The 71,292-nt window shown below is 47.6% G+C and overlaps 1 protein-coding gene across 8 annotated transcripts; it reads left to right on the top strand.

Moving 5' to 3' along the window:
- Positions 1-40,789: 40,789 nt before the first annotated feature.
- On the top strand, positions 40,790-57,893 carry FAM156A (family with sequence similarity 156 member A). 8 transcript variants are annotated; one of them, XM_054676741.2, is made up of 4 exons: positions 40,790-41,084; positions 48,818-48,891; positions 49,921-50,013; positions 56,442-57,893. In XM_054676741.2, exon 4 carries the CDS (start codon positions 56,559-56,561, stop codon positions 57,198-57,200), a length of 642 nt encoding a protein of 213 aa, XP_054532716.1. In that variant the 5' UTR covers positions 40,790-41,084; positions 48,818-48,891; positions 49,921-50,013; positions 56,442-56,558; the 3' UTR covers positions 57,201-57,893. The 8 variants fall into 8 exon arrangements, with proteins under 8 accessions (XP_054532716.1, XP_054532712.1, XP_054532715.1 ...); XM_054676737.2 differs by lacking the exon at positions 40,790-41,084 and adding an exon at positions 42,042-46,761; XM_054676740.2 differs by lacking the exon at positions 40,790-41,084 and adding an exon at positions 42,042-47,564.
- The last annotated feature ends 13,399 nt before the right edge of the window (positions 57,894-71,292 follow it).

Below are 71,292 nucleotides of genomic sequence, written 5' to 3'. Positions count from 1 at the left end.
TCCCCAGCCTCAAGTATTTCTTTACAGCAATACAAGAATGGCTTAACACATGAGGTAGTATCTTTTTGAGTACTCTACCCAGAAGCCTGCATGTTATGAAGTTTTTCCCACTCTAGCAGGTGAGGAGATAAACTATTTCCATCCCTTTGTGAGTTCTGGGGTTGTTCCACCCACTCCTTTTCCGCGACTGTTTTTCCAGGCTTGGGTAGTTTCCTCACACACTTATGCTGATCAAAATTCAGCTGAAGACTCAACGGGACCCTTGGCAGATTTCCAGAACTCTCTCTCTCCGTCTCTGCAGCTCTCTCCTCTCCATGCAGCTCTCTTTCTCAGGACCTCTGCTCTGTGAATTCTAGCTGTCTTGGCCTCCCAGAATAATCAGCTCTGTTTCCTCAACTCTGGGAGAATGCTGGCCTCTGTTTGGGTTCCCTTTCCCTGCACTGATGTCTGGAAACTCTCCAGGCAGTAAATTGGGAACAATTTTAGTACTTACCTCATTTCCCCCCTTCTCTCATGTATCAATGCCTGCACTGCCTGTTGTACCATATCCTAAAACTGCTTCTTCCAATTTTTTTAGTTATTTAGAGTGGGAAGATAAATTTAGACCCCATTACTTTATCATGGAGTAGCAAGCCAGAAGTGATTCCTAGGTAAGTCTTGAATTAGGCTTGGAATGCTGTGTTCAGAGGGTTGGCAATCTTTCTCATATGATATGTATGTGTGTGACCTGTGATGAAGAGGTTGAAGGAAACTCCCCACGTTCTGTCAGTGTAAAAATTTAACAGCTGTTGCTATCATGACAGTTACCATTTATGATGATGAGGATGTATCGTGTGTAAAGTACACGACATGAGGTCATCATTTAAAGAGCACCTGCTACTAGAGGCAGAATAGAATGTTGTTTTAGGACAGGACACCTAGCATCAGAAAGCGCAGTGTGTAAATCCAGGCTTTGGTGGGATCCTGGACAAGCTGTCTAACCCCTTTGTATCTAGGTCTCCTTATTCACTGGTCTATTAATAGAAGCAGGGGTGAATGTGGGCTGTTGCAGCCACTCGAAGCGGAGAGTGCCAGGAAGGAGGTCATGATGGGTCAGCTGGGCCCAGGGGTAGAAAGTCCCTAGAACAGATGCCATCAGCATGCCCTGCCCAGCGGTGCAGAAAGAGATGGGTGTTGCTCAGGTCAGCTTTGGACATGATCCTGTAGGTAGCTGGGATGTCCCTTGAAGACAGAACCCACAGGATGGATTCTCCCAGCTCCCAGGACATGCACAGGGAGGAGTGACTCGCTGAGACTGAGAGTACTTCAAATGTCTAGTCTTTCTTCAGCACGTTGTGAGGATCGAATTTCTTTCAGGGGTCTTTGCTCAGCTTTGGCTACCTTTATGACCTTTATGACAGTGGCTACCACTGTCACTGATATTGCTATGGAATAAGGCACAGCCAGGCATATGGGCAGGAGCTCTGGGGCCAGACTAGACCTGGGCATAAGTACTAGCTTTTATCCTCTGGCCCTGGTAAGCTTAAGTCAGTTGATGAACAGTGCCTCAGTTTACTCATCTGTAAAACAGTGATTAATAATAATAACAACCACCCAGGGATGTTATCAGTATTAAAGGAGTTAACTGACCATTAAAATAGAGCATCTCTGGAAAAAATAATGACAAAAGCAGCCGGGTGCAGTGGCTCATGCCTGTAATCTCGGCATTTTGGGAGGCTGAGGCTGGCAAATCACTTGAAGTCAGGAGTTCAAGGCCAGCCTGGCCAACATGGTGAAACCCTGTCTCTACTAAAAATACAAAAATTAGCTGGGTGTGGTGGCAGACGCCTGTGGTTCCAACTACTCAGGGTGGGGGTGGGGGGTGCTGAAGCAGGAGAATCGCTTGAACCCAGGAGGCAGAGGTTGCAGTGAGCCGAGATCACGCCACTGCAGTCCAGCTTGAACAATAGAGGGAGACTCCGAAAGACAAAAACAATAGTACTGGCTAATGTTTATCTCACGTTTATTCTGTGCCAGGTCTTGAGAGAACTCGTGTGTGTGTGTGTGTGTGTGTGTGTGTGTGTATATATATTTTAACCAAGGCCTCACTTCACAGCCAATATAACTCTTACTGGGATCACCTTATTTACTCTTCACTACAATCTATGGGGATTGACTCTGTTTCACAGTGGAGAAGACTGAGACACACAGAAGGCAAGGGAATGATCCCCAGTCACACAGCTAATAAGAGGAGGAGAAGCTGGGATCTGCACCAGCTCCAATTTCTCTGTTTGTATTCACTCCAGAGGCTGATTGGCAGGGAACATTTAGCATACTCATTACGCTGATCTTCCTTACATTGAGATGAGCTGGGTTCTCTTATGCACATTGTCTAGCCCCTCGGGCATGTAACTTTGATAACCCTATTCCTGGACACCCTCCAGATACCCTCACACAAAACTCCTCTGTGGTGTAGGGATTGCTTTCATCACATGACTTTGCTTTATAGTTACTCAAATAATACTCGAATATGGGCCTGGTGTAAAAGACTCCATTAGGCTGGGCACAGTGGCTCATACCTGTAATCCCAGAACTTTGGGAGGCCAAGGTGGGAGGATCACTTGAGCTCAGGAGTTAAGACCAGCTTGGGCAACATAGTGAGACCCTGTCTCTACAAAAAACTAAAAAATGGCCAGGTGTGGTGGCACATGCCTGTAGCCCCAGCTACTTGGGAGGCTGTGGTGGGAGGATCCCTAGAGCCCAGGAGATTGAGGCTGCAGTGAGCTGTGATCACACCACTGCACTCAGCCTGGGTGACACAGTGAGAGCCTGTCTCAAAAAAAGAATAAAAGACTCCATTAGTACATCAGTACACGGACTACATAGGCCATCCCCTTCCTCCACATTCTCTCCCTTCCCAGCTTACCACTGGGGTGAGGATCTGGGTGTTTCCTTGTTTTCTTCAAATACATTTCTCTGTGTTTAAACACACACACACACACACACACACACACACACCCCAGGTCCCACTATGAACTTTTCCACATTCCCCCATTAAGAGCATGTCCTGAAGAAGATTCCTTTGACCAGTATAGTCTGGTCCCCTCATTCTGTTCCGTGGCCAGTGACTGCTCCCTGATATAATACAAGTCTCTCATTGTTCATTTACCATCCAGTGATCACTGACTATGAATGGACATTTAGAGGTTTTCCCTGATTGTTTGCTACTATCTTCCTTGTATACTAAGCTCTGTTCTATGTGTGTGTTTCTTCATTATACATTCTTTTAAGTGGAATTGCTAGGGAAAAAGAGTTCAGCCATTCAACAACCATGCAGTGAGTGCCTGCTGTGTGGTGGGCACTGGAGAGACTGAGGAAACTGGATAGGAAAATGCCCCTGCCCTCATGGATGTAACATTCTAAGGGCTTACATATAAGGATTTTTCATTTTGATAGATGCTGCTCTGATGTTATTCATCAGTGGTGCAGGAGAAGAAAAGTTTGTTGACTGGCATAGTCACACCACTCATGGGGCAGGAGCTCTGTGGCAGTGGACTCGATGCTTAGACCTTTGCTCCCTTTAAGATCTTCAGGGTCTGGTGATAAGACTTTATCTGGGTGTGTTGTTGGGGAGAGAGGGAGAAAAAGATGGGGAAGGGCTGGTCTACTAGTAATACAGTGGAGGAAGGTGGGAATAAAAGTCTACTTAGCTGTGTGGAAGAGTGGCTAGGCACAGTTAGAAATGCAGTCTTGGCCGAGTGCAGTGGCTCATGCCTGTAATCCCAGCACTTTGGGAGGCTGAGGCGGGCGGATCACCTGAGGTCAGGAGTTCTAGACCAGCCTGGCCAACATGGTAAAACCCCGTCCCTACTAAAAATACTAAAAATACAAAAATTAGCCGGGTGTGGTGGTGTGCGCCTGTAGTCTCAGCTACTCCGGAGGCTGGGGCATGAGAATCACTTGACCTGGGAGGTGGAGGTTGCAGTGAGCCGAGTTCGGCCACTGCACTGCAGCCTGGGCAACAGAGCGAGACTCCGTCTCAAAAGCAAAAACAGAAAGAAAGAAGAAGAAGAAAACAAAGAAATGAAAGTCTTGGGCCCCTCCCCAGACCCACTGAATCAGAAACTCTGAAAGGTGAGGCCCAGCAATCTGTGTTTTAACAAGCTCTCTAGGTGATTCTTGATGCACACTAAAGTTTGAGAACCATTAGAGTAATCCACAGGACCTAAGTATGAAATAGCTGGCCCCTCTTGGATCTCACCTCCTGTGAGTGTGCAGCTGGGGATGAGGCGTGGAGGATGTAACATACCATTGCGGGTACCGGAAATGAACACACCATTATGCGAGATACCATAGGGGAAGGGAGGTTCTATTTTGTAAGAATACAAATGCTGTGTGTGGAGGGACAATAAAGCCCACCCCCGCCCACCAACGAAATCAGCCCCACCTTTCGACAGTAGGGCGGGCGCGGCGGCGAGCGCCCCAGGCGGCAATCCGTCCTCCTGGTTTCCACCCAGGCCCAAGCTGACACCCATTCTCCGACTTCTCGGAGACACCTCTAGTCCCATTTTTGGCCACGCCCGTCTCCGTTCTACAGATCTGAATAAATTAGGAACCTGCAAAGGGGCAGTCGATCGGTTGTGGGACGATCAAGGCAGGAAGGCATCAAGGACCGCTCTGGGAAGCTCACCTGGAGAGTGCGGCTCTTACAGAGTACAGCGGGATGCACTCGTAGAGCCGGGTCCCTGGGTCTTCGCGCTCGCGCACGGTCAGGCACAGTGGTTGATGGGCGGAAGTTCGTAAAGCGGAGCCTGGGCTTTAAGGACTGGATGACCAGTGGGATCCAGTCTTCAAGACTTGGACTGTTGTTCAGTATGAGGCTAAAGATGCTTCCCAAGTCACAGGCAGGGCTTAAGTGAGACCACTCGCAAGGGGTCATCTGGCGCTCAGTGCGCAGGGCTCTAAGTTTTGGGTCATCACAGATCTGACTTGCAGTGTCCCAAGCACTTCTTTCTTATGTGCCATCTCATTTAATCCCCACTAGCACCCTTGGAAGAAAGCCCTGTCACCTCTGTCGCTGATGAGGACACTGGAGCGCCAAGAAGGCAGATCCCTGGCTGGGGCCCTCCAACCAGGGTGGGGCAGAGCTGGGGCCAGATGACAATTCCCGGAGGACTGCAGTTGGGACACTCCCAGCGCTCATGCTGCCCCTGTCCCTCCCAGGGTCCCTTCTCTGTCCTCACAGACCCAGCTGGGCAGTGTCCTCCCATCTCCTGAGGTGACACTCACCCCAGCGCCTCCTTCAGGAATCCCACCCCGCCCCCTCCAGCCCTAGGCGAATTGCCCTGGACTCTCAGTCTGGGTCTGGAGTTTCATCTGGATCTGGGAGACATTTCCAGTTCTGCCCTAACAGGGATGTTGTGACAGAAACCTGTGTGGGGGCAGGAGAGATATCTGTCCTGCAAAATGGTCTGCACTTTCAGGAAGTGCAGGGAGGGTCCTGAGGGGGTCCTCTGAGGTAGGCCTAGGTGCCGGGTGAGAGGACCGAAGTGGGCGTGAGAGGGTATAACTGAGGCCCCATGACTAGGGCTGGGGTAGGGAGGTAGAGGTCCGTGGTGGAAGGGGAGCCCTGGTGGCTCACAAGGGTGGGGAGCTGGGGAGAGAGAGGAGGTGTGGCAGCTGCCAATTGGAGAGGAAGTTTGGGAGAAAGGACCAGAATGCTCAGAAGGGCCATAATGGGGGTTGCCATTGGCAGTGTGAAGGGAAGACCTCTACTCTCTCTCCAAGATCCAGTTCCCCACAGTGGGTGCTGAGAGATGGCAAAGATAATGGGGTCTAGGGGTCTCCTACTGTGTTCTGGGATTTACCCTGAAGCCCCCATGGGGCAAGATACAAAAGTCACCAGGAACAAAGGTGATCAGGGTTGGTCAGACGATGGCCATTCCTGGAAGCCAGATATGAGAGCTTACTCTCTGATCCCCTCAGTCCCAGAGGGTCCTTCCCCATCCCTGGTGTGAACCTGCCTTCCTCATGACAACAACGGTGGTGACTGCAGACTGTGGGGAACTACAAGATCCAAGGCCTCTCCATAACAGTGTTGGATGGCACAGAGATTCAGCATCACACAGCAGCCCTGAGCTGATTCTTTGTGGGTATGTGTACCAGGGTGTAGCTGGTAAGCTCTTTGTGGGTTGGTGTGTGAGGTCATTGAGTTATTGTGAGCTGTTACCTTGAGGTAGGAATTCTCTGAGCTGGTTGGGGGTCTGTGTCCTGAGGTGTGGCATCTTTGAGCTGTTTGGTGGTTGGTGTCTAGGGTGAGAGGTCTCTGAACTGCTTGTGGGCACTGTCCTAAGGCATGAGATCTTTGAACATTTTTGTGGGAGGTCTTTGTCCAGAAGGTTAGGTCTCCGAGCTGCTCATATATCAGGATATTTTTGTGAGGAAGGCAGGATGGTCCTTTCTCTCACAGGGGTAGAAAAAGGTGCCCTGGTATCAGAGAGATGAAAACATAGGATCCTTATCCTTAGGGAGGGCAAGTCCTCAGTGTAGCATGTAGGAGCCGGTGGTACAAATACTAATGACAATGTCTGCAGACATTAACCCCATCCTTGCCCAGGGCCGACCCCTGTAACAAACCCATGTAACCCATGTTAACTCAATCTGCCAAATTGCCAATGAGGAGCTCACCATTTGCAGATGAGGAGGCTGAAGCCAAGTGAAGGTAGGGCCTGTGCTCACACAGTCCTCATGAAGAGGGAGGAACTGGCTGTAACTTGGACTCACTGGAGGAGTCAGGGAAAGGCTCAGGCACAGCCGGGGTCAATGGGAGATGACAAGGAAAGGGGAAAGGAAGAGGTTTGTCCAGGGCCTCAAGGGCCCCATCACTGACTCACTGGTGGGAGGTCTGCCTCTCTGTCTCTCTGTCGCACACCCTGCTTGGTAATGGATGTCGAGAATGCAATCCTCACGTTACCTGTGGAAGTGGTGGCGTGAGGTAAAGAGTGGGGAAATACCACAGATTCATCCATTGGCATGAGGTCCACCAGCAAATGTAGAGATTCCTACCTCTTCTTCCCCCTTGAAAGAATTTTTTTCAGGCCAGGCATGGTGGCTCACGCCTGTAATCCCAGCACTTTTGGGAGGCCGAGGCAGGCAGATGGCTTGAGCCCAGGAGTTCAAAACCAGCTTGGGCAACATGGCAAAACCCTGTCTTTACAAAACATATAAAAAAAAATCAGGCCGGGCATGATGGCTCATGCCTGTAATCCCAGCACTTTGAGAGGCCAAGGCAGGTGGATCACTTGAGGCTAGGAGTTTGAGACCAGCCTGGCCAACCTGGCGAAACCCTGTCTCTACTAAAAATACAAAAATTAGCCGGGCATGGTGGTGCATGCCTGTAATCCCAGCTACTCGGGAGGCTGAGGCATGAGAATCGCTTGAGCCCAGGAGGTGGAGGTTGCAGTGAGCCGAGATCACACCACTGCACTCAGCCTCGGTGACAGAGGGAAACTCTGTCTCAAAGAAACCAAAACCAAAACAAAAAAATCAGCTGGGCATGGTGGCGTGCACCTATAGTCCCAGCTGCTTGGGAGGCTGAGGTAGGAGGATTGCTTGAGCCCAGGAGGTTGAGGCTGCGGTGAGCCGTGATTGTGCCACTGCACTACAGCCTGGGTGACAGAGCGAGACTCTGTCTCAAAAAAAAAAAAAAAAAAAAAGAATTTTTTCAGCACTGAGAGTCAGCAGGACGGCAGTCAAGGGCTGGAGAGGGTATGGGGGATTCTGTATACAGCATGAGCCTCCCCATAACTGGAACGTGTCCTTATCCTGATGGGTAGAGGGTCCCAATGTGTGTCAAGGAAGTGGGGCGGGTCTTCCCTCATGACTGAGGCCCAGGCCAAGGGCAGGTGAGTCAGTCCCTAGACACAGTTTCTGGGGAGAGGCTTCCTTTCCTCTGCAGACACAGGCACAGCACCTAGTAGCATGCATAGGGGTCCAGAGCTGTGGATCTAATTCAGCAGGGACAGCCAGCTGCCAGAAGTAGTCTCTCTGCCCTTGTCTCTCTATTACTCTCTTTCTTTCCCTCTATCTTCTCTGTGTCTGTTACTTTCTCTCTCAGACATGGGGCTAGGTGTGACCTCACTCATGCTATCAGGGCCCTTGATCAGCTTCTTCTAAGGGTATCATCCTCTGATATGGATTTTTCTGGGGAGCAGTTGGGAGGATACCTTCTGAGTCTAAGGGATTGTCCAGGAAAGGCATATTCAGCTGCAGAGGGGCTGGAGGAGTCCCTTGGCAAAACCAGGAGCTCTTCCCTATACTTTGAGTGACCTGGGCCTCTGGCCTCTGAAAGAAGCATAGGAGCTTCTCTGCTAAAAACTTTCCCATGGCTCACTCAGAGTAAGTCAAAGTCCTTGCCATGGCCCAGAAGGTCCTGTATAATCTGGTCCTCATTACCTTTCTGAGCTCATCTCCCACCTCTTCCAGCAACACTGGCCTCCTCACTGTGCCTCACACATGCTAGGCAGAGTTCCACCTCAACACTTTTGCACTGGTTCTTATCTCTGCCCAGAATGCTTCTCTCAGATATTCATCTCCTATTGAAATGTCAATTTCACGTTCTCAGAAAGATCTTCCTTGGCCACTCTTTCTAGATAGGATCCTCCCCTCTTCTATTTCACTACCCTGACTTAATTTTCATTACAGCAATTACCACCACCTGACAAATTACATGCTTACATTTTTGTGCCATATGATCCCAATAGAATGTAAGCTCCACGAGGGCAGCAGTTTTTGTCTCTTTCCACACAGCTGTATTCCTAACACCTATAACAGTGCCTGGCACATGATTTGGACAGAATGAATAAATTAGCAAATGAATAAACCAATGCAAAATTCTGGTGAGAGATATAGCTAGACAGGTTGAGGATTCTGCTAGGGCACATATTCAGGTGTGACAGGATTTATTTGGCCTACTCATTCTCCTTGGGGGCCCCTGAGAGATGGCCCTTTCCCTAACAGAGCTTGAAGGTCCTGCTGTCCCTCTCACCCATTACTGACAGTCAAGGACAGACACCTGGCCCGCATCAGGCCTTCTGAGCCCAGTCAGGAGTTCCATCCCTCCTGCCCCTTGGGGGACTGTGGCTGGGTTCCCAGGCCAGCAGGCCCCCCATTAGATCTATTCTGCATTACCCAGGGAGGGACAAGTGAGCACAATGCCCAGCACGTGGTAAACGTTTGATGGTGGACGCTGCAGGAAGGTAATGGAAGTCTGCTGCTTAGAAACACTTTTCTCCTGTTCAAGATTGCAATGAGTATACAGTCAGTTTTTGTCCTGACTTTGCCCTCTCACCCTCTGGGGACCAGCCCGGAATGGTCCATGGGTATCTGCATCCACTAGCTGTTCCTTGTTTGCACCACCAAGGGGCGCGCGGGATGGAACAGTTCTGTCCTGGGATGTACCACTGAGGGGCGCAGAGGAAGGACAGTCCACTCCGCCTGTCCATTTTGGAATAATCCCTTGTGTGCGACAGCACTAAGGGTCTCTTTAAACCCACGTGTAGCATCCGCCACAGTTCTGCCCCGTTAGGTCCGTCCCTACTCGCACCACTCGGTTCTCCCAGCCTGTTCGAGGCATCATTTTCACTTTACCTCCACCCCTTCGTTTCTACATAGTCAAATCCCGCCGGGGACCGCAAAGGGGCAAGCGATTGGCTCCAAGATGTGAAGGGCGGGGTCGAGGGCCGTCCCGGGAGGTGATTGGTTACTGCGAGAGTGCCCCGACTAAGCTTTTCCGGGGCGCGGAGTGGCTCCGGATGGACCGGCTAGCCCCTGCCTCCCTCTTCGCATCTCTGGTTCCCATTGGCCTTCAGTTTGTGACAGGCACGATGATTGCGGAGCTGAAGTTCAGGCAGCGGGAGCGAGGAGGGTGTGTGGCTTTTGATACAGTAGAGTTCTTTGGCCTACTCACCAACTGACAGTCCCAAAGGGGCTGGAGATGCCACCCCGGCAAAGTTCGCCCTAGTCATTTGCTTCACGTGAGCTCTTTCAGTCTTGTTTACCCTTAACTCGGTGACAAGCCTAGTCTGGCGCTTTTGGCACGGCCCCATCGTTCCTCCCGCTACACTCAATTAATTTCCAGGGAGCGGTCTCTGAGCTTGTTTGGTGTTTGCCTAGGAAGTAATGCGGGTGAAGCAGTTTTGGGGATGTGTATCTTTAGGCATGACATCTCAGATGCTGTTTGGGTATATTCGATCACTCTGGGCCGTTTGGGGTCCAGATTGTGTCTGAATGGGATATTTTATCTCAGTGGATTTTGTGTGCCTATGTGTCTGGATATGCCTTCTTTTGTTCTTTTCTCTTGTTTGTTTTCAGAGTCTCACTCTGTCGCCCAGGCTGGAGTGCAGTGGCTGATCATGGCTCACTGCAGCCTCATACTCCTAGGCTCAAGCTATCCTCCCGCCTCAGCCTCCCGAGTAGCTGCGACTATAGGTGCTCACCACCATGCCCGGCTAAGTTTTTTATTTTTTATTTTGTAGATATGGAGTCTCGCTATGTTGATCAGGCTGTTTTTGAACTCCTGGCCTCAAGTGATCCTCCCACCTCGGTCTCCCAAAGTGCTGGGATTACAGACATGAGCCACCACGCCTGGCCTGGGTGTGCATCTTCTGAGCTTTTTGGACATTTGTGTCCCTGGGTGTGAGAGCTCTATGTAGGTGTCTGCACCCCAGGATGTGAAGTCTCTGAGCTGTTTGCAATTCTGGGTCCCAAGTTGTGATGTTTCCCAGCTGGTGTTGGTGAGGACAATTTTGCTTAAGGTATAAAGTATCTGAGCTGTTTGGAGGAGGGAGGGGTCTCTGCCCAGAATGTAGGTTCTCTGATTTGTCTGGGGACTTTATCTGAAGATTATGTGATGTTTCTGAGGTACTTGAACTTCTGTTTCTGTTTTGTATTAGGTTGGGAGGTGTCTGAGTGGTTTGGGGGGGTCTCTGTCTAGGGTGTGAGATATCTGAATGGTTTTAATTTGTTTCCCAGGAGTGAGAACTTTGGTCTGTTGTGTGTGGGGGTCTTTGTCACAGCATGTGTGGTCTCTGTTCTGTTTGGGGGTCTGTGTCAAGTTGTGGGGTCTCTGTGCAGGGATTTTGGAGTCTGTTTCAGGTTGTGAGATTAGTGAGCTCTTTTTGATGTCTTTGAGTATCTGAGCTGTTTGGGAGTCTGTGTCTCAGGAGTGAAATTTCTTACCTTTTTGGCTGTGAGGTCTCGGTCCAGGAACTATGGGTTTTGGAGGCTGGCAGACATGATTTCAAAGCCTGGAGCCCCCAAGTCTTGATTGTGTGACATTGGGCAAGTCACTTGTCTCCTTGAACCTCAGTATGTATCATAATCAGTAAAATGGGGCCAATATCCATCTTGGAGGGCATCTGTGCATCTTAGCAATGTGTGTAAAGGGCCCCACTCCAGCCATCCTTCAACAAGAATTTCCTGAGCGTCTGCTGTATATTTGAGTACTGTTCTAGGTTCTGCAGATACAACAGAGACCAAAACCAACAACATCCCTGATTGCATAGAGTTGGTCAGTAAATATGTAGCACATCACAGTGTGGTAAGTGCTACGTAGAAAGTTAAGACAGTGGCTGGCGCAGTGGCTCATGCCTGTAATCCCAGCACTTTGGTAGGCCGAGGCGGGCAGATCACCTGGGGTTGGGAGTTCGAAACCAGCCTGGCCAACATGATGAAACCCCGTCTCTACTGAAAATACAAAAATTAGCCAGGCGTGGTGGCAGACACCTATAATCCCAGCTACTTGGGAGGCTGAGGCATGAGAATTGCTTGAACCCGGGAGGCGGAGGTTGCAGTGAGCCAAAATCGCGCCACTGCACTCCAGCCTGGGTGACAGAGTGAGATTCTGTCTCAAAAAAAAAAAAAAAAAAAAAGAAAGTTAAGACAGGGTCAGGTAAATGGGTAAGTGGGCAGGATGTTATTTTATTCAGGGTGTGTGGGGAAGGCATCCCTGGAGAGGTGATGACTGAGCAGAGACCTGGAGGCAGTGAGGAGCAGGCCTTGCGATTACCTGAGGGAAGAGCATTCCAGGCAGAAGGAATAGCAAGTGCAACAGCCCTGGAGCAGGGGAAGCACCTGGTGGGTCTGGGATCTCAAGGATGTGTGATGGTAAAGAAAGGCTCATCCCAGGTTTTGACATGTGGCACTCATTGACAGGTGCCTGGTGTCCCCATCTCTATTTCTCCCACAACCTGAGAGGGAGGTGGGGTTCTCCCATGTCACAGATGAAGGACCTGAGGCTCAGAGAAGTGCCCTGAGCCTGCTCTCCTGCTCACACCTGAAATTCCTAAAAGAGGGATGACCTCCTATTGTGCCACGGGAGACATAGGGCTTGAGCCCACAGCTGGGGGGAAGGTGCCATCCACACTGAATGTCAGCCAGCCAGCCAGTAGAAATTATTTATGATAATACGGGAACCATGGCCAGCATGACATTTCTACTTCCAATGGGAAGGCAGGACTTTAGGAATGAGAAAGGAACTGGGATGGAAGAGAGAGGCAGAAGGGGAAGGTGGGGGACAGTGAGGAAAAACACACTGATTGAGAAGGGACCCTGGGGACTTCTGGGAAGGTGATCGACCTTGAACTATATGGTTGTTACGTGAATGTGCAGCTTATTGCTTGTCATTAAAACACACACTTAACGTTTTATACACTCTCAGGCAAAAAAAAAAAAAAAAGACTCACAAGTGAAGCAGAGTGCTGTGGGAAGTGGGAGTAGCGTGAGTGTCCCTGACTCCTGCACACAGGCTCGCAGTGCCCCGGCCTGCTGGTGTGGACCACACAGCATAGGCGGCCTCCTTCCTGCAGAACCTCCCCTGGGCTCCAGGTCTTGCCTTCTATCCTGGAGGCTCCAGAGGCTCCCTCAGGCCTGTTTGTGGAGATTGTCTGGTGGGAAATCCTCTATCCTGTGCTCCTGACGCCAGCCATGGAGCAGGAACACCACCTCTCAGGGGATAGACAGGATCTGCCCATTTTGTCCTCAGATGTTGGGATCCATCTCCCCTCAGGCCTCATTTACACCCACAATAGCCCAGGACACGTGGGCTTTGGGGCCTGGCAGGCTTCATAGAAGCCTGGAATCCCAAGCCCTGGTGGTGTGACTTTGGGCAAGTCACCTGTCCTTGACCAGCCTCAGTTCCCCATTCGTAAAGGAGGCTAATGCCCGCCAAGCAGGGTAGGTGCAGGTTTTGGGGAAAACGTGTGTACTGCCCTCCTCCCTAGCCCATGTTAGATGGGTCTAGTAGTTGAGGCAGGGTAGGAGCAGGGGCTGAAGTGACACTGGCAGGGACTAAATTGCCCTGGGTCACACGGTGGGCAAGTGGCTTCAGCTCTCTCTGCCTCCCTTTGCTCGTCTGTCATCAGGGTACTAACTTTCCCTCCTCACAGGGTTATGTGAAGGAGAGGTGAGACAACTGGTCAGTCACCGAGAGCAGTGCCGGGCACAGGGCAAGGCTGAGTACAGGCCCACTGTCATCTCCCTGGCTGGAATAGGTTCTAGCAATAATGACATGGATGTGTTTGGGGGGCCACTATTCTGCCTACCACTTACCCTCTTCCTTGGCAAGCCTTGATGGTAACTGTCATTGTCCCCATACTGGGACCACAGAGGTAGACAGATGGACCTTAGCCTCCAAGAGAGTGAGTGCCCACCCTGTAGAGGAGAACAGCATGTCGCAGGCAGTTCACAGAGTGATGCCTTTTATATCACTATTGTGATGGTTAGTTTTAGGTGTCTGCTTGACGGGGTTAAGAAAAACCCAAATAGCTGGCAAACCATTATCTCTGGGTGTGTCTGTGAGGGTGTTTCTGGCCTTTGAATCAGTGAACCGATGGAGGAAGATCGGCGTGGGTGGGCATTGTCCGATCCCTCGAGGGCACAGGTACAACAAGAAGGCGGGGGAAAGGGGAATTTGCTGTCTTCTGGAGTTGGGACACCCCGTCTTCTCCTGCCTTTGGACATAAGAACTCCGGGTTTTCAAGCCTTCAGACTCCACGAATTATGCCTCTGGCTCTGCTGGTTCTCGGGCCTTTGGACTCAAACTGAATCACACCATCCACCTCCCTGGCTCTCCAGCTTGCAGATGGAGATGGCGGGACTTCTCAGCCTCCACAGTCACATGAGCCAATTCCCATAACACGTCCCCTCTTTGGTTCTGTTTCTTGGGAGAACCCTGACCAATACTATCAGTATTCACCTCACCGTGATTCTGTACCAGACACTGGCTGACCACCTAACATGAATCATGCTTTTCTCACCCAACTCCACGACTGTCAACTCTACTTCTATCACCCATTCACAGGTGAGGGCCTTCTGTATTCTCATCAGCCCCATCTCTGAGCACAGTCCTTTGCAGAGGCCTTCCTGGTCCTCCTCTTCCTCCTCCTCCTTCTGACCAGGGCCAGCATCTTTTCTTTTCTTTTCTTTTCTTTTCTTTTCTCTTCTCTTCTCTTCTCTTCTCTTTTCTTTTCTTTTCTTTGACAGTCTCACTCTATCGCCCACTCTGGAGTGCAGTGGAGCGATCTCGGCTCACTGCAACCTGCACCTCCCAGGTTCAAGCGATTCTCCTGCCTCAGTCTCCAGAGTAGCTGGGATTACAGGTGCCCGCCAACATGCATGGCTAATTTTTGTATTTTTAGTAGAGATGGGGTTTTGCCATGATGGCCGGGCTGGACTTGAACTCCTGACCTCAAGTGATCCACCCGCCTTGGCCTCCCAAAATGCTGGGATTACAGGCATGAGCCACCGTACCTGGCCAGAGCTAGCATCTTAGTCTCACAGTGGCCTCTGCTCATTCTGTCCTCAGCCCTCAGCCCTGCTGTCACCCACCCACATCCTACAACCCCTCCACTTCCTCTTCTCCGTGTCTGTTGTCCAGGGTGGGACCAAGTCCAAACCTGAGCTTCCTGCTAAGTCAAAGTGACCGTTTCCTTTCAGTCAGGGAAGCCTGACTGAAGCCTGTGGTCCCACGGTGAGGTCTTGGTGTCTCCAGGCACAGTGCAGCCACGTTGCAGTGATATCCACCTTTGCCAGCAGGGGGCATCTCATCTCCAAGACCGGGAAAGCCTCAGAGAAGACAGAGGAACAGTCTTAAACATTCACTCCTGGTGGGGTCAGAGGCCTCAGGGTGCATGAGCTCCAGGCTGGGTGTCTCTTGGAGCCTCCCTCTCTGCATGTGGACAGGTAGGGGCAGCCTAGGGCCAGGTTTTAGTGCTGTTGGGGTCATCTGCAGATGGCTTTTCACTCCTTCCTACTTCTTCTCCTTGTACCAGAAGCTCATTTCCATGGCTAAAGGAAAATTCTCATATAATTTTGTCTTCCTTTTCTTATTTAATGATTGCATTATATGCTTTCTTCTACAAGATGCACTGGCTCTGAGGCAGGTCAGGCTATAGGTTGGCGAGTCCTGAGGGCACCAGCCTGGATCCTGAAGATACTGGGGGAAGGCTCCAACAGAGCCTGGGGCTCAGGAAAAGGCCACCAACCCCCCAGCTAGATCCTGGCCAGCTGCCGGCTCCGCCTCCACCCTGTCCTCTCCCAGGGCCTGAACTCTGGGTCTAGAAGCTCCAGGCCTGGTGGTCTGGGGGAGACAGGGACCAGGAGGATCCCTCAGAAGAGGAGGCAGCAGACAATCTCCATACAGCTTGAGGGGGTGCACAGCTGTGGGGTGAGGCACGGCCCACCCAGCACAGGCCCACTGACCTGCTGTGCAGCTGCAGGCCCAGCTGCTGCCCTCTACGACACTCAGTCTCCTCACCTGCGCAGTGAGCATCATTATACCCCCAACATGCAGGGGATGCTCATGAATGGAGGGGAGCTGAGGCGTTAATAAAGCAGATTTGGCCCAAGAGGAGGAGGGGTGGGTCAGGGTTGGTGGGGAAGGACAGATGCGGCCACCTCAGGGACAGCCAGGGGCTGCCTTCCTGGAAGTGCTCAGGACAGTCAGGCGAGGGAAGTTCTGAGGTTGTGAGCAGAACCATGGTCTGGGGACCAGGTGAGATTTTCTCTATAGTGTTCTGGGGTGGCCACCTGCTTTGTCACTGTTCCTTCCTGTTGTCGTCATCTCTGCCTATGGGTGCCCCGAGACGAGCCCAGTGAGCTCACTGTGAGTTACTGCGACCCACATGCAGTCATTAGAGCCATGCGTCATCATCACAACAGCCACCAGGTTAACACTTGGGTAATTTATCCAAATAATGACTCACCTGTTCTGACTTGATTTGGATGATATGCCATCATTTATTGTAGCCATAGTTTATTCAGTCATTCTCCTATTGGATCGTTAATTAGTGTTTGATTTACTTTTTGACCATCCAGACGTGTGATGAGAATTCTTGTACATGCAATGATGTTCATAGAGTAACCCTACTTGTAATAGCTAAAAACTGGAAACAACCCAACTACACACCAATAAGAAGTTGCATAAATAAATTCTGCCAGATTCACACTATGAATTACTGCACAGCTATGAGAAGGAATGAGCTAGACCATACAGAGACATAACATTAGGTGACTGAAGCCAGATACAAAAGAGGATATGCTATGTGATTCCCTTTCTACATGGCTCAAAAGCAAATAACAATAGTGTTTAGGCATACATATGTCTGTATTATAACAGTTTTACAGAAAGCAAGGATTCTAACCTGTCTGGTGGGCAAATTTTCTTAATTTTTGAAATTATACAGTAAAATGGACACTTGAGGTATAGTTCTGTGAATTTGAACACATGTATAGATAGATATAACCACCATCACAGTCAGTATCCAGAACATATGCATCACCCCAAAGAACTTCCTGGGTTCTTTGTGCTGCCCTTGTATAGTCACTTCCTTCCCCCACCCCTAAGCGCTGGCACCCACGGATCTGTTCTCTATCACTATACTATATCATAGAAATGGAATAATACAGTCTGTAGTCTTTTGAGACTGGCTTCTTCACTCAGCATAGTCTCTCTTCTTTTCTTTTCCTTTCTTTTCTTTTCTTTTTTTTTTTTTTGAGACAGAGTCTTGCTCTGTTGCCCAGGCTGGAGTGCAGTGGCGTGATCTCGGCTCACTGCAACCTCCATCTCCCGGGTTCAAGCGATTCTATTCTCCTGCCTCAGCCTCCTGAGTAGCTGGGATTACAGGCACGCGCCACCATGCCTTGCCAATATTTGTATTTTTAGTAGAGACGGGGTTTCACCATGTTGGCCAGGGTTGTCTCGAACTTCTGATCCGCCCGCCTTGGCCTCCCAAAGTGCTGGGATTATAGGCATGAGCCACTGCGCTTGACCCCTTGAGTTTCATTCAAATCGTTGAATATATCAATAGTTCCTTCTTTTTTTCTGAATAATATTCCATTGTATGTGTGTAGCAGATCTTGTTTATCCATGCACCCATTGAAGGACATTTGGGTCATTTCTAGTTTGGTACAATTATGAATAGAGCTGCCATAAACATTTGTGCATGGATTTTTGTGTAAACATAAATTTTCCTTCTTCTAGGATAAATATCCTGGATGTCCAATGTTTCCAACAACATTTGTTGAAAAGACTGTTCTCTTTCTGTTGAACTATCCACAAAAATAAGGCAAATAGATTTTTTTTTTTTTTTTTGAGACAGGGTCTTACTCTCTCACCCAGGCTAGAGTGCAGTGCCACAATCACGGTTTGCTGCACCCTTGGCCTCTCAGGCTCAAGCAATCCTCAGCCTCCTGAGTAGCTGGGACCACAGGTGTACACCAGCACACTCGGCTAAGTTTTCTTATTTTTTGCAGAGATGGGGTCTCACTCTGTCACTGAGGCTGGAGTGCAGTGGCATGATCATGACTCGCTGCAGCCTCGACCTTCTGGGCTCAAGCCATCCTGCCTCGGCTTCCCAAAGTTCAAAGTCATTTTGACTGTTGTAGATCCTTTCCCTTTCCACATAAATTTTAGAATCAGTTTGTATCTATAAAAGATCCTGCTGGGAATTTAATTGGAATTGCATGAAATCTGTACATCAATTTGGGGACATCATTCCTATAATGAGTCTGTAATCCATGAGTACAGTACGTCCCTCTCTTTATTTAATTGTTCCTTTATTTCTTTCATTAGCTTCTGATGGTTTTTAGCATACGGCTCCTGCACATGTTTTGTTAGGTTTTCAGGGGCAGCTATTGTAAATGGTATTGTATATTTTTAAAAATGTTCCAAGCAGTTCATTGCTAGTCTATAGAAGTGCTTTACTTTTTGTTATTGTTGAACATATATCCTATAATGTTGCTTAACTCCCTTGTTCATTCGAGAAGTATTTTTTATAAATCTGACAAGATTTTCTATGTAGATTATAATAATGTCTGTGAGTTGGAGTAGTTGTAGTCCCTCCTTTCCAATCTGTAAGCCATTTATTTCTTTTTCTTTCCTTTTTAAGCTGGTTGGAACTTTCAGTACAATATTGAATAACAGAGGTGAGAATGAGCAACCTTGTTTGGTTCCTGATGTTATGGAGAAAGTAGTTAGTCTTTATTAAGTATAATATAAGGTGTAGGATTTTTTTAGTTGCTCCATATCAAGTTAAGCAAGCCGCCTTCTAATTCTGGTTTGCTGTTTTTTTTTTCTTTAATTATGAATGACTGTTGAATTTTGTCAAAGGCTTTATCTGTATCAACTGTTGTGACCATGTGGTTGGAGTTTGCAGTTTTTTTTCGGTATATTAATATGGTAGATTGCATTGACACATTTTTGAATATCGAACCAGCTTTGCATTCCCAAGATAAATCCCACTTGGTCTTGGTGCATTATCCTTTTTATATATTATTGGATTTAATATTAACCAAATATTTTCTTGATAATATTTTGTTGAGAATTTTCTGAATCTATGTTCATGAGGGAGATTACACTATAGTTGGTTTTTTCTTAATGCTGTCTTTGTCTGATTTTGGTGTCAGTGTAATGCTGATCTTATAACATGATTTGGTAAATATTTCAACCATCAATTCCATGTTTTTTTTTCTGCAGTGATTTTATTTTTTTATTTTATTTTTTTAATTTTATTATTATTATACTTTAAGTTTAGGGAAGTCAGTGTGGCGATTCCTCAGGGATCTAGAACTAGAAATACCATTTGACCCAGCCATCCCATTACTGGGTATATACCCAAAGGATTATAAATCATGCTGCTACAAAGACACATGCACATGTATGTTTGTTGTGGCACTATTCACAATAGCAAAGACTTGGAACCAACCCAAATGTCCAACAATGATAGACTGGATTAAGAAAATTCCATCTTTTAATAGATGGAATCTATTTAGATGATTGGTTTATTTTATTATTGGTTTATTTTATTATTATTATTATTTTTTTTTAGTAGAGACAGAGTTTTGCCATGTTGTACAGGCTGGTCTTGAACTCCTGACCTCAAGTGATCCACCCACCTTGGCTTCCCAAGGTGCTGGGATTACAGGCATGAGCCACCACAGCTGGCCAATGATCTATTTTTGAGTAAGTTTTGGTGGTTTGTGTCTTTCAAACAATTGTTCCATTTTCATCTAAGTTGCTTAATGTATATGCATTCATATATTTGTGAATTAGTATTCATTAGTTATTCATAGTATCCTTTTCATTTTTGTGGGGTCTCTAACTTGTATTAAAGTTTTCAAAGAACGAGCTTTTGGGCCATTGATTTTGTCTGTTCTTTTTTTTTGTTTTCAGTCTTATCGATTTCAGCTCCAATCTTTATTTCCCTCATTCTGCTTACTTTGGGTTATTTTTATTTTCTTTTTCTAGTTTCTTAAGGTGGAAAGTTTCATAATGGGTTTGGGTCCTTTATTTTTTCCAATATGATAATGTAATGGTATAAATTTACTCCCTAGCACTGATTTAGCTGCATCCTGCAAATTTTAATATGTTGTATTTTCATCTTCATTCAGTTTAAAATATTTTCTAATTTCCCTTGTATTGCTCCTTGACCCATGGATTATTTAGAAGTATATGGATTGTTTAATTTCTAAGTTTGGAGATTTTCCTGTTTACTTTCTCTTATTCCTTGTTTTTTTTTTTTTTTCCTATTTTGATCAGAGAACATGCTCTGTATGATTTCAATTATTTTACATTTGGGAAGATTTATTTTGTGACCCAAGATATGGGCTATTTTGGTGAAGTGTCCATATGTACTAGAAAAGAATGTATATCCTCATGTTGTTATGTAGATGGTTCTGTAAATGTAAATATGATTCAGTGGGTAAATGGTGTCATTCAGTTCTTCTATATCCTTGCTAATTTTCTTTCAACTATTTCTATATATTACTGAGAGAGAATTGAAATCTCCAACTATAATTATAAATTTGTTCATCTTTTCCTCTATGTGTGATTTTGCTTTTGTGTTTTTTTTTTGTTTTTGTTTTTTGTTTTTTGAGACAGAGTCTCACTCTGTCACCCAGGCTGGAGTGCAGTGGTGCAATCTCAGCTCACTGCAACCTCCGCCTCCCAGGTTCAAGCGATTCTCCTGCCTCAGCCTCCTGAGTAGCTGGGATTACAGGCATGTGCCACCACACCTGGCTAATTTTTGTATTTTTTAGTACAGATGGGGTTTCATCCTGTTGGCCAGGCTGGTCTCAAACTCCTGACCTCAGGTGATCCACCTGCCTCGGCCTCCCAAAGTTCTGGGATTACAGGCGTGAACCACTGTGCCCAGCCTGCTTTTGTGTTTCGAAGGTCTGTTGTTCGGTGCTGGCAGAAAAGGGTTAATAATATAGGAAGCCTGAGACTTCCCTTAGAAGGGCCTGCTTACCATGTTGGCCCTTGCCAGGCATCAGGGAACTTGGATTTGGGAAGGATTCCCATGATTCCCTTACTCTGCCTAAACTGTTTGTACAAAATGTAGTTTATGCTGCATAGGTGCTTTCATTCTGGAAGTCTGGAATCTTGGCACATGCTAGGCAGAGGGTGCCTGTGTGACCAGCCCCCAGTAAAAGTCTTCAACACTGAATCTCTAGTGAGCTGCTCTGGTAGAAAATATGTCACATCACACGTGTCACAATTGATTTCTGGAGGAACGAATTCTGTGACTTTCCTAAAAAAGGACTCCTGGAAACTTGGGCTGGTTTCCTCGGGACATTGCCCCATACACTTTTTTTTTGTGCTGATATTGCTGTATACTTCCATTGTAATGAATCTTCACCAACATGAGTCCAGCTATATGCTGACTGTGAGTCCTGTGAGTCCTCCCAGCAAATAATCGAAAATGGGAGTGGTCTTGGGGACCCCTGACACAGTTGTGACAGTGGTGGGATTTGCCAGAATGAGCCTGACTCACTAAAATATGGTGAAAGCCTTGTTTAAGTAAAGAAAGGATGAAGGAGTAATGGGTGATGAACCTTTTGTGCTCGGGCGATTATGGCCTCACACACGCTGTGAAACAGCAGGTAGCTGTTGTCTCTTGTGAGAGGTAAATGTTACTTACAGAATTTAAAAAGAACACATCCAACTCTTGGAGACTTGGATCACTGCATTCCTTGGCGTCTTTTGCCATGCCGGAGATTGGGGGGTGGGAGCACAGCCAGGTCAAATTTTGGTTTTTGTCCTCTCTTCCAAACAAAAGAAAGGGACTGGGAATTCACAAAAGTAATGCTGGGGTGGATGAAAAATGTTAAAAATTTGGGTTTCTCTCTCCTCCAGGCGGGAGGGAAAAAATTATATCAGTTCTCTGGGCTGGAGCAAAGCTTAGATAAACCAAAGGGAACAAAAAGAAAAATTTCTCCAGCCTTTTCTTCAGCTTTGCTGCTGCTACTGCAGCCCCTCCCAGCCTTCCAGACAGAATCTCCCCTGGCAGCTATGATGTTAACCCTATAATTGCAATGAAAGCCAAAAAAAGGAATTAAAAATAGCTTTTTTTTTGTTTTATGGCTGCTGCATCTGGATGTATGATAAAATTGATGTGAAATGCTATATACTTATAATGTAATAAATGCTAGAGGGACCATCCCCTTCAGGGAAGGCTGGAGGGGAAATATTTTTTCTTTTTTATTTTGAGACAGGGTCTCACTCTGTTGCCTAGGCTGCAGTGCAGTGGTGCAATCATGGCTCACTGTAGCCTCGACCTTCTGGGTTCAAGCAATCCTTCCATCTCAGCCTCACGAGTACCTGAGATCACAGGCATGTGCCAGGATGCCAGGCTAATTTTCTTATCTTTTTGTAGAGATGGAGTTTCTCTGTGTTGTCTAGGCTGGTCTTTAATTCCTGGGCTCAATCTGCCTTATGTTAGTCATTTCCAGTGAACCTGTAAAGGGCCAAAGCCCTCAGCTCCTACACAACAAAGGACTAATAGCCTGGCTTTGCTTCCCTAACTTTTCTCCTGGTGTACACACCTTGGTAAGGCACTTTGACCATTCAATGCAGAGCTGTCACCAGCAAAGCATTGAACTTTTCCAGCCTGCTCGTGAAATAAATGATAGAGACAAAAGGGATAAGAAGTTATGCAAACCTACATAAATTTGTTTTTAAATCTGGAATTTCATCCTGATCAGTTTCTGAACATGATGTGTATTATTGGTTGATTTATTAAAATTTTTTTCTCTGAAAATTCTTTTTTCCCTCTTGCATATGACCATTTCAGAGAAAAGATCTAGAGGACAGTAGATGATAAGTAAAGAAATGGGAAGGTCTTTTTTTTAAAGAGATACTTGGTTTTATTTAAAGTATATATTGAATTACATTGAGTGTCTTTATAGTATCTATTGAGATTATTATTTTTTACTTTAACTGATTAATATATCGTTACTTACATTAATTGACTTTCTTTTTTAAAATTATTTATTTATTTATTTTTGAGATGGAGTCTCACTCTATCACCCAGGCTGGAGTGCAGTGGCTTGATCTTGGTTCACTATAACCTCCGCCTTCCAGGCTCAAGCGATTCTCCCACCTCAGCCTCTCGAGTAGCTGGGATTACAGGTGCTCATCACCATGCCCAGCTAATTTTTGTATTTTTAGTAGACATGGGGTTTCACCATGTTGGCCAGGCTGGTCTCGAACTCCTGACATCAAGTGATCCACCCACCTTGGCCTTCCAAAGTGCTGAGATTACAGGCATGAGCCACCACGCCCAGCCTTTTAAAAATATAAGTTTTTAAAAATTTTATTTATTTTTTGAGATGGGTTCTGCTATGTTGGCCAGGTTGGTCTTGAACTCTTGGCCTCAAGCAGTCCTCCTTCCTAGGCCTTCCAAAGTGCTGGGATTACAGGCATGATCCACTGAGATGATATCTCATTGTAGTTTTGATTTGTAAGAAGTGGAAAGTTTTGATTTCAGATTAGTACACACTGGTTTTCTAACAATGAAGAAAACACAAAACCTGACACGTGGAAAGAGTCAAGCCAGAGAGAGGGGACATTAGTGATCTCTGGTTTTCAAATGGTTCATGAAAACCTTCCCCTTTTCCTGAAAAAAAAAAAAGCTCCTCATTCAGCCTTCCTAAATTTCTGTGAGTATGTTGAAATCATACTGACTGCCGAGTGCACAATTGCACCTGGCAGAGCTGCAACTAGGGGACAGTAGGGGCAACCCAGCTCCTGAGCATCCCATGCAGAACATCTACAGATGTCATCCATGCTTGTGAAGAGGAGGAACTGGTGTCAATGGTTAACAGAACCTGGACTGACTGCCTTCTGTCAGTCCCTCAGAAACCAAGGACACAAATGAGTTGTTTGGATGGACGAGGAACCCTAGAGGGAAAAGTCCCACAGTGGGAAGCCACACTGGGGGCCTTGGCCAGCTCCTGCCTGACTAATGTATGTCCTGCTGGGGGTGCCCTAACAAGGGTAAAGTCTTGGTGTCCAGGGGTACCACGTGTGCCTTCTGGGATTGTACTTGCATGTGCGCCCTATTCCATCACTGCCTCATCCCTGGAAGGCATTCATGTCAGCTTCAGTTTCCTGTCCAGATTGGTGCTGAGCCTGAAATGGAGACTTGGGCTGGACAAAAAAAGGTTCATACACAATCTTAGTTAGGAAGTCACCTGCCTTTCTAAGACAGACCTTCATGGTTACTGGGATTTGTATTAGTTGGCTGTGATGGTAAACTTGATGTGTCAACTTGGCTTGGCCACAGTACACAGGTATTTGTTGAAACACCAGACTAGGTGTCTCTGTGAAGGTGTTTTTTAAGATGAGACTAACATTAAAATCAGTAGACTTTGAGTAATGCAAATTATACTCCATGATGTGGCTGGGCCTCATTCAATCACTTGAAAGTCTTAAAGAAAAAAAAAAAGACTGGGATCCCCCCATGAAGAAAAAATTCTGCCTCGAGACTGCCCTTGGATTCGAGCTACATTACTTCTTCCCTGGGTCTCCAGCCTGACATTCTGCTCTGCACAATTTAGACTTGCCAGCCCCCACAGCCTCTCTCTCTCTCTCTCCCTCTACACACACACACACACACACACACACACACACACACACACACACACACACGAACCCTAACCAAAAGGCTGCTTACATCTGGGACCCTTAAAGGGCATAGCTGAGATCAGTACTTTGGTCTCACTCTGTTGCATGGCTCCTAAGGCAGAGGCCTCTGGCATTCTCCTCCCACCCTCTGCAGACTGCCAGCCATGGGGCTCATCACTGTGACTCAGCGTTTGGTCATCCAACCATGTAGAGATCACTACAATTCCATAAGTGTTCCCTGCCCTCTTTCTGTCTGTGAGGTCCTCTATCCCATCCTGAGGACACAGGGATCTACTGGGCATGTTTCCAACCTTCCAGGAGAGACCACAGAGCCTGGTGAGGGAAATACACCTGCAAAGAGAAGTTCAGTGTAGTAACAGCAATGGGCATAGCCGGTGTGTTCACCAACTAATGAGAGATCACACTACCAACATCTCCCGCTTGATTTTCCCCATCAACTAACAGCTTATCATGGAAATGATCCCTTTGGTAGGTAAGTTGGATTCCCCTCATTGTTTCCCCCAGGCATGCAGCACTACAAAGCAAATTGATACTGGTATGTTGTGTCAGAGTGGAATCCAAGAATGGAATGCCCTGCAGTGATGTGATTTCTAAAGCAGTCAATAAGTCTTTGTAAGTTTCCAGGTGAAGCAACATACAAGCCCTGGCCCCCGCCACCCAGTTTACAGGGAAGTGATATATATGGAAAAAAATCCAGTTTATTTAAGACTCTGGGAAAAGTTGTTTGCCTCCCTGTAACCTTCACTCCAGAAATGCCAGTAGCCGCTTCCAATCATTTGAACACCCAAAGCTGCCCTTGGAAATTTCCAAAATGCCCCCAAATGGGCGATGATATTCTGACTACAAACCACAAGTTTAGGATTTAAAAGGAGAATCCTAGAACTTCTTAATAACATCAAAAGTTTAGGAATATTGCAGTCGGTACAGAGGAAACAGCACAGTAACATGGAGAAGGACACAATGTTCCCCAGGAGGGGTTGCGGGAACCTTGTTCCTCTGTGTTGCTTTCTTGTGATAAGAAAGTGTTTCAGAGCCATCTGGGGTGTGTGGTGAAGCTTCATTTCAAAGGTCAACCACTGCCATGGGACATTGATGCTCAGGATGGTTCTGTGGTAGTCATGGCTCTGGGATCCTGGGACTGGTGTCCTTCTTCTCAGCGAGGACAGCCCTCTCCAGGCTGCGACATAGGAGGAACAGGCCAGGCTAGGTCGTCAGGCTGCCAGGGACAGGTGTGTGCTGTGGGAGAAGGAGAAGGACAGCTGGAGGGAGGAGAGGGGAGATGAACTCCTTAGGTGAGGGGCAGGTGTCTGTTGGTGAAGGGAAGACATTGGTCCTAAGTCCTGACATTGCTCTAGGCTCCCGTTGAAGGAAATGACGGTGCAAGAAGGAAACCAAGGCTGGTGGGAGGGGGACAACAGCTTGCATCTCCTCCCATCCTATGTGTTCAGTGGTCCCTGAGAGGAGCCCATGCCATTTTGGGATCTAAAAGGTCATTTACTGGGACCCCTTCATTCACTGCCCATGAAGAGAAGGGATTTGAGATAAACTGAGGCCTTCAAGGAGAAAGGCCAGTAGGAGTTGTGAGGCCTTCTCAAAAGTCCCTCTGCCCTACCCTTACGGTGAGTCTCACACTGCGCTCATGTTGTCCTGTGTTACTTTGCTCTGAGGTTGCTCTTCTCAACCTCATGTCTGTCCTGGGAATATTTTTCTGGGTATATTGCAGACAGTCTTGCTACCAAAAGGATTTAATAAGGTTTCTGAAAGTTCCCTAGGCTGGCCAGCAAAGTTCCCTTGGACTACATGAGACTCACTGGGTGTGAGTTCTGGAATCTGCACTTTTAAAAGATCCTAGGTTCTAACTTTCATGGAAACGTGTCTGAGCAATACTAGAGCAGGAGAATAGTCTCCTTTCCCAGTGACACAGCTTATTTCTCCTTTGTGAAGGTATGGAAGGGATAGGTTTGGTGTGTTCTCTGATGTACAAACCCAAGACCTTCAGCTGAGGAGACCGACACTGACATGCTGCCTGGTATGGTAATGACACACTCAGGACACCGTTTCCAAATGATACCCAGACCAGTCCTTTCAAGTCTCCATCTCTTAAAGATTTCTGAAGAAATCAAATATCTATTGCCTGTGCAGTCCCATGCTATAAAATTCTAAATATTTTGCAGTAGCTTTTGGATCTTACTCTTGATTGCACTAATATGCAGCACAGTAGAGTTTTCGCGATGCCCGTGGCTCTTGGTTCCAGCACTCACTGCTGGGTGACACTGAGAAAGTTCCTTAACATCTCTGTGCTTCCTTTCTCCATTAGTACCATGGAAATACTACTAGTAATGTCATCTACTTCTTGGGGCAGTTTAGAGCACTGACTGTGTGAAGACATGTACAGTTGTCTGGACAGTCCCTGGCATATGGTCAGTTTCCAATAAATTCTAAGCTGTTATTGTTGCTGCTCCCGCATTTCCCTGGGGCATGTTCTGGAGAGACAGATGTCAAGTCTACTTTTGACCCCTTGGATGATGTTTAGATTATCTCTTCAGCTCTTCTGGGACTCAAGGTCTGAGTCTGTGGGGCAGGGGGAGGGCACATTTTATTAGCATAATGAATATTCAGCTTTCCTTACAGGGTATCGTGGAGCCTAAATGCAATGCTGGAGTTTCATCATCATGAGCTTGTATGGAAAATTTGAATGGAAATTTCTCTAGGAAATTAGAACTCTAGTGACCTCTTCATGTAACTTGTATAATGCTTGGACAAGCAAGTGGTCACTGGATAATGATAGCACAAAAGCATATAAATTTTTAGAAATAATTTAAAGAGTGAAATTTAAAGGCCAAAAATTATTATCATATGGATTATTCTATTGCTATTAGTTCTATTAAGTCCAACTCTCCTCCATCAAATTGTGAAGATCTGAATCTGATGGAGATATGAAGCTATTAGCAGTTGAATTTTTATTAGTGGCATTTTATTTTTTGTATAGTATTCACCTCGTCTGTTGTATCTTGTGTTGATTACTTCTACCATTAATGTTTATTGTTGGCTAGGCATGATGGCTCACACCTATAATCCTAGAATCTTAGGAGGCCAAGGCAGGAGGATTGCTTGGGCCCAGGAGTTCGAGATCATCCTGGGCAATATAGTGAGACCTTGTCTCTACAAGAATAAAAAAATAAGCTGGGCATGGTGGTTCATGCCTGTATTCCCAGCTACTCAGGGGTCTGAGGTGGGAGGATTACTTGAGCCCAGGAAGTCAAGGCTGCAGTGAACCATGATCATACCACTACACTCTGGCCTGGGCAATGGGAGTGAGACCCTGTCTCAAAAAAGTAAATTCATTTTTGATCTAATGAAAGACTTATGGTACTAATATTTTCTGAGCTAAATCATGAGAAGATGGTATCAATTTATTCAGATCCAGAGTCAGAGGAAATGGGCAATGGGGGAAGAGAGTGGAGTGTGGAGGGGAAGTGAAGGTGTGCGGGGCAGGGAGAGAGGTCTAGGGCAGACAGGGGCAAGGAATAATGGGGAAGAGCAGAAAACAGAAGTTCAGAGATGTGAGAATAAAAACTCATACTTCTGGATACTTACTCTGGGCCAGATGTTTTTAGTGCACTCTCTCTCTTCATTTATATATATACGTATCAAGATATATATATATATATATGTGTGTGTGTGTGTATGTATATATGTATATATATATATAGTGCCACAGGCATCGTGAAAACTCTACTGTCCCTGCCCTTGCAGGCAATGTGACTTTTGGCAAGTTCCTTAGTCTCTTAACCTATGTGTCTCAGTTTCCTATTCTGTAATAAGGGATGATAACATTAGCAACACACTAAGTGACTTATTATATATACATATTTATATAATGTAAAAATATAGTCATATTTCGATAATACAGGGTGATGAGTCAATACCAGGAAAGCACAAAGATGATCTCTGTTCCATATCAAGCTTTCTGTATGTGTTTGCTACCATGGATGTTAGCAGCAGCATCCTTGTCACTGTCATTATGGGAAATAGCTTTGGTATAATATTAAACAAAACAACAGATGCAGTATTATAAACACACTACTTGTTCTCCAATCTCATAATTTTAAAAAACATGCATAGAAAAAAGCCTGTAAGGGAATGCACCACATTTGAAGTGTTGTTCTCTAAGTGGGAAACTCAATCATTTTGAAATAACATCCCTTTCACTGTTTTACTTGCGTTTTCTTCCTTATTATTACTCAGCCACTGTTTCTCTAATAATTTTTTTTTTTTGAGATGGAGTCCTGATCTGTCACCCGGGCTGGAGTGCAGTGGCACGATCTTGGTTCACTGTAACCTCCGCTTCCCAGGTTCAAGCAGTTTTCCTGCCTCAGCCTCCCGAGTAGCTGGCATTACAGGTATGCACCACTATGCCTGGCTAATTTTTGTATTTTTAGTAGAGACCAGGTTTCACCATGTTGGCCAGGTTTGTCTCGAACTCCTGACCTCATGATCCGCCCGACTCAGCCTCCCAAAGTGCTGGGATTACAGGCGTGAGCCACCGCACCTGGCCAATAATTTTTAAAATAGATGTTCTGAAGACTCATTCTTTTAGGTATCTTAAGGATTAGGGGTAAAAGGTGTTTTGATATCCTTATCAGGAGGCAAACCAGTCAGTGACCCTCGGGGGCAGCATTTCAAACAGAAGGAAGGTTTGGGGTAGGGTAGAGAGGGGCAGTGGGGGAGGCAGGGTGGTGTGGATGGAAGGTTAGCTGAAGACCCCAGGCATCCTGAAAAATGCCACAGTGGGTACATGTTGAAAGAAACCAAAACACCCGCATGTCCATAAGAGGAGGCTGCTGTGCTATCGAGATGGAGATCTTTATGACGTCTCCTTAGACCTTTCCTCTCCTTCGGCTCCAGTGGCGCAATTTGGCAGCACATGGCCCTGGCAAGGCGCTGCTGCTGGTGAGCTGTGCTGAGGTCAAGGCCCGGCCCACCTGCAGCATCATCACTTCAGAGACTGGCCTGGGGCACCTGTCTTGGTATCTGGAAGCCTACAGTTTCAGATCAGGGAAACGGAGAAAACACATAGTGCAATAGTTAGACTCAACGCTCCCCCAGTGACGCCATCAGTGCAAAGCGAGAGGCACATATAGGTTGTTGTGGTCATTAGTTTGGGATGAGCAGGGCTGGGTTGGGTCATTCCCTGAAAGAGGAATTGGGGGAGTGAATGCCAGTGTGATCTATTACATTACTAGTGCACAAGTGGCTAAGCTTCTGTTTCCTAAGTTTGTTTTTCTGCTAAGACAATGGCGTGCTCCGTTACTGTGGTGAGAAGCTGCCCTGGCCTGAGGTGTGTGCGGGAATGACTGCACCTACTGATGAGCATTCTGAAGATTCGCCAAAAGCTGTGACAAGGGGGCACTGCCCGCATAAAGCTATGAAGGCCCCTGGCTCTTAGCACCCACAGACCCAGAAAGCTCTTCAGCCTGGCTGTGCATCATGCCGTGGAAGCTTTGAGGCCACCCTCGAGCTAAAGTTCTGGTGCCCTTCAGCCTCCTAATGCAGGTCAGGTGGCTGCCCAGAAGCTGCCCACTGATCTGAATCAGTGTCAAGGGAATGTGTGTGTGTGTGTGTGTGTGTGTGTGTGTGTGTGTGTGTGTGTGTGTATGTGTTTAACAGAGAGGGAGGGCGCACCTGAAATTGTGAGAGAAATCGACCAGGGCTTGCTCTGTCTTGCTTCTGACCTGAGGAGCTAACTGCCTTTGCTCATTCCCGCACGTAGGCCAAGCTAACTATGGGAGGAATTTAGTGTAGGGTTTAACTTCAAAGCAAAGATGATAATAGTCCCTTTCGGAGCCCAGCCCCGAGGAGATGAGAAGGGTGTACACACAAGCAGCAATGTTGTGTGAAAGGTTTATGGGAGCACTGTGACCTGACCAAGGACAAAGATGTTTTGCAACCTCCCTGGGCTCCCGTTGACACCTAGATGTCTGTGGTCACCATTCTCCTCCTGACCTCACCCTTTCCTGATTCTCCCTTGCCTGTAAAAAGAAGCTTGAGATTCATGCCCCTTAAGATGGCTCCATAGGACATTAGTCCATCATCGTCTTGGCTTGCTGGCTGTCTGAAATAAAGTCACTTTTCTCTGCCCAGGAGGTGGAGGTTGCAGTGAGCCATGATCAGGGCACTGCACTCCAGCCTGGGCAATATAGTGAGACCCTGTCTCAAAAAAAAAAACTTAATTTGTTGAACAGTCATTTGCCAAGCCCCAACTATGTTCTAGGTACTGTGCTGAGTGTCTGGGACATACAATAAAAAAAGACACATCCCCGCCCTCATGGAGTTTATGTCAAATTGTAGGATAATGGTCAATCTACTGATCCCACACAAAAAATGCAAAAATTCCTGCCAGACTTCAAGTAATGTCCTACCACTTCATGTACACTGTGAGACTCTTACAGCTGTATACTTCCATTTCCTTTCTCCCCAGCTTTCTGCTATTGTTGTCTTACATTATATGTCTACCTATGTCAGAACCCCACAATACATTGTTACTATTTGACAGTCAATTTTCTTTTAAAGAGATTAGCTATAAGAAAAAAGTCTTGACTGAGCATGGCGGCTCATGCCTGTAATCCTGGCACTTTGGGAGGCTGAGGCAGGAGGATTGCTTGAGCCCAGAGGTTTGAGAGAAGCCTGGGCAACATAGGGAGACCTTTTTTCTAAATAAGAAACTTTAAAAGTTTTTAAAAAATCAGCCGGGCCCCGTGGCTCATGCCTATAATCCCAGCACTTTGGGAGGTCGAGGTGGGTGGTTTGCCTGAGCTCAGGAGTTCATGACCAGGCTGGGCAACATGGTGAAACCCCGTCTCTACTAAAACACAAAAAAATTAGCCAGGCGTGGCGGCGTGCACCTGTAGTCACAGCTACTTAGGAGGCTGAGGCAGGAGAATCCCTTGAACCTGGAAGGCGGAGGTTGCAGTGAGCAGAGATCGTGCCACTGCACTCCAGCCTGGGCGACGGACGGAAACTCCGTCTCCAAAAAAAAAAATCTTGTACTTTCCCACAATTGTTCCATGTCCAGTACTGTGAAGTTCTGTGTGTAGATCCAAATTTCCTTCTATTTTCCTTCTGACCCAAGAACTTCCTTTAACATGTTTTGTAGGACAAATCTGTTGACAGTGACTTTTCTCCCCATTTTTGTTTGTTTACCTGTTTGTGTAAACATGTTTATGTCACATTCATTAAAAAAAATTGTGCTGATTAGAAAGTTCTGGGTTGCACAGATTCTGATGAGAAGTCTGATGGATGACTTTAAATTTGTTCCTCTGTATGTAGTGTGTCTTCCTTTCTTTTTCTGCCAGAGCATTGGTGTTGGGGTTTGAATCAATCTTTTCAGTAGCTGAACTGGACTTCAGTTGTGTTGTTGCTGTAGTTATTTTCTTTCTTTTTTTGCAGCAGCAGCTATAAATGTGAATTTATTTTTTTTAAAATTTTAAATTTTTATTTATTATACTTTAAGTTCTAGGGTACATGTGCACAACATGCAGGTTTGTTACATATGTATACATGCACCATGTTGGTGTGCTGCATGCATTAACTCGTCATTTACATTAGGTGTATCTCCTAATGCTATCCCTCCCACCCCATGACAGGCCCCGGTGTGTGATGTTCCCCTTCCTGTGTCCAAGTGTTCTCATTGTTCAATTCCTACCTATGAGTGAGAACATGCGGTGTTTGGTTTTTTGTCCTTGTGATAGTTTGCGGAGAATGATGGTTTCCAGCTTCATCCATGTCCCTACAAAGGACATGAACTCATCCTTTTTTATGGCTGCATAATATTCCATGGTGTATATGTGCCACATTTTCTTAATCCAATCTATCATTGATGGACATTTTGGTTGGTTCCAAGTCTTTGCTATTGTAAATAGTGCCGCAATAAACATACATGTGCATGTGTCTTTATAGCAGCATGATTTATAATCCTTTGGGTATATACCCAGTAATGGGATGGCTGGGTCAAATGGTATTTCTAGTTGTAGATCCTTGAGGAATTGCCACACTGTCTTCCACAATGGTTGAACTAGTTTCCAGTCCCACCAACAGTGTAAAAGTGTTCCTATTTCTCCACATCCTCTCCAGCACCTGTTGTTTCCTGACTTTTTAATGATTGCCATTCTAACTGGTGTGAGATGGTATCTCATTGTGGTTTTGATTTGCATTTCTCTGATGGCTGCCTAAATGTCTTCTTTTGAGAAGACTTTTTGAGAAGTCTTTTGAGAAGACTTTGCCCACTTTTTGATGGGGTTGTTTGTTTTTTTCTTGTAAATTTGTTTGAGTTCTTTGTAGATGCTGGATATTAGCCCTTTGTCAGATGAGTAGATTGCAAAAATTTTCTCCCATTCTGTAGGTTGCCTATTCATGCTGATGGTAGTTTCTTTTGCTGTGCAGAAGCTCTTGAGTTTAATTAGATCCCATTTGTCAATTTTGGCTTTTGTTGCCATTGCTTTTGGTGTTTTAGACATGAAGTCCTTGCCCATGCCTATGTCCTGAAAGGTATTGCCTAGGTTTTCTTCTAGGGTTTTTATGGTTTTAGGTCTAACATTTAAGTCTTTAATCCATCTTGAATTAATTTTTGTATAAGGTGTAAGGAAGGGATCCAGTTTCAGCTTTCTACATATGGCTAGCCAGTTTTCCCAGCACCATTTATTCAATAGGGAATCCTTTCCCCATTTCTTGTTTTTGTCAGGTTTGTCAAAGATCAGATGGTTGTAGATGTGTGGTATTATTTCTGAGGGCTCTGTTCTGTTCCATTGGTCTGTATCTCTGTTTTGGTACCAGTACCATGCTGTTTTGGTTACTATAGCCTTGTAGTATATATAGTTTGAAGTCAGGTAGCGTGATGCCTCCAGATTTGTTCTTTTGGCTTAGGGTTGTCTTGGCAATGTGGGCCCTTTTTTGGTTCCATATGAACTTTAAAGTAGTTTTTTCCAATTCTGTGAAGAAAGTCATTGGTAGCTTGATGGGGATGGCATTGAACCTATAAATTGCCTTGGGCAGTATGGCCATTTTCACGATATTGACTCTTCCTATCCATGAGCATGGAATGTTCTTCCATTTGTTTGTATCCTCTTTTATTTCATTGAGCAGTGGTTTGTAGTTCTCCTTGAAGAGGTCCTTCACATCCCTTGTAAGTTGGATTCCTAGATATTTTATTCTCTTTGAAGCAATTGTGGATGGGAGTTCACTCATGATTTGGCTCTCTGTCTGTCTGCTATTGGTGTATAAGAATGCTTGTGATTTTTGCACATTGATTTTTGTATCCTGAGACTTTGCTGATGTTGCTTATCAGCTTAAGGAGATTTTGGGCTGAGACGATGGGGTTTTCTAAATATACAATCATGTCATCTGCAAACAGGGACAATTTGACTCCCTCTTTTCCTAATTGAATACCCTGTATTTCTTTCTCCTGCCTGGTTGCCCTGGCCAGAACTTCCAACACTATGTTGAATAGGAGTGGTGAGAGAGGGCATCCCTGTCTTGTGCCAGTTTTCAAAGGGAATGCTTCCAGGTTTTGCCCATTCAGTATGATATTGGCTGTGGGTTTGTCATAAATAGCTCTTATTATTTTGAGATACGTCCCATCAATACCTAATTTATTGAGAGTTTTTAGCATGAAGGGCTGTTGAATTTTGTCAAAGGCCTTTTCTGCATCTATTGAGATAATCATGTGGTTTTTGTGTTTGGTTCTGTTTATATGCTGGATTACATTTATTGACTTTCGTATGTTAAACCAGCCTTGCATCCCAGGGATGAAGCCCACTTGATCATGGTGGATAAGCTTTTTGATGTGCTGCTGGATTTGGTTTACCAGTATTTTACTGAGGATTTTTGCATCAATGTTCATCAGGGATATTGGTCTAAAAGCTGTAGATATTTTCAATATAACACAATACCTCAGATTGAGGGTACAAGATATCAGTATGCAAAAATCAATTGTATTACTTGTTTTTATTTTATAAATTGGCATAATAATTGTACATATACATGGGAGAAGTAGTGATATTTCCATACCTATGATGTATGGTGATCAAAGCAGAGTAATTAGCATATGGATTGTCTCAAACATTCATCATTTCTTTGTGTTGGGAATATTCAGTGTCCTCCTAACTATTTGAAACTATATAATATATTATTTGTTTACTTTTTCAAGACAGAGTCTCACTCTGTCACCCAGGCTGGAGTGCAGTGGCACGATCTCAGCTCACTGCAACCTCCGCTTCCCAAGCTCAAGCGATTCTCCTGTCTCAGGATCCCGAGTAGCTGGGATTACAGGCAACCACCACCACGCCTGGCTAATTTTTGTATTTTTAGTAGAGACGGTGTTTTGCCATGTCGACCAGGCTGGTCTCAAACTCCTGACCTCAGATGATCCGCCCGCCTCAGTCTCCCTAAGTGCTGGGATTACAGGTGTGAGCCACCATGCCCGGCCTATATAATATATTATCGTTCATTATAGTTATCCCACAATGCTGTGGAACACTATAACTTACTTCTCCTATCAAACTGTAATTTTGTATCCTTTAACAAATCTCTCTCTATCTCCACCACCCCTTACCCTTTCCAGCCTCTAGTATCCTCTGTTCTACTTTTTATTTCTATGAGATTAGCATTTTTTAGCTTCCACATATGAATGACAACATGTGGTGTTTAAGTCTCTGTTCCTGGCTTATTTCACTTAACATAAAGTCCTCCACTTCCACCCAAGATTGCTCAGAATGACAGAATTTCATTCTTTTTTAGGGCTGAAAAGTATTGCATTGTGTACGTGTACCACATTTTCTTCATCCGTTCATCTAGACTGATTCCATAGCATGGCTGTTGTGCATAGTGCTATAATCAATGTGGGAGTGCAGATGTCTCTTTGATATGCTGATTTCCTATCCCTTGAATAAATGCCCAGTAGTGGGATTGCTGGATCATATGGTGGTTCTATTGTAGTTTTTGGAGGAACCTCCCTTCTGTTCTCCATAGTGTCTCTACTAGTTTAAATTCTCACCAATAGGGTATGACAGTTCCCTTTTCTCTGCATCCTTGCCAGTGTTTGTTATTTTTTGTCTTTTTGAGAATAGGCATTCTAGCTGAGTGAGATTGCCAGCATTTGTTTGTTTGTTTGTTTGTTTTGTCTTTTTGATAACAGGTATTGTAACTGTGTGAGACGATAACTCATTGTGGTTTTACTGTTATTTCTTTTCTTTTCTGGAGACAGGGTCTCACTATGTTGCCCAGGCTGGTCTCGAAGTCCTGAGCTCAAGCAGTCCTCCTCCCTTGGCTTCCTAAGTAGCTGGGACTACAGGCCTGCTCCATCCCAGCCAGCTCTCATTGTGGTTTTGATTTGCATTTCCCTGATGATTAGCGATGCTGAACATTTTTTCATACATTTCTTGGCCATTTGTAGGTCTTCCTTTGAGAAACATCTATTCAGATAATTTCCCTATTTATTTGAGCTTGGATGGGTTTTTTGGCTGTTGAGATGTTTGACTTCCTTGTATATCATGGTTATTAACACCCTGTCTAATGAATAGTTTGCAAATCTTTTCAATCTTTTGTAAATAAACAAATACGGGATTTTACTTTTTTAATTATATTTTTTTGAGACAGGATTGTGCTCTGTCACCCAGGTTGGAGTGCGGTGGCGCGATCAAGGCTCACTGCAGCCTCAACCTCCCAGGCCCAAACCTTCCTCCCACCTCAGCCTCCTGAGTACCTGGGATTCCAGGTGCTCACAACCCTGCCCAGCTCATTTTTAATTTTTTTTTTGTAAAGACAGGGTCTCGCTATGTTGCCCAGACTGGTCTTGAACTCCTGGCCTCAACTGATCCTCCCACTTCAGCCTCTGAAGAGCTGGGATTACAGGAGTGAGCCATCGTGCCCAGCCTAAATATGGGATTTTAGGCATTAAGCAGGGACAGGTGTTTGGGTGAGCGTAGCTAAGAGCTGGGTTCTTCAGTCAGAGAGCATCCCACCAGGCATTGATTAAGCCCGGACTGTGTTCAGAGCGCTGGAGGAAATGCTGAAGATGCGACACTGGGCTCCTGTGGTCCTGCGGGAGTGCACGTCCACCAGGGAATCAGAGATGGGCCGCTGAGTGTGTCCGCCAGGAGGATCAGGCCTACCGGCCAGGCCCACCTGGGCCTCAGTCCCCGAATTCCACAGCCTTACAGCTGTTTTCATCCATGAGCAAATAGCCCTGCCCTAGGGCTGGTCTAGAGGAGATGCGGCAGGGAGATGTCTGGGCTCCTTCCGTTTGCACAAAGCCCTGCAAGAAGCATGGATACCCTCATGTGCTGTCTCCTGTAAAGCAGAATCAGGCATTTAGAGGTAGGGAGTGGGGTCGGGGGGACGGGTCTCTCATGGCACAGGGAGGATAACTGGGGAGGGACAGCAGCACCCCTCAGTGTCAGCTCTTGGTCTGTGCCACGGATCCTCAGCACAGCACGGCCAGCTACTTCGGTCTCCACTTTAGCTGCCTCTGCTTCACTCCCTTGCGAAAGATCTGCAGGTGCCCTTCTGTTCAGGGCCACAGAGGGCAGAGAGAAGCCAGGTGGCCGCCGTGCCTCCTGAGTGCACTTGCCCAGGAGGCTGAAGCAGACTTGCTCAGGGCGGATGAAGAGGGTGTGGACAAGCAGTCCCAAGGTTGGGGGAAGCTTCCAGCACTTTCGTAAGCAGCACAGGTTCATGCTCTTATTCCACCGGGGCAGAGACACCCCTTCCCCACACCAGGACAGCAGCACCTCAGCAGGAGGGCAGCTGGGGCCTTAGGGGCACAGGGTTCCACCTCATGATGGCATGAACCCTCCAAGCCTAGAATGGATCCCCATTTTGATGGGTAAAGGGCTCCCCTGTGTGCCTGGGCCAGCTCCTGCCCTCCTGGATGTGGCCTAGGCCCAGAAACAGCCTCTGAGGGCAGAAACCGGGGTCTCCCTTTCACCTGGAAAACAAAAGGTTACTCGGCTGCCTGGGCCCGGGTCCTGAGATCGAGGCTAACTCCGTGAGGACAGAAGGTGTCCAGAAATGCTCTCCCTAATCCTCAATCCCTCCCCCACCTCATTGCTCCCTTTGACTCTGTCTGTCTCTGTCTCCCTGTGTCTCCATGTCTGCCTCATGAGCCTGGGTGATCTCTTGCTGTGACTGCATCTGACACGTGTCCTGTACCAAGTGACTTTTTAGGTGTCTCCAAGGCAAGATGTCATTCTGCTGAGCTTTTTCAGGCTCTGTGCCCAGATTCTGAGGCCTCTGACCAATTTGGAGGGTAGCGTCCCAGGTCGGCAGGTCTCTGAGCTGTGGAGGGCTTGTGTCTGGGGTGACAGTCCTCTGGGCTGATCAGGGTTCTCTCCCAGCATGTGAGGTGTCTGATCTGCTTTAGGTATTGTGTCTAGAATGCAAGGCATGGGAGCAGTTCTGATTTCAGGAAGTAGGGTTTGAGCTCTCCCGAGTGTCTGTGTCAATGATAGGACACAATAGCGCCCCTTGGGGCTCCATATCCTAGGTTGTGAGAACACTGAGGTTATTCCAAACTCACGAAAGGTGTCTGATCCTTTTGGGGTCCTGCGTCCTGAGTGTGTCCTCCCTACCCGGTTATGAGTCTGCACCGCAGGGGTTGAGGCTGCTGACATGTTGAGGAGTTGCTGTGTCTCAGGTTGTAAACTCTGTGCTGTGTGGGAATGGTGTGTCCCACACTCTGAGGTCTCCTAGGTGTTTGTTGCAGGGAACATTGTGCCCAAGGCCTCTGTGTTCCCTGTCCCGGTCCCCTCAACTGTTTCTGTGTCCGCATCTCAGGGTGTGCGCACTATGGTTTTGTGGGCTTCTGGGTCCGGGCTGTGAGGTCCGTGAGGTAATCCGTTTTCTACATCACAGGTTCTAAAGTTGCTCACACGCACGTGGGTCTGAATTTTAGAATCTGATGTCTCTGAGCAGGTTTAGTGTCTGTGTCCTCCTTCACTGAGTTCTTGGAGGGGTCTGAGTTCTGCGAACTGTTCAGTGTTGTGTGTCCAGGGTTGAGGTCTCTGAGCTGCTTGTTCCTGGGTTGTTGTCTGGGTTTTCTATGTCATTGGGGTCTCTTGGGCTTTGTGACCCAGGCTGTGAGGTCCCTGAGGTATCTGAGAGTGTGTATGTCCAGGATAGGACGTTTCAGAGCTGGTAGGAGATGTATGTTTTGGAGGGAGGCCTGTTCTGTCTTTGGTTCCGTGTTCCAGGGATTGAAACGTCTGAGCTCTTTGGGAGATCATCTCAAGCATGAGAGACACTGTCACATAGCAAAGTTCAGACATGAGTTGTTTGTGACCTTCTCCTGATATTTGGGTCTCACCCTGTACAGTCAGTGAGAGGTTGTCTCGAGTTGACTTTCCCAGACTCGTCCACTCCAGCCTGCCACAGCCACGCTTACTTATCTAGACCCCTGAGTTTACACGGCCAGCTTCCTTCACAGCTGCCCCTGGGGTTGGAGTCATGCGACTGCTTTGAGAGTCACAGGTCCCCCTCAGCACCACTTGTGGAGATCTCACTGTGCGGAGGAGTTTCTTCTGTGTCTCTGATAAAAGACACAGAGCAGGGACCCTCTCTCTCAGCGATGAACAGGACCTGCCCATGTGTTCCTGGGTCATGTGGTCTGTCTCCTGCAAGATGTCACTGACACCCAGAAAATAACCTGGACACAACATCCCTCTTGCAGCTCTCCCAGAACACATGCATCAAACCCGGGATCCCCTGTGCCCTGGTGGGATGGCAGGAGTCTCTAGCTGTTTGGATCATCTTCCCAAACCTTAACTTCACCTTTACATGATGAGGATCTACAGAGCGGCATCTCAGCCCTTTCCTGCAAATGCACGGTGCTTCTGAATGCAGAATTCGGGGCTAGGGAAGGGAGGGGACACAGGTAGATGCCATCTGTGGTCAGGGGGAGGTGTGGGCCCGAGACCGTCTCAGCTGAAATGTAGGAGTAATGGGCACAGACCATTCAAGAGAAATGTGTGTTGGGCTGAAGAAAGTAGAAACTACCTCCAGAGTATCTCCTCCATCTCTAAGACATGCACGGTTTAATTCTGTTATTTTGTGAGGCTCTTTGCACCATGACACAAGCATGCATAGAGGGCTCCATCATACAGGGGAGAACGAGACCCTGAATGGTCTCACAGTCTAGTGGGGGAGGCATATGTGTTCCTTCAGGCAACAAATATGTATGAAAGTCTTCTACGTGCCAGGCACTGCTTGAGGTGTAGGGATACCTCAGGGAACCAAATCAACAGAAATCCCTGCCCTGGATCTGACATTCCCCGAAGAGGACGTGGTAGGTGGCAGACAGTAAACCCTCCACAAGGGAATCTAGGAAACGTTAGAAGTTATGAACCAAAACGTACCCGAGACAGGTCTCAATCAATTTAGAAGTTTATTTTGCCAAGGTTAAGGACGTGCCCCTGACACAACCTCAGGAGGTCCTGACGAAACATCCCCAAGGTCGTCAGGGTACAGCTTCGCTTTATACACTTTAGGGAGACATAAGACATCAATCAATGCATGTATGACATACATTGATTCCTTCTGAAAAGGCGGGACAACTACAAGTTGGCGGGTGGTGGAGGGGCGGTGGGGTCTTACAGGTCATAAGTGGATTCAAAGATTTTCTGATTGGCAATTGCTTGAGTTTATCTAAAGACCTCCAATCCATAGGAGGGAGTGTCTGGGTTAAGATAAGGGGTTGTGGAGATCAAGGTTCTTATTATGCCAATGCCTGTCCCGAGGCAGCCGGCTTCAGAGAGAATAGACTGTAAGTATTTCTTATCAGACCTTAAAAGTTGCTGGACTCTTAGCTAATTCTCTCCTAGACCAGGAAAAAGACCTGGAAAGGGAAAGGGATTCTCTACAGAATGTAGACTTCCTCACAAGAGATGGCTTTGTAGGCCTATTTCAAAATGTGTCAAAGAAATGTATTGTTGGATGAAACACTTTGACTTCTTTCAGGGCCTATTTGTTATGTGATGCTATACTAGTCAGGCTGGAACTTGGTGTCTTATTGCCACAGTCTTAAGATCTCTCCCTTAACATAAATGCTGGTCAGTTGTGCCTGAATTCCATAGGGAGAAGGGTGTAATGACGCATGTCTGACCCACCCTTCCCATCATGGCCTGAACTACTTTTTCAGGCTAACTTTGGAAAAGCTTTGGCCGAGAGGAAGGGTCCATTCAGATGGTTGGGGAGTGGGGCTTAGAATTTTATTTTTAGTTTACAAAGATGATGGGGGCTGTGTTAAAAAGAAAAAATATACAGATCACGGCACAGGGATTGGGAATTGGGGGAGGCACTGGGTTAGCTGCAGGTAAATTATAACAGAGTGACTAGGGTAGGCTGGGTTGAGAAGGTGACAATTTGACAAAGATGTGAAGGGGGAGGAGTCAGTCAAGCAGATATCTGTGGTGAAGGCCTTCCAGACAGAGGGAGCAGTTGGAAAAAAGTCAGAGGCTGAGTCGTTCCAACATGGCGCAGATGCCACAAGGACACTAGCACACCAGCAGGAAGCTGAACAGAAGGCTGGAGGTGCCACGGTGACAAGGACGGGATCCTGTCAGGCCAGGTAAGCTTCTGCTCTGCCAGTGACACGGAAAGGGACAATGAAGGGCCACGGATACAGAAAGCATGTCTGTGCAGCCTGCAGAGTTCAGGTGAAGGAGGGACCCAGGCAGGAGCAGTCAGAACCAGGAGGGCTTAGGCAAGAGACAGGACAGGCAAAGGCACTGATGCAGCCCACCCAGACTTGACAGACGCGTTCATCCAGGTGTTCATGTCCTTGTCACTGTGGACATCTGTGTTGCAGCCACAGAACCACATACTCGATTAGGACGCCTGAACCCAATCAATAGTCGTTTTTCCCTACAGACCCTGGGGGAGGCGCACATGCACTTGCCCTAGGGTACTCTGACATTTTGGTAAACCCATCACTGCAGTCCCACTGGGAGGCCACATGGAGTAACATACTGGCCAAGACATATTTAAAAATTCTGGCAGGGTGCGGTGGCTCACGCCTGTAATCCCAGGACTTTGGGAGGGCAAGGCAGGCAGATCACTTGAGGTCAGGAGTTCAAGAACAGCCTGGCCAATATGGTGAAGCCCCATTTCTACTAAAAATCCAAAAAAAAAAAATAATAATCCCGGGTGCAGTGACGCACACCTGTAATCCCAGCTACTTGGGTGGCTGAGGCACAAGAATCACTTGATCCCAGGAGGTGGAGGATGCAGTGAGCTGAGATTGTGCCACTGCACTCCAGCCTGGGTGACAGAGCTAGTCTCTATCTAAAATAAACAAATAATTTTGTAGCCTCTTTTACTAGGAGTTCTGGAATTAGGGAAGAGAGGAAAGGTACAACCCTCCTCCCGAACTCCAGGGGAGGAGAATCTCATTGCACAGATGTCCTCTGTTCACTCGATTCTCCTGGAGCATTTCTAAGGCACACAGAGCTGCTACCATCATAGCCATTACTGACCAAGTACTCTGGGTGAAATTCCTTTATTAACTGAATAAACTTGTTCTGAAGTGCTGACCGGACACTCTGGGGACAGGGGGAGGTTTCGGCTGTATCCTTGCTGGCAGATGACCCCCACACTTGGGGGGTAAGGAGAGCCATGGCAGGATTCAACCCACGGTACCCTAGGAGTACACAGGAGACCACCCTACCCTCACCTGAGGGATGTGTGTGTGCAAGGGTTGGGTCAGGGCAGACTCTTCAGAAGAGGGGAGGTTTGTGCGGCAGGCACTTTGATTCTGCACAGCTTACAGTCCAGAGAGCCGAAGAACAAGAGGAACTAGATTCCCATTCTCAGTCTGTTGATTTCCACACCACATTTGGAGTCTGATCAACTCCACAGCTGTGTTGCAGCCGCTAACGCTGCCTCTGCTCTGTTTGCCTCTAGATTCTTCTTATCTGTTAAATAAAGTGAGGCTGATGGAGATGTAATTTAGGGCGGGGGTGGATTGCAAGTGTCTCTGTGATAGGGCAAAGCGCCTCCCGGTGGAGGCGCAGAAGCTAAACTCGACTGGTAGCTGTGAGGCAAGGGACGCCAGGGCAGCTCCTGTGGACTGTGTTAGAACTTTTCAGGGTGGCTTTGCCCTGCCAGGGGCCTGGATCTCACAGGGGGACGTCGTGTTAGGACCAAGCTGACTGTCCCATCACAGAATAATATCTGCAGCTCAGCATGGGGAGCATAAGCAAAGTACGTTGTCGTGAGTTTAAAGAGGCCTGGCTTTGGAGTCTGACAGAACCCGCGTGTGAGTCCCAGATCCAGCCTTTTCTGCCTCAGTGCCCTGACCTCTTTCAGCTTGGTTCCTTATCTGTAGATAGGAGTTTGATACTTACCTCTCTGGGTCTTTGGGAAATCAACACTGTACATGAGTAGCACACAGTAGGTCCTCAACAACCAGGCTCCAGGGAGAGCCATTCACACTGTGCCATGTTAGAGGCACATCAGTGTGCAGGCCAGCGTGCCAGGACAGTGGGAGTCCAGTCTACCCTCCAGCCAGGGTTTGGGCTTGGGCTGATGGTGGCAGGACCAGGGCCATTTCCATCTTTTCTCTTTTATTGTCCATATGTCCAAAGCAGACACTTCCATTCATATTCAGGTGTGCAATGCTAGGAGCTGAAATAACAGGCTGTAGTGAATGAAGCGAAGCCTCACAGTTCACTCTATGGCAGGAAGAACCAGCTGTGAGGCAGGTCCTCAGCCCACATCACTTCATGGTACTGAACCTGGGGCCACAATTCCAAACTCCATGTTCACACATGATGAGTCTATAGGAATGAAGGAGAGATCTATGTTGTGTATCTTTATTATTATGTTTTATTGTATATATTTAAGGTATAAAACATGTTGTTATACACACACACAGTGAAATAATTGCTACAGTCAGGCAAATGAACCTGTCACCTTCCTCAAGTTACCTTCCTGCATCCTATTTTTGCAAGTAAACTTTTCCTAAAAACCCTACTCTCACGTGACATTCCAGTTGGTTGGCCCATTGGGGGAATTTTCATGAATCTCCATCATGTGCTATTCAGTAAAAATATCAAACCCACTAAGCATGCCTTTTCATCCAGTTGCTCCCTAGGTAAAGTATAATTTGCTCTCCTTCACTTGAGAGCTGAAGGTAAGGAGCAATCAGGCAGCGGTTGCTGGAGCAAGTGCAGGCCAGACAGAGGGAAGGGCGGTTGTGAGGCGGCAGACACGAGAGAGAGACAGCGAGAGAGCGAGCGTGCACGCTAGAGAGAGAGAGGCCTGGTAGTAGCTGGGGCCTGATACCCCTAATCCAGGAGGCTGGACTTTATCCTAAGGGCAGCTGGCAGCCCTAGTAGAATTTGAAAAGGTTTGACATGACCAGATTAGCAGTCAAGAAAGGTGCCCCACTCACTGGGACAGAGAATGCGTGGGAAGGGGTCAAGACTGGCAGCAAGATGAGCTATGAATTGTTGGTGGTCATCGAGGAGGGAGATGAGGGTGACTGGACTAGGGAACTTCCTGTGGTGATGGAGAGGAGTCAGTGTCAAGGTCTCACTTAGAAAAACTTGGGAGGTCTAACTGGCCAGGCTCGGTCAACTGTGGGGGTGGTAAGAGGCAGCAATCAAGGATGGCTTTCAAGATCTTTGGCCCAAGCTGCTGGGTACAGGGTGGTGCCTGTCACTGAGTCAGGCAGCACAGGAGGAGGGGCAGGCGTGCTGAGAGTGGGGATGGGTGCGTTCACTTTGGGACATGCTGAGCAGTACTTGCTATGGGACTCAACGACTTATGACTTGAAGACTTCGCAGAGCTGACCTAACCTCCCTGTGCTTACCGTGCCTCATCTGTAATAGGAGAATAAGAATAATTAGAACAAATAACTAATTAGTTTCATTTGTTGAGTCTAGGAGAATGTTCTCCTTTTATACTGCAGAGTGGTATTTTCTTGTCAGGTCTTCCCAGGTAAAATGGGAATGTCTCGACTTGCCCATACAGTGGCTTGATTTTACCTGTCTGCTTTGGGTATCACCACCATTCGGCATGTATTGCCAATACTAAACAAATAAGTAAATACATAAATTCAAAGTAACAGGTGTTTATTATCACGTGTGTGCTGTAATAGCCCATCAGCCTGTCCCTCAGACAAATAAACTCTCTTTAAATCTTCTAAACTTCCTCTTGAAGCCCACCTCTCCCTCCAGGGGCTGGGTAGGGCGTTTGGGACCCAGGATCTCTAACACTCTCTTCTCTGGGAAGCCATCTCCCACTGCCCAGGATGCTGGATGGGAGGTGAGTGCAACGGGCCTGTGGGGTTGTCAGTTGGCGGAAGAAATCTGTAGATCCAGGGAGAGAATCGAGCCACATGTGTGGATTTGGAAATGACAGTGTATGGCTGCACAGCACGAAGGGGATGAAGTCACAGACACCTGGATTTAAATCGAGACTCCACCATTTATTTCTTGTATGACTTTGGGGAGGTTACTTAATCTCTTTGTGGCTCAGTTACTTCATTTGTAAAATGAAATGATAATATTCTGGGAGAATGGTTCATGTTTCCTTCCTTCATAAACTGCTGTTCACGAGGCGGCTTCTTCCAGGGTTAAAAAGGAATCTACTATCCATGTATCTGCTAGGACAGACATTGTTGCGTGTCACTTGACTCCTGAAATACGCCACGGTAAAGAAATCTCTGTACACTTTCGTGTTCTGGGAAGTCACTGACCACACAGGACCAATTATTCTCCATGAGACTTAGATAAGGGATGCTGTCTGCCCACTCTGTGCCGTGACTCCCAGATGGCAGACACCACCAGTCCTTGTTCTTTTGTCTCATGAATGTGTTGTAACCAAGCGAGTTATAGAGAAACGCCACACTTTTGAGACAAATTAAGGGGACCTTTATTAGCTGGCGACCTACAGGCAGCTAACGCTCAAAATTCTCTCGGCCCCAAGGAAGGGGCTAGTTTTGTTTTTATACCGTGGTCTAAACAGGGGAGGGGGGAGTTTAGCTGAAGCAATTTTACAGAAGCAGAATAGGCCAAAAGTTAAAAAAAAAATAATTGGTTATAGAAGCAGTTACAAAAAAATAAACATTTCCAGGTGCAGGGGCTTAAACTATGATTAAGAGATAAATGCAGGGGCTTTTAGGTACCTTCCACCGAGCACATTCCCGAGCTGTTGGTACAGCCTGCCTCAATATCTTACCAGCAGGTGTATTCTTGGATGTGCTTGGAGTCAGCTTGCACTAGTTATTCCCTTAAGGGGGATAAAGGGGGCTGCAAGTGAAGAAACTAAAATGGAGTCTGTCCGGCTCTCTCTGCTAGGAAAGAGTCACTCAGGTTAAAACAAGGTAGGGTATCACAAATGATTCACTTAGACGGGAAGTCTGTCCTCCTAAAAGTAGCTACGCACAGAGAGAAACATTCCCTGTTCAGCTGGCTGAGACTTCCGCTGATTAAAAAAAAAAAAAAAAAAAAACCCTGCCCCATAAATCTCCCCACTGAAACCGGTGTACTCCTTCCTATGAAAGTAAAAGACACCCCCGCCACCCCCCGGTTACCCCAACAGTGTGATTTCCACTTCTGGGGCGCTCTCCCTAAGGCAGTAGCCTGAATAATTTCAATGTATTGGATTGTTTGGTTTCTGTCTTTACCAAGGTGCATTTATCATTCATGCAAAAACAGTAAAAAAAAAAAAAAAAAAAATGAAACAGCACGTGTCGGTTCTCAGCGGCGCGTCCTAGCTCAAAACTCCCAGCCAATCACAGGAGAAGTCGGCCGCCTCCCAACCCTCCAGCCCAGTTCCCACGTCCCTCGCCCGGGAAGTCACGTCCGCTACAGGGAGTGTCTTCCCATGGCCTCCGGAAGCATTCGGCAGTCCACAAGCCACGCTTCAGAGAAGCCGCTCCGGGAACGCCGCGGCGCACCTCCGGAAGGGATGACCTCCACGCCTTCTCCCCTCGCAGTCCACCCGAGCGGCGTGGGTCGCGAGAAGCCACCCAACCGCTCCGTCTTCCGGCTCCGGCGGTCCGCGGCAGCCAATCAAAGGTTCAGTTTCTCAGCGGCGTCGCATCCCTGTGACGTGAGCACATCCTCGCCGACGCCCCCTTCCGCGCTGCGGCACCTCTAGCCCGCCGGAGGGCGGCTCCTCTCGATGGTCTTAACCCTTCAATTACGAGCGGGCGGCGCTGCGTTTCCAGGGCAGAGGAAACGAGGCGCCGCGTTGGCGCTTGGACGGCGGGAACCGGCTCCGGAGCGAGAACGCGCGTGAGAGAGCCCGAGAGAGACGGAGAGCGAGCGAGCGCGCGGGAGAGACTGAGAGCGGGGGGGTGGGAGAGAGACTTCCAGAGAGACAGAGCGAGAGGCCGAGACCGAGGCTGTCCCTAGCACAGGCCAGGGTGTCTTGGGACTCGAATCCCTGGGTTGGGCTGGCCGGGAGTGGGGCTTTCGAAGGAAGCGGGTGATTTTCCACGTCGTCCATATCTCCCCGGTGTGGGAATGGCGGTCGTGCACTCTGGGGGTGGCGTTGTTCTCGTTCCCTACTTGGGGGTGGCCTTTTTCAGCGGAGAAAGAGGATGCCGCGGGCATTGGTAGCCGGCGGGACTACACTTGGGCTAGGATCAGTGTTCAGCGGGTTCAGAAATCACCGTGTCCTTGGCATCACCTCCCTCCCCACCTCCTCTCCCATCGCACAGCAGGAGACAGTGACTGGAGGGTTTTCAAGGAGGACTGCATTGCCCCTATTGAAACAAACCGTCCGACAAACCCTTTCTCCGACGTGTGACAGAGGGACGGTCGTAATGTGAAATACGACTAGACATGCGTTTAATGGGCGGTGTGATTGCTGCATTCGTGCGCAATGAATGGTCCAGGCCATTTGTGTCCAGTAGCCGCACAAGCTGCAGGGTCTCATGTTTAGAGAAGGAGGGCCTCTCCGCCGTCCACCTTGCTGGAGTACAGGCGACCCTGGGCGGTAGCCCTCTCCGCCATCAGAAATGTGGTGCTCTGAGTAGCCACAGATTCCCATCTGCATTTCCAATACCATTTCCCTCTACTCACTGACCCGTTGGGTGCGTTGGATTTGTGCGTGGGTGTGAGGGTAGTTTGGTGTGTTTGCTTGCAAATGGAAAAGCGAATGGCCTTGGTTGGCTGAGCTTATCAGGGCACTAGCAGTGGAGAGAGAAAGGACTACTGTATTCTTAGGAGCAGAATCTCAACAACTTCCTATAAAACGGGCAGTGTGTCTTACCTGGAATGCTTTGGCATTTAATAAAATGTCCTGTGAATACTTTTCATAGGGAAGCACTGTTTTTACTGTTTCTGGTTGGACAGTGGTTACATTTCAAATCGTAGTTCAGAATTCGTGAAATACCCAAATTAAATCTCTACGTGGCAGTAATCCATTTTCTTTCCTTGGTGTGTGGTTGGAAGATTAATTTGAGATAAGTGTTCAGTTCTGGGCTGGGCAATCGTGCCGGGCACGGGGAATTCAGGTTCTTTAAGGGAAAGGCCTGATGTGCTAAAACGAAATCTATACCGTGTGTAGCCGCTTATGAGAATATGAAACTAAGGAGAGCCACAGGTAAGTATATGTCTATGAATGCGAATTAAAACGGGTGACAATATAAAGAGAGATTGGTGTCACAAATGGTGGAGTGACTTTTGTATTTCAGCAGACCTCAGTGAGAAATGGTCACCACCACTCCCTAGATGTGTGACCTTGAGTGAGTTGCTTAACCTCTCTGATCCTGTTACCTCATCTGCAACTGGGGATGAGAATATATATCATAGCATGCCCTGGGAGAAGCTGTTCCTGACCACCTGGGCTATGGTGATTTTGACTTCCTCTGTGTCAGAAGTACCCCCGTCTCATGCCTGCCATAGTTGTCTTTTTGTTTTGTTTTGTGATTTCAGATGGACTCACCCTGTCACCCAGGTTGGACTGCACTGGCCTCAACCTCCTGAGTTCAAGTGATCGTCCCACCTCAGCCTCCCCAGTAGCTGGGACCATAGCTGTGCAGCATCATGCCTGGCTAATTTTTTAAGTTTTTTGTTGAGATGGTGGTCTCGCCCTGTTGCTCAGGCTGGCCTCAAACTCCTGGGCTGAAGCAGTCCTCCCACCTCAGCCTCCCAAAGTGCTTGGATTAGAGGCGTGAGCCACCATTCCTGGCTCCTTGGACAATATTTTATTCCTCAGATTAAGACACGTCCTTGGGATGGGGCTGCATTGGATAATTCACCGAAGGCACCGCTGAATGGAGTGGGCCCTCAGTAAATACCTGGAGGAATGTGACCTGGCCAGTGAGGTTATTTTCTTTTGTAGGTGAAAGGTGTAGCAGTCACTCGGCCTACACCCACAGCATCGACCTTGTGAACCCAGCGACCTGACTGCCTTGGGTGAGTCTAGGCAAGCTCCATTCTCGCCAGAGCGGACTTGCTCCTTGTCTTCCTCTTGCTGCTCTGGCCACTCTTCTTGGTCCCTCCCCTGTTCCCCTCCCTGGACTCCCGGTTGTACTCCCGCTGCTTTTCTGTGTACTCACCTGCTGGGAGACCCCTGATGCCAGCACCACGCTTCACTGCTGTCTTCATTTTCTTCTTTCTTTCTTGAAAGTGGGCATTGCTGGCTTTACTGACTACCTGTTCTTTTGTTACAAAGCTGCTAAAAATTGTATCTCTTCCGCTCCAGACCCAGTAGGATAGAGATGATCTGTGTAGGCATCAAAAATGTAGAACATCTGCAAGTCATGTGTAGGACAGACTCTTTCCTCAATCTGTGTGGCGTTGCGTGGCTAGGAGTTAGATTCCTTTGCCATGACATGGCACAAGACTAGGAGCACGGTTTTCAGCACCCAGAGAACTTGCACAGACCTTAGACATTTTGCTGTAGGATTTTGCCACTTCTAGAAAAAAGTCCATGTGGCCGGGCGTGGTGGCTCACGCCTGTAATCTCAGCACTTTGGGAAGCCGACGTGGGCAGATCACAAGGTCAGGAGTTCGCGGCCAGCCTGGCCACCGTGGTGAAACCCTGTCTCTACTAAAAATACAAATGTGAGCCGGGTGTGGTGGCGGGTGCTTGTAATCCCAGCTACTCCGGAGGCTGAGGCAGGAGAATTGCTTTAAACCAGGAGACGGAGGTTGCAGTGAGCTGAGATCATGCCACTGCACTCCAGCCTGGGCGACACAGTGAGACTGTCTCAAAAAAAAAAAAAAAAAAGTCCATATTTAATTGGGATTATTAAATGAAATCTGTATCTTTAAACTGAAATAAATGCATTTTATTATCTCATATTATTGTGGAAGATTGAAAAAAGCATCACATGGGACTGGCTTAATTTTGAAAAGAAACACAAAGCTCTTCCTGGCGCTCATCTGCAGGGTGTAGTCTGGATTCACTTGCTTAGCTGTCCTCTTTCTCCTTCCGCACAGGAGAATTGAAGCGAATGAGAGTGGGGAGTGTGAGAGGTGCGTTTGGTGCAGCATTTCTGGCATGGGAACAGAACTGGCCAGGAGGAAGTGACGGTAAGGATTCGCAGCATTGCACCCGATCCCCGGGCAGCTGTGGACATGCGGGTCAGCCCCTAGGACTCTGCTGTCTGAACTCTTCCCTCAGGATTACTTTCTCGCTTAGGTATCAGGGGAGGCTGAACACCCAGAGAGGCAATGCCACCAGGGGTGTGTTCATCTGCCGTCAGGGAGACCTGGGAGGGAATTCTGTCCCTGAGTGGTTGTGTGATCTGAGGGAAGTTACTTGACCTCTCCATGCAGGAATTTCTGCCTTTGCAACGTGGGAAAATATGGATTCTGCAGGGTTGACTTGACATTCTCAGTGAGATGTTTATCACGGGCCCCACATCCTTCTTGTTTCATTTGATAGATATTTGTGAATGTCCACTGGGCTCAAGGCTCTGTGATGGGTGAACAAGACAAAGTCCCTGGCCTCTGTCAGCTCCTGGGCTAGTGGGTTGACAGAGAAATAACCATCTGTTGACAGCTGAGAGGGATTGGGGCTGGGACAGGGGAAATACAGGGCGTTTTAGGAGCTTGGAGAAGGCTTCCTGGGAGAAGTGCTATCTCAGCTGAGTCATGCAGGGTGAATGAGAGGTGAAAGTCTTGCCAAGGGCCATGGCAGTCCCAAACTACAGGCACCCATCACTATACCCGGCTAATTTTTATTTTTAGTAGAGATGGGGTTTCACCCCGGTGGCCAGGCTGCTCTCGAACTGCTGACCTCAAGTGATCCACCCGCCTCAGCCTCCCGAAGCAGGGATTACAGGCGTGAGCCACTGTGCCTAGCGTGATTGTAAATGTTAATCATGTCCACAAATACCTTCCCAGCAACAACTAGAGTAGCATTTGACCAAAAGGGACCAGGCACCAAGCCTGGCCGAGTTGACCGATAAAACCATCACAGTGAGGGATTGGTACCCAGAGACATCACCTCTCATGCTGAAGGTCTGACCGGTGAACTGTCTGGGTTCCCTGTCTCCAGTAGTCCTTCTCTCTCTTCGGTAGCTGCATGACATGATGCAGGAAACTTGAGGCTGTGGTGTTTCATGCAGAGATTTTTGATACAAGGTCTTTTACCTGGGGGCAAGTGCCTGTTGAAGAAATGACATTGGTGAGATGATGAAGGTAGGGAAGTCACATGTATTGCTGCAGCTGCTCCCCTCCGCACACACAACGGACTTCTCTAGGCCTCACTGTCCTTAATGCCTCTGTCAGGGATCATGAGCAACTCCATGGGTGTGGTTTGAGAATCTCTGGATGAACCTACACATAGGACGGTAAAATGTTTCATTTCACAAAATTGCTGGAGGGAGAAAGAGAGAAAAGAGAGCGATGACTATGCAGGCCGGTTGTCAGTTGATGTCTCCAGAATCTTCCTATTTTTTTTTTTCTTTTTCTTTTTCTTTTTTTTTTTTTTTTTTTTTTGAGACAGAGTCTTGCTCCGTTGCCCAGACTGGAGTGCAGTGGTGCAATCTCGGCTTACTGCAACCTCCGCCTCCTGGGTTCAAGTGATTCTCCTGCCTCAACCTCTCTATTACCTGGGATTACAGGTGCCCACCACCACACCCAGCTAATTTTTTTGTATTTTCCGTAGAGATGGCGTTTCGCCGTGTTGGCCAGGCTGGTCTCAAACCCCTGACCTCAGGTGATCTGCTTGCCTCGGCCTTCCAAAGTGCTGGGATTGCAGGCATGAGCCACCACACCCGGCTCACATTTCTTCTCATAAAAGTGTTTCTGGCTGGGAACAGTGGCTCACGCCTATAATCCCAGCACTCTGGGAGGCTGAGGCATGCAGATCATGTGGAGCTCAGGAGTTCCAGACCAGCCTAGGCAACATGGCAAAACCCCGTCTCTACAAAAAATACAAAAATTAGCCGGGCATGGTGGCTCACGCCTGTAGTGCAAGCTGCTCAGGCGTCTGAGACTGGAGGATCCCTTGAGCCCAGGAAGCAGAGGTTTCAATGAGCCGAGGTTTTGCCACTGCACACCAGACTAGGTAACAGAGCGAGTCCCTGCCTCAAACAAACAAACAAAACAACAAAAGAAACGTGGGGCGTGGGGGTCGTAAGGTCTTTTCTCTCTCTGAGAATTGGCTTTCTACATGTAGAAATAGATCCTGAGAGAGTCCTTGTGACACATGAGAATTGGCTGGGAGATAATTGGGTTAAGATCATTTTCCAAACGTTTCACACATTAACTGTTTGTGTCAGATAGTGGTGGCCCAAAGGATGTCAGGGAACTAACTCGTAGGAAAGATAGATTGCAATTTCTGAAAAGTTAAGAACTCTTTCTGGGATGTGTGTGTGTGTGTGTTTATATATGTTTGTGTTCAGTACATATTCAAACTGTTCCTGATACGGTTCTGTCTTTCTTGCCCCAGTGTGTGCTGATAGCCACGATTTGGTGAATAAACATTCAGAGGACCAGTATCCTCTGAAGAAAACTAGTGAATTCTTGGTTTCCACGTTTGTCAAAAGAATAGAGCCTGGGAGGCTGATCTAAAGTTTCCATTTAGCATTTAATGTCAATTTTTGGTTGCACTCATCCAAGATGTATTTATCAAAACAATACAGAGAGATACCCTTATCGCAAAATATGCCATTGGGTTTTTCCACTTAACCTACAGCAAGATTGACTTTTTTCCCTCAGGAGTACAGTTCTGTGAGCTTTGACACGGGCATACATTCTTGTCACCACCACCACAGTCGGGATCCAGAACAGTCCCATCACCCCAAGACACTCCCTGGAACTGCCCCATTGCGGTTACCTCTTCTTCATCCATCATCCCTGGTGTAAAGTGATCTGTTTCCTTCCCTCTAGTTTTGTCTTGGGGAGAGTGTTATGTCAATGACACCATACAGTTTGTGGCCTTGTGAGGCGGGCTTCCTTCTTTTGGCCCGATGAACATCTCGGATGAGTGTCAGATGCCTCTGTCACAGGCTGTTGTTTTTTCATGAAGGCAGTTTCACGGTGTGGAAGACCACAGGTGTTCAGCCATCCTTCTACTGAATGACATTTTCCTCTGTCCAGTGTGGGGCAGTTTCGCATCGAGCTGCTTTTACAATTCAGTGCGGGCTTTTTTGTGAACCTAAGTTTTCATTTCTCTAGGGTAGATACCCAGGAGTGGGATGGCTGGGTCCTATGGTAAACATCTGTTTGACTTACAAGAAACTGCCAAACTGCTTCTCAAAGTTGCTGTGCTATTTCGCCCTCCCAGCTGCAAAGTGTGAGAGTTCCAGTCACCCAACATGTTCTCGCTTGGCCTTGCCAGTCTCCATGGTGTTAATTTGCATTCCCCTAATGCTGAATGATGTTAAATATGGTTTCTTGCGCTCCCATTCAAGTCTTTCCCCCATTTTCTAGTTGGGGTGTTGATTTTCTTATTGTGGAGTTTTGAAAACGCACCATGTATTTTGGATATAAGATCTGTCAGGTTGGTGATTTTCAAACATTTCCTCCTAGTGGTGCAGCTTTGATTTTCATTCTCTGAACACACTGGCTCTTACACAGCCAAAGTTGTGTTGTATTGTATTGTGTTGTATTGTGTTGTATTGTATTGTATTGTATCATATCATCGTATCGTATCGTATCGTATCGTATCCTATTCTATTCTATTCTATCCTATTCTATTCTGTTCTATTTATTTATTTAGAGACAGGGGCTCGCTATGTCGCCCAGACTGGAGGGCAGTGGCTCGATCTCGGCTCACTGCAGCCTCTGCCTCCTGGGTCGAGCAATTCTCCTGCCTCAGCCTCCCCAGTAGCTGGGGACTACAGGTATGTGCCACCATGCCAGGTAATTTTTGTATTTTTTGGTAGAGACGGGGTTTCACCATGTTGGCCAGGCTGGTCTCGAACAACTGAACTCTAGTGATCTGCCCACCTTGGCCTCCCGAAGTGTTGGGATTACAGGCAGGAGCCACCACGCCCGGCCAGAGCCAGAGTTTTAAATTTTGCCAAACTCCTATCCATCCATCTTTCCTTTCCATGGATCATGCATCTCAGGTCATGTCCTAGCCTCCCCTCACAAAGATGTCCTCCTACGGTTTCTACCAAAAGTCATAGTATTGAACTTTGGCGTGTAGGTCTCTGAACCCTTTTTCCTTAATTGCGTGTAAAGGTTGAGGTTGAGGTGCATCTTTTTGCGTAAGGATAGGCCACCTCATGTATTGAAAAGCTTATCCCTTCTCCATTGGATTCCCTCTCACACCCATGTCAAAACTCATTGGACACATTTCTATGGATGGATTCATGGACTCTATTTTATTCCATGGATCTACTCGTCTACCCCTGTAAGCCAGCAATCTCGATTATTACAGCTTTAGAGCAAATCTGAAAATCTGATAATATCATCTCTCTAAAATACCTTCTGCTTTTTGAAACATCAGATATTCCACGTGAATTGTAGAATCTGCTTGTTTATGCATGCAAATGTCCCTCAAGGATTCTGATTGGCAGGCACTGCATTCATTCTACAGATCAAGTTGGGGACAATGGACTGTTAACTTTTTTGGGTCTTTAAATATGGGAACACATTGTTTCTCTCCTTTTAACTAAATCTTCTTTGATTTTTTCATTACCGTTTAATAGTTATGGGCATACAGACCCCATCCACGTATTTTAGCTTTATACATAACCATTGCATTGTGTTCGTAGCTTTTGTAAAACAGTATTATTTCTTAAATTTAGGTTTCCAGTTACGCATAGGATTGTTTTCCGTGTGTTGAGTTTCTCTCCTGTATCGCTGCTAAGCTCTCATTAATGAGCACTAAGCTCTTATTAGCTCTGAGAGTCTGGGGGAGATACATTGGTTGTTTCATGTAGACGATCACAGGACCCATGAAAAGGAGTACTTTGGTTTCTTGCTTTCTCCGGTGTGTGCCGTGATTCTTCTGGCATTATAGCACTGACTGGGCCTCAGCGTGACGTTGAATAGCTGTGGTGAGAGTGGACGTCCTTGCCTGGTTCGCATCCTTAGGCAGAAAGCATCCAGTCGTTGACCATTAAGTGGCTTGTTAGTTGTAGGTTTGACTGTACACGCCCTTTTTCAGGTTGAGGAAGTTGTCTTGTGTTCCTAGTGTGCTAGAGCTTTTATATCACCAGTGGACTTTGAATCTTATCAAAGGGTTTTTCTGCATAGCTTGATGTGATCCTGTCATTTTTGTTCTTCATCTGATCTCTCAATCTGTGGGTTACATTGATTGATTTTCAGGTGTGGGAAGAACAACCCTTGCATTCCCGCTATAAAACCCACTTGATCGTGGCTTATTATTCTTCTCACATATTGCTCAATTCAAACTGCTAGGTTTTGTTGAATACTTTGGTGCCTGTACTAGGAAAGAATACTGGTCTGTCCTTTTCTTGGTATCCCTGCGGTGCTGGCCTCATAAAATCAGTGGGGCGCATTCCCTCTGCTTTGTTTCCTAGAAGAAGTTGTGTAAGTTGGTGATATTTCTTCATTAAACGTTTGGTAGACTTGGCCAGTGAAACTGTCTTGGCCCAGAGATCTTTTTGCAAATGTGTTTGCCTGTGAATTCAACTTCTTTAAAACATATAGGACTGTGCACACAGTTCAGTGTTTGAAATCCATCCTGTGTGAGTTTCCGTAGCTTGTGGTTTTCAAGTATGTGCTACATTTCCTCTGACCTGTGGAATGTGAATCTGTAGAGTTGCGTGTATTCTTACCATATTGACCCTTTTATGTTTTCTGGGTCTGGAGTGAAATCTCTTCTTGCATTCCTGATATTGGTAACTTGTTTCTTTGCCCTCTTTTTTCCCAGCCAGTCCTGCCACGGGTGTATCAATTTCATTGATCACTTCAAAGAACCAGCTTTTTTTTTTTTTTTTTCTGGATTAATTGAATTCATCTATGTGTTTTTCTGTTTGAAGTCTCCTGGGGGTTTATGCTTCTGTTGTTTAGCAAAATAAATTCTTATCCACACTAGGAATTTGGAAACGATTTCCATAGGCATGAGCAGCCTTTTCGACTAGATGCAAACCCAGTGGTCAGGAAGGCGAACATACAAAAGGGTGTGTCCCCATGGTGCAAACGCTTACAGTTGAGTAAAAGTCTCCCTTGTGAGTGGATGAAAATGAACGCTCATGGGCAGAGCACCTGTGAGTCACACATTGATTATTCTACAAATGATGCTTGGGAAGGGGTTGGAAAATGTCAGCAGGGAATTGACATCGTCGAACTGCATTGCATCCTTTTGCACCCCGTGTCACGTGGATGCATTAATTGGTATCATTTCTAAATCCTTTATTAGATGGCATTAATATTCTAAGCTGGTGAGATGTATGATCTCACGTCATCCTCAGAAGAAGCCTAGGACAGGGTCTCTCTATAATCCCCATTCTACACACAGGAAGTGGAGGGACAGAGAGGTTGAGTAAGATGAATAATTCTGTGTCTTCTTGTCTTATCACCTTGCGTTGCAGTCTGGGTTCTGCCCGCACACATTCCTCGCCACCTTCTTGGTGTCTGAGAACCTCCAGCTTCACCTCCTTTTCTGGACCCGAGGGCCTGGCGGAGCTTCCAGCTGGGACCAGACCTCCATGGATCCACTCCAGAAACGGAATCCAGCATCGCCTTCCAAATCTTCCCCGATGACAGCTGCAGAGACTTCCCAGGAAGGTCCAGCGCCCTCTCAGCCTTCGTACTCAGAACAGCCGATGATGGGCCTCAGTAACCTGAGCCCCGGTCCTGGCCCCAGCCAGGCCGTGCCTCTCCCAGAGGGGCTGCTCCGCCAGCGGTACAGAGAGGAGAAGACCCTGGAAGAGCGGCGGTGGGAGAGGCTGGAGTTCCTTCAGAGGAAGAAAGCATTCCTGCGGCATGTGAGGAGGAGACACCGCGATCACATGGCCCCCTATGCTGTTGGGAGGGAAGCCAGAATCTCCCCGTTAGGTGACAGAAGTCAGAATCGATTCCGATGTGAATGTCGATACTGCCAGAGCCGCAGGCCGAATCTTTCTGGGATCCCTGGGGAGAGTAACAGGGCCCCACATCCCTCCTCCTGGGAGACGCTGGTGCAGGGCCTCAGTGGCTTGACTCTCAGCCTAGGCACCAACCAGCCCGGGCCTCTGCCTGAAGCGGCACTCCAGCCACAGGAGACAGAGGAGAAGCGCCAGCGAGAGAGGCAGCAGGAGAGCAAAATAATGTTTCAGAGGCTGCTCAAGCAGTGGTTAGAGGAAAACTGAGACGTGCACCCCCATGGGATGGAGACCCGAAGGGGCTCAGGCGGTGCCGCCGTGTTGGCAGCGCCTGGGTGTGGGCCCATTTTGGGGACCAAACAGCAAGCTGTGGTCGGATGAGTGCCAGGACCTGTGTACCGGGACACGTGGGAATCCTCCCAGCATGATGCTTGACCGACCCGAGGAAGGTCCTCATGTTTCGTGCCTGTCATTCTCGGATGGCTGTGAGGCATTCCTTGGCAAGGGACGCTGCGTACCAGCGGTCCTCGCCGCATCTCACATGGCTCCTGTGATGCATGTTGTCGCTTTCCCACCCGGGATCTCCATCTCTCTTCCCTTCCTGCTGTCAGTAAGAGATCACATGTCTGTGTAGTGTGAATGCCTTGTCGCTGTCCTGTGCTTTTGCACCATTGAGTTGACTGCCTCTGAGAAGCAGCACTAGGCCTGTTGAAATGCAGTGTGCTGCCCTGAGATCCAGTTTCAAGAATGGGCAGGTAAACGCAGTGTGGGAAAGGAATGTGGAATGAGAACTTGGTGGTTCACCGCTGTACTATTTGTGTAAATGTTTACGTATGTGATAAGCTACATGTATGTAAATGTTGCAATACCCCTAACAGTCGAGTAGTAGTCTCCCTTACAGGAATTTTTGACGGGGTTCCTCATCATCAATACCAAATAAATATATGTAGGAATGGAAAATGGGTGTAGAATTCAGGTTTGTTCCTCAGTATTGGTTTGTTTCTCATTAGATCTGAGCTGGTTACCTTGAAATCTCCCAGCAGGGTATCCGGGTTTATTGAGGGAAGCTCTGTGCTGTGGAGACTGGGAACGGGGGAGGGAGGGCACCAGAGAACACAGCCCAGTCACTGTTTGAGCCCTGCAGCGGGACCAGCATCGAGACCGGCGAGGCAGGGCCATGGCTTTGAAGAGAGGCTTCCTGTGCACAGGAGACGTGGAAGCAGAGTCCGCCGCCCACGGTGAGAGCCCTGCGTGTTGGTGCTGGTGCCCTGGCTTAGGGGCTGCGGCGCCATTGCTTGTTGTGTGGTGGGCCCGGGTGGGTGAAACTGAGCAGCAGTTTGCACCTGCTTTGTGAGAACCAGAGCATCCTTGGGTTCTTCCAACATCTTATTGGGATTTAGACATGTGTGTCTTTTAATTTCAGGAGGCACAAATGACTAAATCTACCTTTTTTTTTAACCTCTGCAGAATCCTGAGATGTGAACCCAGCCAGTACCCATGTGACTCCTCTGAACTGAAAACAAATTCTGCTTTGTGTCAGTCTGTTTTAGGTAGTCCCCAGAGCTGTCTTGCTGCAAAAGTCTACACATCTCCTGCCGACAGAAGTGGCTTGAAAACAGGTAAGTGTCTTGGATTCTGATGCTGAGATCTCATGAGAGAGTCGACAGTTGAACTGACCTAGCTCCAGGGGAGAAGGGAAAAAAAAGCAGGGCTATTCCTTCTTGAAACACAAAGGCCTAAATGGAGACCAGTGAATCCGGGAGGGTTTCAAAGGGGTTCGAGGCGTTGCCCTTTGGCTGATGTTTCCTAGGGTTCTGATGGTATTTTCCCCATTTCCATATGTCAGCTGCCTTCCTCCACTCCCACACACCCATCCTCTAGCAACATTTTCAGTTCCGCTTTATGAATTTCGAAAGCAGAACACCAGAGAAGTTAGGGAACTAGCCCACGGTGGCACAGGCAGTAAGAGGTAGAACTAGCACCCGAACCTAGGTAGGCTGGGATCGGAGCTGGCCCCCCTTCAGCAGTTCACCTCTGTGAAGGCTGTGTGTGAAGTGCCTAGAGCCGGGCTTTGGTGCTCATTTCATAGCTGGTAGCACCAAGTCTTGGTGAGATCCATTGCTGAATCCTCCACACAGTGCCGTGGGCCAGGTACAATCATCCCCACCTTGTGGAGAGTTTGTGCAGGTCCTAAAGTGGTGGCCAGAGATGCATGCCTTTGTCTCACTCCCCAACCACTCAGATGCTCTCTGCGGACCTTCTCAGTCAGCCCAGCAAGCACACCGGGTCCGTGCTGCCAGTGACAGTCATCATTTCAGCAATCATCAGGGTTTCCATTTTCTCACCTTGCCTGTCTCCCTTCTGGGCTACGTCGACTGTCGTGGTGGGGAGGTGAGGAGGAGTTGCAGAGGTAGCCCCGCTCCGGGGGATTGAGCGATTCATCAGGGAGAGAGATCCGACCCCATCTTAGTCTGTGTCCTTCCACTATATCATGAAATACAACAGGTTGGGTGCTCTGGACTGGATATGGTGTGTTTATCCCCACCAAGAGTCAGGTTGAAGTTGAATCCTCAGTGCTGCAGTGTTGGGAGGTGGGTCCTAGTGGGAGGTGTTTGGGTCGTGGTGGGGATCCCTCATGAATGAGTCAGTGTCCTGTGATGCCATCCTGCTGGGCTGAGTTCTTACTCTCACAGGTATGGATTAGTTCGCAGGAGAGTGGATTGTTCACAAGATTCTGGCCTCCCTCGATTCTCTCTCCCTTCCTTCTTTCCATGTGATCTCGTTGCACACGCCGGCTCCCCTTCCACTTTCCACCATGAGTTGAAGCAGCCCGAGGCCCTCACCAGATGCAGTTGCCCAAAAATGAATGTTTCAGCCACCAGAATTGTGAGCCAGATAAACCAACTTTTTCTTTTTAAAAGATTTATTTATTTTAATTTTTTTTAAGAGACCGGGTGATGCTCTGTTGCCGACGAGAGTGGAGTGGCACGATCATGGCTCACTACAGCCTTGAACTCAGGTGGGATCCTCCCACCTGAGCCTCCCAAGTAGCTCAAGGATGTACTGCCTTGCCAGGCTGATTTTTAAATGTTTTGTAGAGATAGCGTCTGGCCGTGTTGCCCAGGCAGATCTCGAACTTCAGGCCTGAAGGTGTTCCTCCTACCTTGGCCTCCCAGAATGCTGGGATTAACAGGCATGAGCCACCGTGCCTGGCCTCCCATTTTCTTTAGAAATTACTGAGTCTCAGGTATTCTGTTATAGCAAAGCAAAATGGACCAAGACAGCTGGCAATTTGTAATGGAAACAAATTTATTTCTCGCGACCCTGGATGCTGAGAAGTCCAAAACAAAGGTACCAGTATCTGGTATCTGGCAAGAGTCTTCCTGGTATTTCCTCACGTGGCAAAAGGTGGAAGGACAAGCCGGGGAGAATGTTATGTCCTCACATAGCAGAAGAGGAAAAGAGAGAGCAAACCCACTTCTGCAAGCTCTTTTCATAGCAGCATTCATTCACGAGGGCTCTGCCGTGATGGCCTAAACACCTGCTGTTATTCCACACCTCCCAACACTGTTGCAGTGGGGATTCATTTCACTGTGAGTTTTGGAGGGAACACAAATATTGAAATGCTAGCAGATACGCATCGTTGTGTCAGAGAACAGGTGGTTGATCCCATGTGGTCCCAGTCTCAGGAGATGAAAGGAGTGAGAAGGATCTCAGTTGGAAAAAGCAGGCATCAGGGGCTTGCTCAGGGAGGTCACAGATGCACAGTGCCACAGGGTCTCCAGGAACAGACATGGAAGGTGGGTGGGTGGAGGTAACTGAGGCACTCGGCACACCCTCCACATCCTCACCTCCAGGTCTTTGTCCCTGTACCTGTGTATGGGGGGTGGATGGGACTTGGGGGTCATGTCTGAGACACCATACCATCCCAAGTTACAGACTAGGATCTGCAGTCCTGTGATGTCCACAGGTGTCCAGCATGCGACATTCTAGAGTAGAGACCAAACCAAAGGCACCAGCAGGCGAGAGAGGATTGGGACAGAGAAAGGTGCAAATGCAGTGATCACATGGGACATCTGAGTAGACCCGGAGAATGTAAGGAAATAGAAAGACTACATTAAAAATCTTCCCACTAGGGACAGTCTAGGCTCCACTGCCTCATTGGTGAAGGCTATCCAACATTTACAAAATACATAATGCCAACCCTTCACAGATTCTTTTAGACTATAGAGGAGGGAACATTTCCCAACTTATCCTTTGAAAATTGTATTACCCTGCTACTAAAGGCAGATAGAGGCTGGGCGTGGTGGCTCACGCCTATAATCCCAACATGTTGGGAGTCTGAGGTGGGCGTACCACCTGAGGTCAGGAGTTTGTGACCAGCCTGGCCAACATGGTGAAACCCCGACTCTGCTAAAAATACAAAAATTAGCTGAGTATACTGGTGGGCACCTGTATTCCCAGCTACTCGGGAGGCGGAGGCAGGAGAATTGCATGAACCTGGGAGGCAGAAGTTGCAGTGAGCCCAGAGCGCACCACTGCACTCCAGCCTGGGTGACAGAGCAAGACTTGTCTCAAAAACAATAATAAAATAATAATAATAATAATAGTGCCAGAGACAGCAGAAGAATACCATAAACCAATATCCATCATGAATATGCGTGCAAAAATCCCCAACAAAATATTAACAAACCCCAATCCAGCGACACATACAGCGGGTTATGCAACATGACCAAGTGACATTTATTCTAGGAATGCAAGATTGGCTTAACATTCAAATTTCAGTCAAGGTAATCCACCCTGTTAATATAATAGAGGACAGGAACTATATCATCATCTTCATAGACAGAGAAAAGTATTTGACAATATCTGACACCCATTAGTGATAAAATCATGTCTACACAAAGACATGTGCTCAGATGTTCACTGCAGCATTTTGCAGGAAGGCCCCAGGGTGGAAACAAGCCAAATGTCTACCAATCAGTAAAGGGATAAAGAAGTGGTATATCCGTACAGCCGAATGTTACTGAGCCGTGACAAAGAACACACTACTGATGCACGTTTGAGCCTCCAAGACATTATGCTAATTGACAGATGTCAGACACAGAAGACCACTTATTGCACAAGTCAGTTTATAGGAAATGCCCAGAGAGGCAGCTCTAAAGAGAGAGAAAGGAGCTTGCTAGTTGCCTGGGTGGGCCTGGAGGTAAAGTAATGGGGATTGACTGCTGCTAGTGGGTACCAGCGATCTTTCTGGGGTGATGGAAGTATTCTGAAACTGGATAGTGGTGAGGGCTGCAAAACTGTGTAAATTTACTAAAACTCACTGTGTTATTCCCTTTAGGTACGTGAAGTTTGTGGCAAGCAAATTATACCTTAGTAAAGCCATTTAAAAAACGTAGTGCAAGTGTGACCGTAAGTCACGGAGGAAAGGGTATGCAGTCATTTTTTTCTACAACAGTAAGCAACATCCCCTCTCTTTCCCTGTTCCGCGTCCTGCCTACATGTCCTGCCTGGTCGCCTGGCTCCTCCACGTGCACTTGATGCTCCAGCCAGATAGACTGTGCACACCTGGGCAGAGGGAGTGCTGGTGAGTGCACATGTCTACGTGTGTGTCTGTGTGCGGTGTGCACGCGTTCCTGCACAGGCACCCTGTGGGTGCATGCACTAGTGACTGTCAATCCTCTGTCTGTGGGCTGGCTCCCATAATCCATGCTACGTCCTGAATTCCACTGCCGGTTTTTCTGTTCACCAATCTCAAGGACCTGGCTTCAGTTTCCCTGGTAACCAACCTCAGCCCTTAGCTTCAACCTCTGAGCACAGGAAGACAGCCAGAGTGGGGAGGGGTGTTGTCTCACCCACAGGGCCCCTGCCGGAGCTGAGCACCCCAATGGGATGAGTGGCAGCACGGTTACCAAGACAACAGAACTCTCGACCCCTTTCCACCTGCAAGGCTCTTCTCCCTCTCCTGGGCCTGCCGAGCATCAGGTCGGAAAGGTAAAGCTGTGGCATAACCACCCTCCTAAGTCCTTGAAATTGCTCTAGACGTGGCTGTAGAATAAATATGTCAAAAGATGCTCTTGAAAGAGAAGGCAACCCCTACTTTTTTTTTCCCAATTCATTAACTACAAACAAGGCTATGAAGTCCAAGGTTATATTTAAAAATCAGGGCAGGTGAAAGGGAGTGTGTGCTTATGTCTCTCAACGTCAGCTGTGCATCAGGTCTCTCGTGGAGCATTTGTCCAAGAGCAAATGCCGGACCCCATCCCCAGAGAGTCTGACTTAGCAGGTCTGGAATGTGGCCCCAGCATGAGTATCATTTTATAACTCCTCTTATGAAAGACGAGGTGGCAGCTGCAGAAACGGAACCATCCTCATAGGAAGTAAAGCATATCTGAAACACAAGGTCCCTCGCCAAAGGGAAAGCAGGACGTCTTTGCTCCCTGCTGTGCTGGCAGTTTCTAGGGCTAATAGATTTCCCGGGCTAAGGAAAGGTCAAAAACATTCAAAGTAATGTGAGTGCGTGTTTTACAGCTGACACTGTGCTCGCCTTCCTCTATATTCCTGAAATCAAAATTTTCACGTTAACATGCTGCATTTGCCAGTGAAATTTATTGTTGTTTCTGGTGAGGGTCTCCTATGCTCGAGTTATTTTCTTTTTTTTTTTTTTTAACTTTCCACATACCCTCTTTTTTATTACTATTATTATTATTATTATTATTGTGTGTGTGTGTGTGTGTGTGTGTGATAAGAACACTTAGCCAAAAATCTACTCTTTTAGTAAATTTGAAGTAATACAATACAGTGTTTTTAGCTATAGGCATTATGCTATGTAGTAGATCTCTAGAACTTCTTTATCTTACATGACTGAAACTTTGCAACTTTGACCATCAACCCTCCATTCCCTGCCCCAACCAGCCCCTGGCAACCACCATTCTACTCTCTGTTTATATAAGTTTAACTATTTTAGATTCCACATATAAGTGAGGTCGCACAGTATGTGTCTGGCATATTCACTTAGCATAATGTTCTCAAGGTCCATCCATGTTGTCACAAACGTCAGAATTTCCTTCTTTTTAAGGCTGAATAATATTCCATTGTATGTATATACCACATTTTCTTTATTCATCCATCAATGAACACTTAGGTTGTTTTTATATCTTGCTTATTATGAATAGTGCTGCAAAGAACATGGGGAGTATCTGGACTATCAATACCCAGAAGTGAGATTACTGGATCATATGGTAGTTATTTTCAAGGTGAGTAAAACACTGCATAGATACGTTCGCGAGACATTGCACAATCATTCCTTGAATCTAGAGATGGCTCAGATTTGTATTAGCTGATGTGGATGAATCAGCTCCCAGGCTTACTTATTGTGTTGAGATGCATTTTTCACATGTTATTATAATTAGTGATATCAGATTAATCCTTCTGCTTAAAGGGCCATATAGGACTAGGAAATGTACGATGAAAAATACAATTCAGCAGTCCCTTGTTTCATGTGGTGCACCCGTGGAGACCCACCTCCGCAAACTTCTCTTTTTTTCCTTCAGCTATTTCTTCTGAATATTAACCTCTGTGTCTCTAAATGATGGGCTCCTACTGCTATGTCCCGATTTAGGGATTTGGAGGTTATCTGCTGAGTTCTCGGAGGAGATGAGCATTTCGGTCTCTGAGATACATTACAGGGCCCGGGTCTGCTCTTTGGCCTTCCCTGTGGGGGCCACCCAAGCCAGGGTCTGGGCCTCCACTCGGATGCCTGTAGAGAGTCTCTGCCAATACAAAGCCTTCACGGGAGACTCTTTGCTCATCTGTGGCAATGTGGAGGTCATGGTTGGCTTTTTCCAGAGGCTTGCAGCAGAGTCACGGGGTGATCTGCAGCCAACCTGGCAGTATTCCTAGGTTCTGGGGTTCAGGAACTGAGTGGATGGCGGTGCCAACCCATGAGACAAGGGACACAGTTGGGGGTCATCCGCTGATTTGTTGGGCTTGTGGGATATCTGAGTGGACATGCTCCTGAAACCATGCCCTGTGGGGGCTCTGGGGCTCAGCTGGGATTTTCCTGGTGGAGTTCGTGATGCAGGAATCCATCAGCACACAAGCGGAGAAGGACGGAACCAAGTCTGGGTGGCCATGTGGGCACCCAGGGTCACCTACAGAATGAGGAGTGTCCAGGGCAAAGGTCGCAAGAGGGAGGAGGAGTCCTGCTGGGGGAGCACAGAGCAGTCTTGTGATGAGAGTGGTGGACCTATGGGGCTTGGAGTTGGGGTGATGGAAGGGGCTGGGTACATGGGGGCACTTGGTCTGGAGATTCACACCGAATGCCTGGTGTGAGGAGGTTTCTTTGCTTGGGACCATAGAAGCACGAGGAGCCATCAGAAGCCAGAAGAGGTTGTTCGTGTCTGTGGCCCTGGCCAGGATGGATTTCCAGCCTCTGTAAACCTAAGCCCTATCGTGAGAGTGGCCTCAAAGTGTTATCCCTCGTGGTGAGGAGGCTGTGCTTTTGGGCCCTTCAAGGGAGGATCAGAGAGACTTAGCCACAGGGTGACACAACAGAACTCCCCTGGGAGTTCTCCATGGGAGCTGCGAGGGGCCCCGTGTTCCAGTATTCTTTGCAAATGCAAGGAGAGCCCCGAGTCTGGAGGTTCAGATATCTTGCAGCGAGCCACCTGTACCAGGCCGCCATAAATAATGGTGGGGTATGTTCCCCAGTGAAGGAGCAGGTGCGATGCAAGAAAGATTCCGGCCATCACTACCTGGCCACAGCCCAGGTGCCATCAGGAACTGAAGGTCTTTGTCAAGGAAACTCGTCATTGCAAAGCTCCTTAAACTCTCTTTGGGCGGTGGGGGCGGGGGTGGTCTCCGGGTGTCTACCTGGGTGGTACCCCCTATAAGAAAAGGGGACCACATGAGGCATGAATGTGACAAGAGGAGAAGCACGCCCTTCCTCCAAATTGACCCCTTTAGAGATCCCAGGATGAGACACAAGGGCCCCGGGAGCCTCTCTGGGTCTGGTTCCTGGTGTGCATTTGCCAGACTCTTCGGCCTCAGAGCGCTGCTGGGGCGTGAAGAAGTGCTGTAGAAGTCATGATTTTCTCAGCGTCAAGAGCCCAATCAGGATCTGGAAGTGGTGGAGTGGCCTCGGAGTTCCAGGTACTCGAGAGGCTGAGGTGGGAGGATGGCTTGAGCCGAGTTCAAGGCTGTAGTGATGTATGTTTGCACGACTGCACTCCAGCCTGGGTGACAGAGCAAGACCTTATATCAAAAAAAACAAAACCGAATCAGGCAATGCGTATATAAATGTTTTCTAAATCTTACAGCTCCACGTGAAGTAAGAGTGCTATTACTGATTTTGTTTTTGCTGCCTAACTGTGGCGGCTGCTTCTATTAGTAACCGAGTTCTATTATTAAATGAAAACGCTCAATGGGGCCCAAGACAGCTGACTCGCCCCGGGGCGGAGAAGCGAGACCTGCCCAAAGGGCCATGCCAGTGCACTAGGGCGCATGGCGTCTGTGAGAAATGAGGAGGTTCTGCCTTGGAGAATGAGTTTCTGCCAGGATACAACAATGGGAGACAATTCTTGGGTCTGTCAGGAGCCACTGAAGTTCTCCCCTGTACCTTTCAACTCGGGAGGAAACTGGCATTATGTACATTTGAAAGAAATAGGAAGGAAAAAAGCCCTCCTTCTTTTAATAAGAAATTTTGGCTTGCTGCATTTGCTCCAGGCGTCATTCTCTGTCTGTAGAAACATTGTTTCACTCCACCCTCCAGGGCTCAGGTCCTGGGAAGTGGGGTCTATCTTAATAAAGAACACTGGAGCCCGGCATGGCTGGGGATGTCAATGATGGCCCTCAAGGAGGCCCTGCTCACCTCGGTGACACGCTCATTGGCTGCTCCACTCTCTGTGTGTGTCTGGTTTTCTCCTCTTTCTGTGCTCTGTTTGGGGAGGGTCTATTTATGGGGAGTTAATATCATCTCAGATGATTAAAGAAGAGGTGGCAGCCATGCACACTGGTACACACCAGTAATCCCAATCATTTGGGAGGCGGTGGCTGGAGGATGCTTAAGCCCAGGAGTTTGAGACCAGCCTGGGCAACATAATGAGACCTCATCTCTACAAAGAATAAAAACATTAGCCGGCTGTGGTCGTGCAAGATTGTACTCCCAGCTACTGGGGTGGTTGAGGTGGGAGGATCTCTTGAGCCCAGGAGTTTGACGCTGCAGTGAGCTACAATCATGCTACTGTACTCCATCCTAGGTGACAGAAAAAAAAAAAAAGAGAAAGAAAAGAAGGGGAAAAAAACCCCTTCTTTTTATGAGAATCTTTGGCTTACTGCTTTTTCTCTAGGCATCCTTTCCTGGCTCTCGACACATGTTTTGACTCCAAGCTCCATGGCTCAGGCCCTGGGAAATGGGGTCTGTCTTAATAAAGGACAGTAGAGCCTGGCCTTGCATGGGGAGGGGAACGACAGCTTCTCTCTTCTGTGTGTCTGTCAGATTCTTTGCTCTTTCTGTGTCCTGTTTTGGGAGTCTGCTTATGAGGGGTTAAAATTGTCCTGGGTTACAGTAGGGAAGACAAGTACGTCCCATTCCCTTGCTACTGTGGACTGATAAGACGGTGTGCAGAGGAGGAGTCGCAGGGAATGGTATGCAGAGAGCAACAAACTCACTCAAGCCCCTCACACCCCACAAGCACGCTGGCTTATTTATTCTCTCTGACTGATTTGACATTTGTCTTGCTTGTCCACCCTCTGGACTGGATAGTAAGGGGAAACAAACGCACTGGATTTTCGTCTAATCTGGTGTCATCTGATGCTGTCATGTAACCGGTCCATTTGTATAAATGCTCAATCTGTTTTGGCGAAAATGATCAGTCTCTTGGATTGCCACCCCACCTCCCTACTCTTGTCCAAGATGGGGAAGGGGCATATATGGCTTTTGAGTCTCCATGGTGATGTGGGAAGGGGCCTATGACATTGTCTGTTGGCTGCAGTGTCCTCGGTGGGTTCTGAGGGAAGGCTCACTCTTGTCCCCAGGTCCTGCTGGCGACGCTGCCCTGCTCACCCATGCGTGAGGCTGGCGTAACTTGCATTTTTGTCTCTCTCTCATCTTGATCAGGACCTTGTGCTCCCTGGCTGACTTGACCTCAGCCCACCTGTGCTGGCATCTAGCAGACCCTTCTGAGTCAGGGCCTCATGCTCTCCCCGACCCCTGACCAGTGCTGTCCACTCCACAGCCTCAGCTGCAGGGTCTCCTAGCCCCTATCTGGCTTATGCTTGCTTCATGGTAGCACCGCTGGGTTTTGAATCAGCCACTTCCACATTCCCCTCTCAGAGAATGTAGAGTGCTGAGGTCTCCCCAAACAGCAGGAACCAAGATCAGCTCTACAAAGTGAAATTCCTCAACTCCAGACATCCCTCTGCCCAAAGAGGCTACTGGGCCATTCTGCAAAACGAGCTCCAAATTTGCATGAGGTAAAACCCTCTTTTACTCGAAGCTTCTCTCCACTCCCTTGTCACACCTTCCTGCTCTGAGATGTCTGACTCTGTCACTGCCTCTGGGGACCTCCTACCCCCTGTGACCAGAACAGGACACCTTCTTTGGCTTGTCTTTCATGTTCACCTCAGACTTGCCCTGTTATATCCAGGTCAAGAAGGTCACAGTTGGGAATTTGTACTTGGTTCAGAACAACAGTAGAATATGTTTCCAAGGGCCTGAGCCATGGAGCTTGGATTCAAAAAAATGTGTCCAGAGCCAGGAAAGGACGCCTAGGGAAAAAGCAGTAAGCCAAAGGTTTACTGCTTCTTACTTATAAGAAGAAGGGGAGATTTTTCCCTCTTGTTTCTCTCTTTTTTTTTTTTTTTTTTGAGACACCCTCTCGTTCTGTCACCAAGGCTGGACTATAGTGGCACAATCATAGCTCACTGCAGCCTCAAAATCCTGGTTTCAAGAGATCCTCCCACCTCAGCCACCCCAAAATACAGATTAGGGACAAAAGCCCTATTGAAGGGAGTTGAGGAGGCCGTGGCCTCAGAACTCCAGGCAGTTTTTGTTGAAGGGCAGCACATTCTGTGCCAGCAGCTGCTGAAGGACATGTGGGGAGAGGGTGGGTTTTTCCTCCTTTGCTTGTGGAGTGCTCCAACGTAGAGAGGGCAGTTGATGACTTTGAAGGGAGGAGGGATCATTGCAGGAGCAAAGCCCCTGAGAAGGTGGGAGGTATGGGATCCTGAGCTGAGGTGAGGAGCTGGCTTCAGTTAGGAGCACTGTATGCAGAAGGGCGGCAGAGAATGCCAGGGCAGGCACGGGTAGACCGGGCTTGGGAAGCCCTAAGAGTTCCCAGTGGATTGCTTCTGTCTTCTCGATGAATCCTTAGGGTAGGCCACTGAAATGGAAGAGGGTTCCTAGCATTGTTGGGGGGTATGTTAGCAATGGAGGTAGGATGACAGTGAAAGAGAGAAGCAATCTCTCTTGGTCATGGAGAAAGGTACAATAATTTGTAAGGCTTGTTAAGGTTTTTCTCATCAGTGCTCAGACAGGCAGGACGCCCGTGCATTCCTGCACATCGTGGAGGGGTGCGGTCTTTCTTGAGGCCCAGGGCATGACCGCTGGCAGAAGAGACTTAGGTGGGCAGGAGGAGACCCGTGAGGACGGAGAGGTTCTGGCGGTGGCCTGGTCAGCCCCTGGGGGCGCTGAGATCGCCAGGGAGGATCGGCGGATTAAGGGCTGCGGGGAAGACGGGGTGTGCCACGTGGGAAGCGTGTTCAAAGGCTGGCTGGATGGGAGGAGAATGGCTCTGGGACTGGCACAGGTCTCGAACGCGGGGCGGCTGGGCAGTCGTGTCCCTCAGCCGTCAGCTCCTAACCGCAGGGAAGGAAGCCTGCGGCGAACCCCGATGAGACGAGCCGACCTCCCCGGGCTCCGACGCGCAGGCCCAGAGCTCGTCAATCCTAGGCCAGCCCCGCCCTCCGGACTGCGTTTTTCCGGCGGCGCAGGAACTTTCTGTCCGGATGCTATGATTCCGAGGGCGGGACTAGTGGGGGTGTCTGGCGCCGCAGGAACTTATTGCGCAGTTGCTGTGGTTGCGAGGGCGGGACTAGGGGAGGCTTTTGTGTAGGGGTGAGTCCCACTTCCCTGTTCGCCGGAGCCACCGCGGCCCGTTCCAGTCCCTTCTCTGTTCGTCGCTCTCCTTTCCTGCCGCAGTGGAGCTCTCAGGGCTTGATGCCGAAAAGTAGTGGAGAAGATGGAATTTCCTCTGCGGTTGGTGGCGTTCGGTTTCTTTCGCCGGCAGGTGGCAGTGTTGCACTGTGGAGTGGCCCTGCTCGCCTCCCGCCCCGCCCTTCGCGAGCGAAAAAACGCTGCCCATCGTTTTCCGATGGAAGAGGCCGTTTTTTTTTTCCTCCTTCCCTGGCGTGTGAACCGGCTGGTCCTGGAGCCTGAGTTGCCACCTTCTGGCGGGGTGGGGGGGGGGGGGGGTGTCCCTCGCTGAAACTCAGCACTGGTGGACAAAGCCTTTTTGCTTTTCAAATCGGCCTGTCTCCCGCGGACCTGCCCGCGTCCCTTAGCAACCCTTATTCTGCTGCTCTGAATGGTCTTTCCCCCACGTCGTCCTGGAATCCTTTGGCCTTCATCACTGTATTCTTTCATTAGGTAGGGCGTTCAGCCTTGCTGGAGAACATGCGAGGCGAGATAACGCAGAATAAAGAAAACGAATCTTAGCCACCGTCCTATCACACAGCGGTGGCCATTCATTATGCTTTGTGAAATTTCTTCCTTGAGAGGGTTTTTCATCCATAAAGGTGCATTTTCCACATACTGACATTCCTACTTGCGTCACGACTTCAACATCCTTATTTTAAAACTCGGTTTCACATTTTTGAAAAACGGTTTTTGTGATTTTTGTCGTTTTGATTGAAATAATGCAAACGTTTTCTGGAATGTTCAGTGTTCCTGTAAAACTCCAGTGCACAATTCATTAACTCGTGATCCAAAGACAGCTGTCACCGTGTTCTCTTATGAGGGCAGGAGCTGTGGTCTGTGTGTGTGTGTTTCAGTCTTTTGTCCTCAGTACCTGCAACGACACTTAGAATTTACTGGGTGCCTAATAAACATTGTGAAATAAAGTATTTATATTTCCCGTCAATTTTGTTTATACGTGTAGAAACAATCTTTTCATAGCACTGAGAGATAAAATATAGTGAAGAAAACTATCCACAGTTCCATCAACATGCCATCATCACTAATCATATTTTTTTATTTCCTTAGCGGTTTTCCATCTATAAAGGTACATTTTAAACATACTGAGATTGATGTTTGCGTCATTTCTTTCGAAAATTTTTAAACTATTCTATTTAGCAT

This window comes from Pan troglodytes, chromosome X (assembly GCF_028858775.2).
Source record: "Pan troglodytes isolate AG18354 chromosome X, NHGRI_mPanTro3-v2.0_pri, whole genome shotgun sequence".
In the NCBI taxonomy this organism is placed as follows: domain Eukaryota; kingdom Metazoa; phylum Chordata; class Mammalia; order Primates; family Hominidae; genus Pan; species Pan troglodytes.
The sequence above is the reverse complement of the archived record's forward strand: the minus strand, read 5'-3'. Positions and strand labels throughout refer to the sequence as shown.

Coding starts and splice junctions, on each gene's coding strand:
- FAM156A (XM_054676741.2), top strand. CDS start 56,559: ATGGATCCACTCCAGAAACGGAATCCAGCATCGCCTTCCAAATCTTCC.